General features: G+C 38.4%; 1 protein-coding gene across 7 annotated transcripts; it reads right to left on the bottom strand.

Annotated features, from left to right (window-relative positions):
- Positions 1 to 15790: 15790 nt before the first annotated feature.
- Positions 15791 to 55157, bottom strand: KLHL24 (kelch like family member 24). 7 transcript variants are annotated; one of them, XM_067738199.1, is made up of 10 exons: positions 55007 to 55157; positions 50094 to 50224; positions 48632 to 48673; positions 45599 to 45671; positions 43884 to 44864; positions 32398 to 32582; positions 31126 to 31244; positions 27344 to 27532; positions 26043 to 26231; positions 15791 to 20876 (listed from the first exon to the last, which is right to left on the bottom strand). In XM_067738199.1, exons 5-10 carry the CDS (start codon positions 44801 to 44803, stop codon positions 20676 to 20678), a joined length of 1803 nt encoding a protein of 600 aa, XP_067594300.1. In that variant the 5' UTR covers positions 44804 to 44864; positions 45599 to 45671; positions 48632 to 48673; positions 50094 to 50224; positions 55007 to 55157; the 3' UTR covers positions 15791 to 20675. The 7 variants fall into 7 exon arrangements, with proteins under 7 accessions (XP_067594300.1, XP_067594299.1, XP_067594305.1 ...); XM_067738198.1 differs by lacking the exon at positions 45599 to 45671; XM_067738204.1 differs by lacking the exon at positions 45599 to 45671 and having other exon boundaries at positions 15791 to 16155.
- Between the last annotated feature and the right edge of the window lie 1393 nt (positions 55158 to 56550).

Genomic DNA, 56550 nt, shown 5'->3' with positions numbered 1-56550 from the left:
GCAGGGCATGGTCCCACCACTTCCTATTGTTTTCCTGTCCCCGGCAAACCCCATCCCAGTCTGAGCATCGGTTGCCATTTATTGTTTTATTTGCACTGCTGTTTTCTGATATTGGAGAATTATTTATCTATACCAAGTAGAATATTAAAAATATTAAAGGCATCTAACTTCCATGGGTAAGAATTTTAAAATTATTTATTTGTGAAATTTCTGTTTGTATGTTATCTGGTCAGATAGAATTGATAAAAACAGGTTAGTATTTAGGTTAAATATGTATGAGAAACTCATAACTATGTTTCCGTGCTTCTGAAACAGTCACGCTTCTGATACATACTTGGGATCTATCATTCCCAAGTATAAAAGATGAAAATGACACAGAGCGAAGGCAACATAATATTAAATAACTAACTTTTCAATTTCAGACAGTTTTATTTAGATAAGGTTGATCTGAGACTGAGGTCTTGGGAGACTTTGACAGTATGCTTAAACTTAGTTTCAAGTCTTGGGGGAAAAATACTGTTTATGTCAGTTTGGGGTCTTACAGTCTCTCAAGTGGAAGAGGGGGTGGGGTGACTTCGATCGCTCACCAGTCCCTTCCTTAGTAAAAGTGTGAGAGGAGGGAGGTGGGGGTGAATGTTAAACGTACAGTATTAATGAAAGGAAAAGCAACAATTATTAAGGTTAGTCAAGAAGGTTCTAGGAATGATGGCACTGACCCAGGAGAAGGAGCTGGTATTTGGAAGGGAGGCTCACTCTGGGAGCTGCAGCCCCCGGCTTCTTGCAGGGCTCCACTGGAGGGGAGGGGTGGGGCAGACTGAAAGCAGCAATCAGATAACCAAGGAAAGCCTGGGAAGTGTGGTGAGGCTCAGGCTCTGTCTGAGAGTGGGAGGGGAATCTGGCTCAGATGGACAATTTTGCTAAGCTCTGCCCCAGAGATCCCCAGGCTAGAAGTATCCTCCTGGCCTCCACCCTGGGAAGACCAACCACCCTTCTGAAGATTAACAGGGACCCCTGGAGCCCTTGTGGTCATGAGGTTCCCCTACCAGAATGCAGTCACTAATTAGACTTCTAAAATGAGAACCTCACACGTACAGTGCCAAGCAAACTGTTAAAGTAGTTAGTGCCTGGAATTATGCTCGGGTTGTTAAAAATAAATGATTGTCCACAACCAAGTCCAAACAAGAAACCAAACGTCTGGTTGGCCTTTTTGGATTTTGACAAAACTATATCCCACCCTTGAAGATCTTACTGGACCCCATCCTAACCCACAAAGAAACCATGCATTGTGCTTCTCCTCTGCGTGGATTGGGCAGTCACCACAAATGCAGACTTGGGGAATGGGGAAGATGATGCAAAACATTTTCACTGGTGCAAAAAAAGAAATGGGTATTTGCCCTGAAAGGAAACTTTCTATGGTTGGAAGTGGTTGGGTTCTCTGTATTTGTTTCATATGAAAGTGAAGATGAGGAGAACTTGGAACTCTCATACATTGCTGATGCGAATGTAAAAGGGTGCAGCCGCTTTGGCAAACAGCTTGGCAGTTTCTCACAATGTTAAACACAGAGTTATCATGTGTCCCTGCAGTTACAGTCCTAGGCAAATACCCAGGAGAAATGAAGCATATGTCCACACTGTATTTGTACAGGAATGTTCATAGCAAATGCATGTATCTCAATAAGGTTGTTTAAAAAAAAAAAGAAGTCATCTCTGGGCACAGGCTAAAAATATCTGAAAATTACTTGTAAAGTTAACATAAATATACAATTTCAGCTGTAATATGATTTGATTGTGGTGGAATCTAGACAATGTAAAAAGGGGAATGTACAAAAGTAGTCCTGCTTAAACTTCTGGGTCAAGCTTTAAAGACCGAAGACTTCTGATTTTAATTTGGTTACATTTCCTTATATCTTTCATCAGCTGTTAGGTGTCTAGTTAATACAATACTGTGATATTTTCATTTATTGTTTATTTTTTTAAAGTGGTTTTCTACACTACAGCCCTCTGTTATTAAAGATAAATAATGACACTAGTGCTAAGCTTATTAATTTGTTGACAGAATTTTTATATACTTTAATTTTCTTGATGGTATCTACTTATATTATCCTCTGGTAGCTTTTATCATGATCTTTTCCTGGCTTCCTATTTTATGGCTCATCTGCTCTAGAAATGCTCCGCAAATGCCCTCAGTCAAGAGGTATAGTCCTGGCTGTAAACAGCCCTCATTCCCAAATATAATAAGAGGCCTCCGGTGGCCTAGATGAAGCCAAAACAAATAATATTGCATATACATCAGGTTTCGAAAAGCAGTTACTGCCCAGAGTGCTGTCCTGTTGACCCTGATATTGGGAGGCTTATTTGGCCTGTACCATGGGGCACCCAATGGTAGATTGTGGGATGTTGCCCCTGTAGTCAGATCTCGGATGCTTAAAATGCAAGTGAACAGGGGATTTTAGTTGGGAAGAGTAATCGTCTATAAATAGACCTTGGCAGTGAGACATACCACCTGCATAATAACTTTTATTCTCCAAACACTTATACTTTATTTTTATTTATTATTTTTTTTGTGGCGGTACGCAGGCCTCTCACTGTCGTGGCCTCTCCCATTGCAGAGCACAGGCTCCAGACGCGCAGGCTCAGCGGCCATGGCTCATGGGCCCAGCCGCTCCGCGGCATGTGGGATCTTCCCAGACCGGGGCACGAACCCACGTCCCCTGCATCGGCAGGCGGACTCTCAACAACTGCACCACCAGGGAAGCTCTAAACTCATACTTTATATGGCCATTATGTTTCTCCTTCTGTGCTTACAAAATGCCTTATTCATATGTTCAGAGTAAACTCATCCGGGTTTGGTGTCCCCAGCTGAGCATCAGATAATGTCAGAACAGTCATAAATGTGCCTAGAGAAGAACTGTTCACATTATAAAAGGAACAAAAGGAGGGGAAACTATCAGTTTTCTGAGCTGCTTTGTATTCTATTCACTATAGAAAACACTGACTGGAGAATTTCAGTCGTCAGAGTTTGTGTATAGAATGAGTTTGGATCTTCATAGCCCAAAATGCAGGCAGTCTGTTGTAAAGATTAAAAAAAAAAATCATAATATTGGGAATGATAGCTGGGAAAGCTGCTTTTTGTTTTGTTTTGCTTTGTTTTTTGACTCAATTTCATACTGCTTGTACAGTGTTGACATTTATATTTTGTGTAAAAGATTTATTTATGCAACAGCATAGGGCTGAGAAGCTGTGCCTCTCCTTGGCCCCCTTTGTCACCGTGTCTCTCTCCTTGGAACTCTCCTTTTAGATGTGGCATACATGACAGCTTGGCAGATGTCACATCCACTCCCAACCCTTTTTCCCTTGCCTTCTTCTATAGAAGCCAGAAAGTTAAACACTCAATTTCCTATCCTCCCTTGAAGCCAGGAGTGACCATGTGACTCAGTTGTAGCCAAGAAGATGAAACCGCAAGTTCAGTGAATAAAAAGAGAGACTCCCAAAGAAAGGGGAGAGTTGTAGCTAGTCCTGCCTCAGCCTCTCTGTCCCCTTCTTCCTGCCTTGAGTTTGGATGTGATGCCTGAAAGTACGGCAGCCATCTTTCAACCATGGAGTTTCAAGCCAACACCTTAAAAACGGGACAGAAAGAAAGCTGGAGCCTGGGTCTTTTATGATGGTACCAGGCCTGGACTGCCAACTTGCTATGTAAGAAAAACATCATTTGTTTGTTTAAACAACTTGTGGCCAGACTTTCTGTTATTTTCAGCCAACCACATTCCTTTATGACACACGAGATTTCTTCAATGTGCTTCTTTCCTATTCTCAACTTCTCAGATGGCTCTTTCTCAGTCTCCACCCCCAGCTCCTCTTTCTCTGCCTATGCCTGAATACTGAGATTTCTGTGTCTTCTCTCCTTGTTCTATTCTCATTTCTTGAATAATTTTCTCCATGGGCACAGCTTCAACTGCCCCTTACATACCAACAAGTTCCAAATCTAGATCATGAATTTGGGCCTCCAACCTGAACCTGGACCATTATTTTCAAGTGCATTTAAGACATTTCCCTTTGTATGGCCCTGAAGCAAATTCCGCCTATCCATAATTAAACTCATTTTTTTCCCCAGCCAAGCCTTACTTTTCTCCCTTCTCTTACTATTTTGATTAGTTTCACCACCCACTCAGTTATCTGAGATAGAAACTTTAGAATCATCCACTCCTTGTTTACCTTCACAGGTCACATCCAGTTAGTCTCCAGGTGTTACTGAATCCAGCTCTTAAATTCTTCTTAGGTCAGCTCTCTCTCCTTTATTCCCTCACCATTGCCCTGGTCCAGGTGCCCACCCTTTCCACCTGGACTTCTACCCTCTCCTCCTAATTGGTTGTGCTGCCTTCCTACTCTCCCTATCTAGTGTGTTTCAACTGCTGGGGTCAACTTTCTAGAACACATCTGATCACTTCACTCTACTATTTAAAACACCTCAGTGCCTTGGCCCCATTACCTAGGGCCAGTGGTTCTCAAATTTTACTGTGCACCCGCATAACCTGAAGGACTCGTTTAAACATAGATTGCTGGGCCACTCCTCCAGAGTTTCTGATTCAGTAGGTCTGGGGTGGGTCCTAAAATGTATATTCCTAACAAGTTTGAGGATGGTGCTGATCAGGGACCACATTTTGAGAACCACTGGTCTAGGCTAAAATTAAAACTCTTTAACATCAGGTTTAAATCATTTACAACCTACCTTCCCAGTTTCTGGCCGCTGCTCACCACGTTCCATAAGTTTTTTTGGGTTTTTTTTGGCCGCACAGCATGCAGGATCTTAGTTTCCTGACCGGGGATCGAACCCTATCCCCCTGCAGTGGAAACATAGAGTCTTAACAACTGGACCACCAGGGAAGTCCCCGTAAGTTATTTCTGAGGTCACCTGCCACTCTTATGTCCAGGTCTCAATCATTCTCTTCCCCGTGTCTGGAATGCACATCCCCCTTCTCATTCCTGGCAAACTCCCTACCAGTTCTTCAAGGAAAGTCCAGCTCCGGCTTCCCTACTGAAGAATTAATTTACTGCTTCCTCCTCTACACTCTTTTGGCACTTCGTACACAGGGTACTGTAGAGTCCTGCTACTTAACTGGTGGTCCTCAACCAACACTAGGGCCATCACCTGGGAGCTTGTTAGAAAAGCAGAGTTTCAGGCTCCACCCCAGACCTACTGAATCAGAATCTGCAATTTAACAGGATCCCCAGATGATTCCCATGCCAGCTGAAGTGTGAGAAGCACTGCTGTGCAGGGCCTTGTGATTGATAGATGCTCTGATGACAGTATTTCCTTTAGTTCCTCCAGCATTCCCATGGCTCGTTATTATTGTCCACAATTTAAAAAGAGGAAACAGAGGCTGGTAGTAGCAGAGCTGCGATTCAAACCCAGGGCCGTCAGGCTTCAGAAATCTGTGCTTGCTCTCCATACTATACCCATCATCTGCCTATTACTGGTCTTCACACATAGTATTGTAATTATCTATCCATAAGTCAGCTCCCTGTCCAGGTAAGGAGATGCTGAGCGGGGCAAAGTCCTATTGTCTCTAGAAATCAAGGAAGAAAACTGCACTGAAAACAAGGAAGTACCTTTGTTCTTTCTCACTGTCAACTACAGTTCTAATAGCAACTTTGGGTAGGATGAGGTTCCTGAAAGAGTTTATACAAATTTTAAAAATATAGCAGCTTTATTGAGATATAATTCATAAATCATATAATTAACTCAAAGTATACAATTCAATGGTTTGTAGTAAACATATTCACGGAATTGTGCAATCACTACCCCAAAACGAACCACATGCCAATTAGCAGTCGCTCTCCATTTCCCCCAGACCCTCCATCTCTAGGCAACCACCAACCAACCTCTGTCTCTATAGATTTGCCTATTCTGGGTGTTTCATATGAATGGAATTGTACAATAGGTGGCCTTTTGTGACTGGCTTCCTCCACTTAGCATAATGCTTTTAAAATTCAGTCATGCTGTAGCATGTATCAGTTCTCTTTTCCTTTTTATTGATGAATGAAATTCCACTTTTTATTTATCCATTCATCAGTTGATAGACCTCTGAGTCGCTTCCACCTTTTGGCTGTTACAAATAAATAATGCTGTTAAAAGCACTGTTGAAGTTTTGGTGTGGATATATGTTTTTATTTCTCTTGGGTACTCACCTAGGAGCTGGGTTATGTGGTAACTCTATGTTTGACTTTCTGAGGAGCAGCAAGACTGTTTTCCAAGGTGCTGTACCATTTTACATACTCAGGAGCAGTGTATGAGGATTCCATTTTTCCTACATCCTTGTCAACATTTGTTATTATCTGTCTTTTTTAAAAATTCAATTTATTTAAACTAAAAAAAAACAAAAACACCCCAAAGCCTGTGTTTTTTATTATAGTCATTTTAGTGGGTATGAAGTGGTAGCTCTTTGTGGTTTTGATTTGCATTTCTCTAATAACTAATGATATTGAGCATCTTTGCTTATTGGCCATTTGTATATCTTCTTTGAAGAAATGTCTACTCTGATCTTTTGCCCATTTTGAAGTTGGGTTTTTTTATTTTATTTTATTGAGTGGTAAGAGTTCTCTATATGTTGTGGGTTGAATGTGTCTCCTCCAAAAGGTATGTTGGAGTCCTTGCCCTCGACACCTCAGAATATGACTTTATTTGGAGATAGAGTCTTTACAGATGTAACCAAGTTAAAATGAGGTTTCATGGTGGGGTTAATCTAATATGGTGGGTGTCCTTATAAAAAGGGGAAAATTTGGACACAGAGAGACATGCATACAAGTAGAACATCATGTGAAGATGAAGGCAGAGAACAGGGTGATGTAGCAGAAGCTAAGGAATGCCAGAGATTGACAGAAAATACCAAGAAACTAGATGAGTGGCATGGAACATTTTCTTCCTCGCAGTCCCCAGAAGAAATCGAGGTACCTTGATCTCAGACTTCTATCTTCCAAAACTGTGAAGCAATAAATTTCTGTTGTTTAAGCCACCCAGCCTGTGATACTTTGTTATGGCAGTCTCAGGAAACCAGTACACTATATATTCTAGATACAAGTCCCTTAACAGATTATATGATTTGCAAATATTTTCTCCCATTCTGTGGATTGTCTTTTCAGTTTCTCAATGGTATGCTTTGAAGCACAGAAGTTTTACACTTTTATGAAGTTCAATTTAATTTTGACTCCTCTGCAGGGTTAGTTTTTAAGGGCAGCCTTTGAGATTTATTATGATCCCAGGAGGGGTCTTCTTAGCGGTTTCTTTCCCTAGTTCTCACTGGTAAACTAGCTGACCTGTGTTTGTTGACCTCTTGGAGCTACCAGCCTTCTCTTAACTGTCTACCACCATTGTGGTGGACAGTTTGAACATCTCCACACTCTGTTAGAAATAAAGTCAGTCAGCTTTACAAGCAGGGTGCTATGCTGGGGTCGTAGGCTCTGATCTTCTTGACCTGCCTTTTTTGGTGTGGAACGTCTGCCAACCAAGTAGGGGCTGGCTGGAGGAAAGGTGCCTCTACCTCTCAGCAATACTCACCTGGGAATTAGCCTAGGCAACATGGAGTCGTGGGGGGGATGCGAAATGCTGGTGGCCTGCCCTTCCCACGGAGACTTCTTTGCCTGGGAGCAGGGGAGTCCCATCTTCTTGACCACATCCACTTGGAGTGTAGCTTCTGTCACGTTGAGTTGGGAGGGAAAGTGAGGTAGAGCGTGCATAGTGGTTTAAGTGCTACAGACTCTGTTCTTACCAAGTTTCAGCAGATTTTTTTGAATAAATGTTTCTTTACTTATTATACGCCCTTAGGATAATTTCTAGAGACTTTAAATGTTGTTATTTTTAAAATAATTTTCACCAATTACAGTTGTTTTGCTGAGGTGGGGGGTCTGTGAAACTCTTTACACCACTATTCCAGAAGTAATTTATATACTTTTGATAAAAAAATGGGATCATAGCAGTTGTGGAGGTAGGGGTAGGGGTGGGGTTAGGGATAGCAGTAGCAGAGTAAGTCAGGAATAAAAGATTGGGTAACAACCCATCAGGACTTCCAGTTAGCGAACAAGAGAGAAGCAGTAGGTGTGAACAAAACCAGGAATCACTAAAGAAATTTGGAGGCTTTATAACTTCCCCATTCCTCTGTTTTTCAACATATCCCTTCTGCCTCCCATACTGATAATCAGTCAGATAAATATTCATTACCTACTCTGTGCCAGGCACTTTGCCTGGTCCTAGGGATAGAGTTAGGTTAACAAGATAGACTTGGTCCTTGCCCTCAAGGAGTGAAAAATAAATCCATTTGGGGAATCAGGAAAGGCATCATAGATGAGGTAGCATTTGATCTGGACTCAGAAGCAAGGAGAGGGTTATTGCTGAACCTAGATTTAGACAGAAACCCAAAAGCTAATGATAAGATCAGGGAAAGTCACTGTTATGTAAGATGCCAGGAGATCATTAAAAATATGATTTAACACATTTTGATGAAATTTTTCAGGTCTAGGCAAATTCAAAACAGGCCATTTGTCATTGGCACCCTACGTTCTAGCCACTTTCTCTCTCCTTTCACTTTCAAGTGACCTTGGGCCTTCCAAAACTACCTACTAAGGCATCTTACCCCAGCTGGTCCTCTCCTCTGGGCTGGATTCTTGGCTAGATTCTTGGACCTCACCAAATAAGGGATGGTATCTAATTTTGAAGAGTCCATAATCTGGGAGAGGGAGGTAAAGAGTCAAGTAAACAGTAAAGTACTCTCACAGAGGTATATCAAGGAGGTAATGGGGGCACACAAGAGCCCATCTAACTCAGACTGGGCTTATTACCAAACCAAACTTGGGTCCACTTGCCCGCACGCAGTAAAGCCACTCTACTGACACCTGGTTGTGGTGAAGGATAGTACAGCGTTCATTGCAGGGCCAAGCAAGGAGTCCAGGGCAGCTAGTGCTTGAAAGACCAGAATTCCCCAAATGGTTTCAGGAAAAGGTTTTTAAAGATAGGGTGAGGTGTGTGATCAACTCGTGGACATTCTTCTGATTGGTTGGTGGTGATGATCAGAAGTCAACATCATCAACCCGGTTCCAACCGGTCTAGTGTCTACATGTTGTGGGCAGCATACAGTTAATTTCTTCCACCTGGTGGGGGTTTCAGTATCTGCAAAACAGCTCAGAGGACATGGCTCAGAATATTATCCATAGCCCTTGAGAAGGAACCAAAGGTCCTTGACTTTGTTTAACGGCTACAACTATTATTTTGTCTTGCTTGACTGTTTTCCTTTCTGCATTTTCTCACTTCTCTGATTAAATTTATTCTTTGACTAAAGTTTATCTATAGACAAAAGGCAGGCCAAGGATATGAGGGAGGGGATCCTGTTCTGGGAAGGCCCCATAGGGCTCTGCTTGGTTACAGGATGGGAAGAGGGTGATCACGGAAGCTCCCCTGAGGAAATGAATCCTAGCTCTTTCAGAGAATGTAGGGGAGATAACTGGAGGCCAGGCATTCCAGGAGAAGGAAACCAAGGCACAGAGATGGGTAAGCCCAGGAAGCGTTCCTCCTCTCTCCCCCACCCCACCCAAGATTTGGGGAATTCCAAACTGTATTGATTTTGACAAGAAACAAAGCTTCCCTCTCCCTAAGGAATTCAGATCTTTCTCTCTCCCTCTCTCTCTCCACTAGCCCTTAGCAGCCAGTCAGGTACATGAACTGGTGTCAGCTGAGTGTTTCCACCGCAGATTTCAATCAAGGAGTCAGTGAGGTAAAGATAAATTTATTAGCATGGTGGCTGGGTAGGGATGTTCTATCCAGATTATTTTTGCTTAAAGATAATTGTGTGTGTCCTGCTTCATAGCTCTCTAGAGCTGCCCCAGTTTATGCCTATTTTCTAGGTAGGATACTTGGCTGCCTCATGAACTCTGTGAGCCTCTGCTACCTTCCAATAAATTTCCTATTCAGATAGTGTTGTTTCAGTCACATGCCAACAAGGAATTTTGATCTTAGGCAAACCACTTAGAAGGCTCTTCCATAGAGATAATGAAGGCCTGAACTAAGGCATTGGTAGGGAGGAGGGAAAGTAAGATGGATGGATAGATAGACAGATAGATCGATTTAGATATAAAGAGGAAGAGTTCCTGGCACAAGGTATGTACTCAATATTTGAATGCATGATTGAATAATAGGAAAAATTACTCTTAGGTTTCAGTCAATTTTGTTGCTATTAACCAGAAAGGAAAATACAAGATGAATCTTTTTGGAGAAAGCTGCTTTTGAGTTTCAGGTTCTAGTAGTCCCATATTAAGGACTCATACAGAAATTTCTAGAAGACATTTGGATATAAGTATCTTGTCTGAACATTTAGATTTAGGATCCATCAAATATAGTCATAACTGGGACCATAGCGGTGGATAAAATTACCCAGGATAATTATCTGCAGGGTAAGAAGAAAGCCTGATGATTGAGGATTTAGGGCAGAGGCAGAGGAAGAGACCATGAAAGAGAAGGAAAAGGAAAAGGAAAAGTATGGCTATAGACAAGATAGGAAAATGTCATCAGGAGCATCAAATTTGTTAAATAAGATAGGGACTTAGAATTTAACAACAAAGATGTAATTGGAGCTCTTGGCAAATGTGATTTCTGTAGTGGTGTGAGTATGTGAGCCAGATTGCGGTATATGAAGAAGTGAAGCAAAGGAGAGACTTTTAAAAAACAGGGGTTAGCCAGAAAGGAACTTGGGGCTGCAGAAAGGATTTTAAAGATGGGAGAGGCTAGAGTATGTTTAAATGCTATGGGAGGCTTCCCTGGTGGCGCAGTGGTTGAGAGTCCGCCTGCCGATGCAGGGGACGCGGGTTCGTGCCCCGGTCTGGGAAGATCCCACATGCCGCGGAGCGGCTGGGCCCGTGAGCCGTGGCCGCTGAGCCTGCGCGTCCGGAGCCTGTGCTCCAAAATGGGAGAGGCCACAACAGTGAGAGGCCCGCGTACCGCAAAAAAAAAAAAAAAAAAAAAAAAAAAAATGCTATGGGAAAGTGCTCATAGAGAGGTTGAAAATCAGAGAAGGATGTAGGGGGAAGTCCCTAAGATGCTGGTTGAGTGGGATTCAGAGTTCAGGTGGAGGAGGGACACCTAAATCCTGAAGAAGAGAGACGATAGGAAAGAAGTATAGGAGGAGAGATTCTACTTCATGTCCTTTTAAGTCTCTGAAGGAGAAAGCAAGATCAACTGCTGAGAAGAGCGTGGAGTACGCCAGGAGAGTGGCGAGTGAGTTGAAGCCTTGCCAAGAGTATCTTGCCCAATTGAAGTTGGAGATCACACAATTTTAGAGGTATAAATTAGCTGATTTTCTCTACTTGTGTTCAATAGCTTGGGAGTAGGAGCAGAGAAGGGCCAACCACTGGGATGATACACATGGAGGCAGTAGGAGAATAAGTGGAACGGGAGATCAAAAGGGTGAGCAAATTTTGAGTGCTGGTGAGTGTTGGAATGACATTGTGATGATGAAGTGCAAGCTGGAAAGGGATAATGGGTAACCCAGGGGCCTGCATGAAGAGGTGTTAGAAGACTGGAGATCTAGATAAACTCACAAGGAAAATCACAGAATGAGAGAGATGGAAGGAAAGGAAGGCTGTGGCAAAAGACAGAAAGGCTTTGGAGTTTAAGGTTTCATAGGAAAAATAATTCTGGGTGATGAAATGATCCGAGGAATGGCCTTCTGTGTTATTTGGGAGTGAGTGGGAGTGAAGGTCTGTTGACTAGAGGTCAAAACAATGTGAGGCTAGAGCAAAGGGATGGGTCCTATATGCTTAAATGACCCAGGATAATGGCGGAAATCAAAATTAAAGACTATGAGTCAGAGGTCAAAATTTGCTAACAAACAATTTTATGAATGGTAGGTATATGGAAACCACAAGTTGAGAAGTGGAAAACGCAACAAACTAGGACATTAGTGTAATGTTATTTCCATGTGTCAGTAAGCAGCCCTTCCCTGATTGCTATGTATTTCCTCACTTGACAGAAAGCTCTGGAGGGCAGGGCCTGTCTTATTAATCCCATAGCATCTTACCCAGTTCTTGGCAGCAGTCGGAAAGAAGAGACCATACAATCTCTTTACTCTAGAAAGTGCTGATTCTTTATTCCCATTTACACAGTTCTCAGTCCCTGGAATCCTATAAGTTCCTCTATCATACTATATGTAGAATTTATCTATTCATATGTCTGCTTCTCCCATCATTCTATAAACTTTGAGAACAGGAACTGTCACATTCATTACTGTAATCCCAGAGGAAACATTCTGTCTGATCCACATTAAGAACGCCAGTGTTTTGTCAAATAAATAAATGAATACATAAACGAATGAACCTCTCAGCTGTTAAGAACTACCATTCCTGATTAAGCACCACTGCCAAGTACTGGGCTTTGGTCTCTTCTTTCCCGTTGATGCCAAGCACTGGGTAAGATGCTGTGGAATTAATCTAATAAAACAGGCCCTGCCCACCAGCAGCTTTCTGTAAAGTGAGGAAATACATAGCAATCAGGGAAGGGCTGCTTGCTGAGACATTACATGCTTTTATATTCTAATTTAATCCTCACAACAACAAGCCTAAGTAGGAAGAGGGGAAACTGCAGCCCCAGAAAGTTTGAGCATCTTACCCAAAGACACACAAGCAGTAAATGTTAAAGCTGGCATTTGAATACAGCTCTGACTTCAAAACCTATTTTCACATTATGTTGCCACCAAGCCTAGTCTAAGTGTAACAACTAGGACTTATCAGAAAACCAGGTTTAGTGGATCACTCCACAGTGCTAACTTTATCATTAAGGCAATGATTCCCAAGGGATTCTTTTTCCACTTGCTACATATGCTAGTCCCGTGAGAAGCAGATGCTAAGATGAGATCAAATGTGCAAGGATTTTAATAAAAACATGTAAGAAAATGCCCTGTGAGGGAAAACGTGGAGGGAGGGGGGGAGAGAGAGAGAGAAAGCTGGGAGAGCCATTAGACCCCAGAAGCAAGTGAAGGAGAGGGAAAGAAGGTTGGATAGAAGCATCTTACATTGCCATGTAGTCTAATGAAGGTTGCACAAAGCAGAAGGGGAGTCCTGGAGCCCAAATCCACCATCAGAAGGAACATGTGTGCCTTAGTATCCCTGTTACAAGTCACTGGCTGAAAGCAGCTGGTAGGAGGTGTGTGGGCTCAGCACAAATGCAAGATGGATTTCAAAGCCAGCAGCTGGGGCATCATTTGGTCAATTATGCTCTCTGTGGTTGGAGGCTAGTCAGGCCCATTTCCATAGCTGTCACACCATGCTAGAAAGCTTCTTGGAGTGCTGCTTTCTGTTTTGTTTCACCTTCTCTGTTTACTCACCTGCAGACACTGAATTCCTATAAAGCCTTACTATCTTTGGTATCATCCACCACATCTCAGTAGGAGTGTGTTAAGAAAGTAAATATGATCTTTTAAAAATCCTCTTTCCTCCTTTATCACACACCGTGTTTTTCTCTAAATAAAAAGATATGAGTATTCAAAGCCTTGACTCTTTGGACCGATTGGCACTTTGGTTGTACTACATATGCATTGATTATTGTTTATCAAACTATGACTCAAAAATCCTGTTTTGGGGCTTCCCTGGTGGCGCAGTGGTTGAGAGTCCACCTGCCGATGCAGGGGACACGGGTTCGTGCCCCGCTCCGCAGCGGGAGAGGCCACAACAGTGAGGCCCGCGTATCGCAAAAAAAAAAAAAAAAAAAAAAAAAAATCCTGTTTTAAGGTATATAGCCTCTTGTATAAAAAACAGAATTGGTGGTTTTATTCACTAAAACATTAAGCACCTCTGTGCTGAACATGCTATTCAAACATAAACATGAACATGTGACTTATGAGTCTTAATTTATAGAGGTGACTGGGTGATAACACGGAGCAGTCAGTGCCATTGAAAGAAAAGTTTAGTGTTACAGTTCTCCTAGAAACAAGAGGCACAGTGTGTCATACAGGGCCACAGGGGAAGCACCAGTGTCAGTCAGGAGGCAGAAAGAAATGAGGGGGAAGCATAGGACAGAGCCTTTACTGGGGTTTCCATGGGTAAGTCAAGGCATAGCAGGGTAAACAGTTTAGGGTTGGCTAGTTTGAATAATCCCAGCTGGTTTGGTGACACAAGGGGTGGTTCTTAGCAGTCTGGTACCTGGCCCTAGGGTGATTTAGGGCACGGGAAATGTTGGTTTGGTGTGTGAGAGTTAAGGAGGCAGCTGGAGTTTTGGACAGGAGATTGGTTGGTTTATATATGAAAGCTGGGCTCACTGACAAGCTGTTTACTGCCTCTAGGAATTAGCCAGTCCTGGGAGGAGCAGTCTCTCCCCAGCCAGCAAGGTCCCCCAAAGATGTCAAAACATCATATAAAAAATATAAAAGACCCCAACATAATTAGGAGGAAATCATGCCTTTTGATTTTCTCAGTCTCCATTAACAGTTAATGAATAGCAGAGAGGCAGAAGGCAGGTTTAGCCCATTTTTCCCCCTCATTCTGTTAAGAGCACAGGTTATTTTTTGAAGAGAAAATTTAAATTATGAGAGGCTTCTATTCTCTACCCATTGCTCATGGTTTTCCAAATATAAGCTAACAAATGCTTTTAATTCTTTCAACTCCTTCCCTGACTTTGCATACTGCATTTTTGTCCTGAAGACAAAATGCATAGAAAAGGAATCAACATTTATATTCTCCTCTTCTGTGCCAGAACTCTGTTCACTCTTCAACATACATCCCATTATCCAACAAGCCTGTAAAGTGAGTATTACGACTGCATTTCCTAGAATAAGCAAAGTATGGCTCAGAGAGGTTAAATGGCTTTATGGCAGAGCACAGGTTGGAATCACAGCCGATGAAGCCTATCCACTTTCCAGGTGTGGCTACAGAGGAATTAAGTGAAATGAAAACAGCTTTACATTTATTATTTAAGACATATTCTAACTTGCCATTTTATTTTGATGGCACAATATAAAAACTAAGCATAACAAGCTAAAGCATTGCTTGCACTTTTTTTTTTTTTTTTTTTTTTTTGCGGTACGCGGGCCTCTCACTGTTGTGGCCTCTCCCGTTGCGGAGCACAGGCTCTGGATGCACAGGCTCAGCAGCCATGGCTCACGGGCCCAGCCGCTCTGCGGCATGTGGGATCTTCCCAGACCAGGGCACGAACCCGTGTCCCCTGTATCGGCAGGCGGACTCTTAACCACTGCGCCACCAGGGAAGCCCCTGCTTACACTTCTGTAACATATCTTTTCAAGATTTTACTTTTGCTAATGTAAAATCAGACATTGCCTCTGCAGTAAATAATGTGCCCTCTTCGACACCTGCAATAAAATTTCTTAAGTTCTTTACTCTTGATATTACTATAAGGGTATTTTTGAGAGCCAAATCAAAAGAACACTACAGTGCAAATGTTATGGATCACTTTCATAATTAAAAATTAAAATCATAATAAAAAAATTCTGAATAGTAACACTTACATGTGGTTCACACTAAAAAACTGATTATGTGCATATTTATATAAATTACACACAATTCTATAGGAGTATGCAGTGAAATTGCCTTTTTACTTGTCCCTAAGCCACCAATTCCTCATACACACCAATGTTTTTAGCTTTTTGTTTAGCCTTCTAGTTACTTTGTGAACACACTAGTAAATACATATATTAACTTGTAATTTCCCCCACTCCTTTTTCAAACAACCACTTGAATATATTTAAGGTAAGACAAAACAACGAGCTTTTGGTAAATAAAATTTAATACAACCATAGTCAAGTAATAATGGTTAAAAGACATTTTTTATTAGATAGAACTTTTTAAAAATTAAAGACAACTATGCACAAAGTATATTTATACAAGACATATAAGTATTAGTGTGCTGCAACTAAATTGAAAACAAAGAAATACAAAGCTTTTTTTTTTTCCCCCACTGTGAAGACTCTGGAGCATCTGAAAGCAAAAGACACTTGGCTGCCACAAGTCTGTACAAGCTGTAAAGCACATTATGCTTTTGTTCAACTCTATAATCGTGTTGTCTTAGATAGCTCCAGAAACTCTCAACAAGATTTAAATTAAGAAACCATGGGGAGGGGTGTTGGAGAAAGAAAGACTAAGAACTTTTTCAGGAAAGATAAATGAAAGAGCCTGTAGAAGGAAAAACAAAAGAAACAAAATAGTACATAAGAATGAAACAAAAATAAGTAGACTTACTTTTTTGACTTTAGATGCAGATATTGCAAATGATGTTTACAAGGGTTTAATCAACCTAAGATAGATGTTTTTCTTAATATCTTAAAAAGCACCTTGGCATCAAACAAAAAAAGTCCCCCCAATATAATAAAACTCCAAACACCCAACAACCTTTCTTAACATTTTCTTTCAAGCAACCACAAGGCTGGTGCTCATTAAAGAATTCAAGAAGGGAAATTCACTCTATAGGAAACAAGTATGAAACTTATCTAAGGTAAGCTTTATTTAGATTGAAAGAAAAGTTGAAATAGCACAAGAGAACTTAAGGCATATAAACAAATTCAGATGCAGTTATTTTGAAAACATTAAAACAAATTCTTTTCTTTGGGACAATACATAAAATAAGTTATAACTACTGGTATTCAAAACATTTTTTAATGATGATCTTTAGCACTACAAAAATTTAATATCTAAGGCAATCACACAAATGTAAAACACTCATAAAAAACATTTTAAAAAAGTCTGAAGTATGTTGAAACTGTCTCTGGAATTATCAATTCACACTCCTGGCTCAAGTGGTTTCTGATGACTAGCATTAGATGTGACAGTAAGTATAACTAGCTAGTCAAACCTACTGCCTTAAAGGCCAACCAAATTGCCCCATTCTGGTTTCTTGGTATGGTGAATTTATTTAACTAAAACAAATAATGGGGTGAGGTGATATAAACCTGGTTTTCAATATAATGCACAAGAAATTCTAAGAAAGGCCAAAATTATGTTGAGGTTAACTGGTGTCTTGAGTTTAGGAAAATAAAGGCAGTCCACAGGAAGCCTTTAAGAGACGTTATCTTATCACTTGGCACCACATAAAGAGCAATCTCTTCTCTTTGAAAATACAGTCTGGAGTAGAAGATATCTTTTCCACATATAAATCTCAAGAAACAAAAGGCACACACTGATGATTCAACCCTCTCTTTTCATGTATGGGTTCTCACAGCATTTCTTTTTAAAAAATCTATTGCCATATCCACACAACAGGAAAAAAAAAATACACCTGGTTTGTACACTGACAAAAGTAGTATAATTGAACCTTTATATTTTCCTGAGTTTCATTTCAAAAGGGTATGACAGTAGAGATACATAAACAATTCATATTCACTAAGAGAAAATGTATCAGTCCACAAAACATTTTCATCTTTCTAAATATAAAAAAATGAATGTTTAACCACCGCCATGTGTGAAGCCCCTTTACCAAACTGAATTTACTCTAGAATCATGAACTGCAAGTTACTTAGATATGGCACTTTAAACACTCCAATTAGGCAAAAATGACAAGTTAATACCCTCCCTGAGTATTTACATCATTTTTTTGTTAACACCTGGTTTAAATGGAGTAAATACCTGTATTTCAGTCATCTAGGGGAAAAAAAAAGGTTACTGAAGATACAATAGGCTACCATTTCATACCTGTGCAGTAAAGTCAGTGGGAAGATTAGAGTAGAAAAGGAAGAAGGCCTTTTTGTTGTAAAAACTAGACCACTTTATAGCTCATTCACATATAGGAACACATGAAAAATGATTAAAGTTCATGGAGAAAAAACTGTACATTTCTGTTGACCCACAAAAAATACTTTTGAATTCCTTCCCCACTGAGGTATATCAATGGCTAGGTTTAGCAAACTTGTATCTCCCGTCAATTTGTTTTCTGATCTTGTAAAACTGTATGCATTATATAGATTCTGACTGTATATGAGTCATCATACTAATATTCATCATGTACTTTCATATGTAACAAAGTATTCTAGAAATGCCCAAATTAAAAAAATATACTTCTGGAATTGAATTTAATAAGATCAACTAATTTTTACTTTATGTGCCTTTTTCTGATCAGAAACTGATAAAATTCTTGATGTCTGTATGTATGTGTGTAGATGAGCTTACTATCTATCTACATATATACACACATGTATTGAATATATACATACACACTAACCCAAAGGCTTATACGAGCATCACCCACCAAAAGAAAATATGTCAACTATGTGATGAGAGCATGAATATAATCTGATACCATTTTGGTTGATAAATCCCTTTTGATATACTAATTATACCCTAAAATTCTTTATTACTTTATCAATGCTAACATCATTATTTATCAAAAATCAGTAAATGAAAATAAATAATTTAAGAAAATTAAAGTATCAGTTGGGTAACTTTAAAAATTGTTACTTTAATTTCATAGGATTCAAACTAAGTTCTTGGTGGCTACTTAATTTATGTAGTTTTAAATTATGTAGAGAAAAAAATTAAGCAATATTGGTATGAGGTCCATGTTTAAACAAATTCTGTTTTATAGGATTTCCAATTTACTACAACAGACACCTGAACATTAAAAATAAATGTATAACAAAATACAAGTAAATAGTTAATACTTTTATAATAGACGAAAGTACTAAAATACAGGTTATGTTGAGAAAGTCTTCTTTGTGTGAAGTGTCTATTTATGGATGGGCATGATCTTACAAATACACATGAAAATAACAAGTATCATTTGTATAATTCTCAGCATTTACAAAACACTTTTCTCATATACCACAGAGAATTTCTGAACTAAATAGGTTCCATTATCTACAAAAGGTATGATGCAGAAGTAGAAGTTTACTCTAAAATTAAAACAAGTATCCCAATTGTATCTACTACTGTCTTTCAACTAAAATGGTAGAAAAGTGGTTTCTGAATTGCTCTGATAATTATCACAAAAAGGTATATACATCATTTCAAATTATGATCTGAAAAATAAAAATTCCTTAAAGATTTGTTAAGTGTTTTAGAGTTTTCCTCAGAATTCAGACTCCAGCTAGGCATTAAAAGTTGACTCTGTATAGGTTTATTTCAAATCTTTGCATCATTCTAAAATGAGAAAGAAAGAATAGTTTATCAATGTTAGGTTTTTGATTACTACCTTGTTTTTAACAGAAATCTGGTGACACTATAATCACATATTTGCATCATTTCTCCTATGGCAAATATATAATTATGATGTGAGACAACAATAGTGCCTGGGGAAGTCGAAATATAGCAGGCTACCTGAACATCCCTAAAATGTTTTAAATTATATCTGTCCACCCAGGAATATCAATAATCACGTACACTATAGTTCCTGCCATTTCATTTGCCTTAGAAAAAGTTTTACACTCTTCTCTGAAAACCAGTAAGCTTTATAAACTGGAGTTGAAACATCTAGACAAAGGCAATTTGATGTAGAGAAGCTTGAGAATATTGATCACTATTTTACACAATGGGTACCAAATGAAAGATTTATCTTAGAAGACTGCAACTACTGCTGTTAGTTTCTTCAGATAGCTAATTTTAAAAGAAATATGGACCCACTGAGACACGTGGTCCCTGCTTTATCCTTTAAGGGCAGCTTAACAGTAGAGACTCCCAGGATTTTTAGCTGTTCACAAGAAAGTAGGATAACCAGGAAGAGGTCCTCACCCAAAGCACCATAGTAATGAGGTCAAACCCTACTGGGCTACGGAGAAAATCTGTCCCTGTTTTTCACAAGATAATATTGCAAAGTGGATTTCAACTCTTCTGCCATGTTCAAGAAAAGGCGCATCCCTTAGAGGATTTAGAGATGATATATAAATACTTTTGAGAGCCACAGTGGGTCATTTTCCCTTCAATGGTCTTAGATGATTTTTTCTTAGGAACTAACATGTAATTTTAATCTCCATTTTAAGGGCACTTGCTTTTGTATCTCCTCCCCCCAAAATACCTTTAATATAAGAAAATAATTCTAAGAATGAAGTCATAATAATTCAGTATTTTATGATACTCAGATTGTCATCATTACACTTTTATCAATTACAGAAAAAAACCCACAATAAAATTAATCAACTTGGATGTATTTTTTAGTGACAAAGATTTTTAAAACTGGTTTTTCTACCTTAGAATGATTCTAAGTATTCTAAGCATTATATGAGTCAAACTAAATGAAAACTTGCCATGCAATTATATATATATATGTATGTGTGTATATATATATATACACATACATATATATATATATACACACACACACACACATATATGTGACAAAGTAAGGAATATACAGTCTTGCAGATAAACATACATAAATGAAGAAACCATCACAAATTCCTAAAAGGTATGCAGGCAGACATTATTTCCTACTCCACATAGGTTTCTTACAAATACTCACAAAGGTACACTCTCAAAGCCCAAGCAAAGACCACTATTACCTTCAACAACAACAAATTTTTTTTTCCCAATTACAGAAAAGCCTTTATTACAGTTTGAAAGATTGATATTTTGGGAAGAAAGGCATGACAATTATTATTTTTACTTTTCTGTGCATATTGCAAAAAGGAGATATGTCAAGTTCCCACTCTGGAGTTTTTAAAACCTCTCATCTTGGATTGCTGTGGCTTCTTGGGTGAGGTATCCTGGTTTTAGAGCTTAAAGCATTTCTCATTGTATCTATGAATAGTCACACATCCATGATAGGACACTGGCCTGGGCATTGCAGCTACCCCTGTGATGATACTTGTTGCAGGATCATAACAGAGAATAGTGTCTGTGGCTTCTCCATTTTCCCGTCTTCCACCCAGGATATATATTTTACCATTACATACAGACATACCACAGTTTTCCTGTTCAACCAAATTAAAAAAAAAAAATTAACTGTTGACAGTAAGGGATTTGGCAGCAAACTGAAAAGTAAAATAAGACATGCTTTAACAAGTCAAAAAAGGAGACATGAAATAATAAGCTCCCTTTTGCCCAACTCCTATGTGTGAATACTAGGTAAATTTGCATGGGTGAAGGGAGTGTTAAGATAGAATATATGTCACTAATTGGGGTCAAGATATGGGAGGTGAAGTGGGGGTGGTGGACTGAGAGAAGGGTTTTAGTTAACTTAATGGTAGTTGAATGAAAACATCCTTGAAGACTTGCTTCTCCTATTACAGGAAGGTCCTTTATTATAGAAAGTGGCTATTACATGATCAAAGGGTAGGAACATTATTCATTATAGGGGATTACCCACAAGTTGAAAGAATGAATGAGAGTTATAACCAAATTAAAGAAGCACTGTTATTAGGGGCCTTGGATGGGGCACAGAAACTCCCCAGATAACATTTTATAGTTAACTTTCCATGCAATGAGACTCTTAGCTAAATTTTACTCTTCTCTGTCAGTAATACAATTATTATATAAAACAAATACTCTTGCAAGGATAAGAGTGATTCTTCAAAGAAAAAAATTATACTAAAATTGTCTCACTATTGCATGAATCTGGTTATGCTGCAGGTCAATTATTCTTCCATTTAAATTTCACTTTAATTCAGAAAGTTATTGTATATTATTATCCTGTTTCCACATAACCAACAATGAGATGGGTTCTACCAGTGAGTACAATAAACATTTTTACTTGATCAGATTTGCTATATATAAATTTCACTCTTGTAGAAAAAATTAAATCTTGGTGGATTTCTATAATAGAGGATAGTATCTTTGGGTCTAGAAGAATTAGTGAATATTTTAAAATGTCTACATTAGAGTTTATATATTATATATAATATTATATTATATATAATAATATATATTATATATAATATATATATATTATATATTGACTTGGGGCCCATATATATATATATATATTATATATTGACTTGGGGCCCATTATCATCAGTGAATGACAAACTTTTATGTAGAATACCACCCATGAATTGTACCAATTATGTACCAGACTATAACATTTTCCATCGAAAGCACAATGAGCTCTTTCTATAAATTCTGAAAGTTCTGAACACAATAAAAGACAACATCCTTAGTTTTCAAATACAAGCTGGCTTGCACTATTGAACTTTACAGTCACTTTGATGATGATTCTTAAACTATATAATTATAGGATCTATCTTGTTATTAACATCATTTCATAAATAGTGCTCAGAATTAAATGAAGCAAGCAACCTTCAGAACAGATATTCATTCATATCAGGAAATTACTTGCATAGTAGTTTATTTCACTCTATGAGAGTCTCAAGGGTAATGGCAGCTAGTAAGAAAAATAATTCATCAATACATGAAGTTTTAATGTTATTTTTCATGACTTAAATGAAACACAATCTTAATATTGTAAAATATACCCCTCTCCTTAATTATTATTTTTTATAATGCTTAATGCTTAAATGTTAAACGCCAATAAAGAAAAAGAATCAGATTTCTTTTCAATTATTATTCTAAACTTTAACGACATTTTAAATACCTAATCCGCTGAAGAAGGGTAAAAAAAAAATCTTCGTCAGTAAAAAAAAAAAAGTTCCTGATGAAAGTTAAAAAGCAAAATATGTTTAAAATAGCAAGTTGTGGAATTTAGGAATTATGCAAAGTCAAAAGGCATGGAAATGGCGAGGTAAAAACAGAGAAAAAGGCTGGGTCCATTAGGACTGGGAAAAAAAAGCTCATTTTTTCAGTTCTTTTTTTGTCATTCAACATTCTAAGCATTTAAAAACACCACAACCTTTGACTCAAATAGCTGTCTACCATGAAATTACAGTTGATTTATCATTTTTCATTTGATTAGTATTAAAAGGGTAGGCAGGACTTCCCTGGTGGCGCAGTGGTTAAGAATCCGCCTGTCACTGTAGGGGATATGGGTTCAAGCCCTGGTCCGGGAGGATCCCACATGCCGGGGAGCAACTAAGCCCGTGCGCCACAACTACTGAGCCTGTGCTCTAGAGCCTGTGAGCCACAACTACTGAGCTCACATGCCACAACTACTGAAGCCCGTGTGCCTAGAGCCTGTGCTCTGCAACAGGAGAAGCCACCACGATGAGAAGCCCGCACACCGCAACAAAGACTGGCCCCTGCTCTCCACAACTAGAGAAAGCCCGAGCACAGCAGTGAAGACCCAATGCAGCCAAAAAAAAATTAAAAAAAAAAAAAAAATTTACCGAGCACCAATCAATCAATGCAAGATACATGAGATGAGTTAGAAAACACAGTATCCTTAAGAAGACTGAATTCCAGTATAGAAATGAACATTTATAACTATAAGGAAATTTATCACTTGCATTATAGAGGTGTTAAGTGTAGTGACAGATCAGAAAAACAAGAGATTAATTCTGAACAGGGCAACCTCAGTTTGTTGTAACTGTGAAGTGGTACTTGAAAGATGAGTAGAATTACAAATAGAGAAGGTAGAAAAGGCATTAAAGGCTAAGAGGACAACATGAATCAAGGCAAGAACACATACCATCTGGATAGCAAATGCAAGCAACAGATACTTAATGTAATTTGGGTAAAGGTGAAGAAAGTGAAGCTAAAAGGCAAGAAGAGGTCAGACAACAGGAGACCTAGAATGAAGTGGGAAAACTTTTAGATTTTATTCAGTACATTTCCAGAGAAGAGACATAATTTGATTTGCTGAAAAATAACTGGTGGTAAAATGGGTTAGAAAAGCAAGACATTAGAGAAAGGAACACTACTTAGAAAATACTGTTTTAGTTTAGGTAAGAACTGATGAGAACCTGAACAAAAGCAAGAACCACAGGAATGGAAAAGAATAGGAGAAACTCTTGAGGACACAGAACTGATACGATGGATTGATTCAATTTAAGAGAAATCAAGAAAAATTTTAAAAATTAAGTTTCTAAGTGTGAAATAATAGAAAATACATATCAGCCTCTGCCCCCAGTTCCTGACACAGAGCTCCTAAATCCCTTGCAATTTCCTGGTTGATGGGAGTGTCTTTTGTTCTAAGGAGGGACTGTTGCTGGGCTCCTAGATGGGGGTTGGTCACCAGAGAAACCAAGCCATAATTAGAAGCTTGTAAGTTTCACCCCACCCTCCCTTTTCTGGAGAGGGGAGCAGGGCTGGAAACTGAATTATAACTGATCATGTCTACATGATAAAGTCTCCATAAAAATCCCAAAAGTATAGGATTTGGAGAGCTTCTAGGCTGGTAAATGCATCTATGTCCCAGGAGGGTGGTGTACCTCAAATCCATGAGGACAGAAGGTTCTCTGCTTAGGACCCTTCCAGACCTGGCCTTAGGTACTTCTTTATCTGGCTGTTCATCTATGTCCTTTGTAATATACTTTATCATATAACAAACCTGTAAACATAAGTAAGTGTTTTCCTGAGCATTATTACTGAACCCAAGGCGGGGGGGCTGTGGAAACCTTGATTTATAGCTGATTTGTCAGAAGTACTGGTGAAAACCTGAGACTTGTGACTGGCATGTGAAGTGGTGGCAGTCTTGCGGGACTGAGTCCTTAACCTGTGGAACCTGAAGCAAATTTCAGGTCATGTCAGAACTGAATTGAATTGTAAGACACCAGCTGAAGACAGAGATCGGTTGGTGTGGGAATAAACCCACATACCTGGTGTCAGAAGTGCTGTCAGGGAGAAACAGAGTTTTTCCATTCACTAGGTTGTTTGGAAACAGAAGAAGTAAACTTGGGGAAGAAGGTGAATTCTGTTTTAAAGTCTTGGAATGCCACGGAAAACATCAAATAGGCAGCTGGAAATTTGAGTCTGGAGCACAGGAGAGAGGCTTTAATGGAGAATAAGATTTGAAGTCATCAGTACTGAGCAGTAAATGTGATCACTCAGGAACGGAGTATAATCTGGAAAAAGGGCAGGGAAAAGAGGCTCAAGGAATACCCATATTTAAGGGTTGGGTAGAAAAAAACAAGAGAACATGAATGAGACTCAGGAGATTATTAATGACCTTTGGGAGTACAATCTCTCTAGAGTGGTACAGGTAGAGCCAGATTTCCAGCATCAGAGCCATCAAGCATTTTGATGGTGGAAGGAAAGAGGGTAGAGCCACGAAACAAAAGGCCAAGGGAAGGCCTTTATGGGGCAGGGGTAAAGGCCATATAAGGGTACAAGTGCAGTGTGGATGAAAGAGACCCAAGTACAGCCATTTTCTTTATAGCAAAAACAACAAATTACCTAGTTTCTAACCGCAGAAGGAAAGAAACCAGTTTGAGAATTTCTTCTCTTTCAAAAATGTGCTAGAGAGAGGGATAAGAACTGGAGTAGGAGTCTCAAAAAGGTTAAGGGGAAAAAAACCCAACAGCCCAAGAGCAATACCTACTTTACCATGGGATGGTAAAAAGTAAGTTATTTCAGGGAAGGAAGTCCAAAAGGGAGGGGATACCTGTATGTGTATGGCTGATTCATTCTGTTGTGCAGTGGAGGCTAACACTGCATTGTAAACCAACCATATTCCAATAAAAATTAATTAAAAAATTAAAAACAAAAGTAAGTTATTTCAATAAATTCCTTGGAAGGAGTTCAAAACAAGAATACCATATGCTTTATGTGGAGTTTAAACAATTTTTGAGGGACTTCCCTGGTGGCTCAGTGGTTAAGAAACCGTCTGCCAATGCAGGGGACATGGGTTTGAGCCCTGGTCCATGAAGATCGCACGTGACGCAGAGCAACTAAGCCCGTGCGCCACAACTACTGAGCCTGCACTCTGGAGCCCACGTGCCACGACTACTAAAGCCTGCGCGCCTAGACCCCGCGCTCCACAACAGGAGAAGCCACCGCAATGAGAAGCCCGCGCACTGCAGCGAAGATTAGCCCCCGCTCTCCGCGCTAGAGAAAGCCCGGTGGGCAGCAACGAAGACCCGACGCAAACAAAAATAAATTTATTTATTAAAAAAAAATTTTTTTTTTTGGAAATAATCCAAGCATACATGAAACACATAAATAGTAAAGTTACTGTATATTCATACTGGTCCTGTACTTGGTCTCTCCTACATTGATTATTCTTTTGGACTGTTTTATGTTATTACCTGTCGGCTGAATGTATTCTGTACATGCATCCAGTAATCTTCAACGGGATCATAACAGTATATTGCCTTGGTCAGTCCACCAGCAACATATATCAGGTTGTTTAAGGATACGGCTGTTATACACCTCTTGGCAATTGGGATAGCTGCACGAAGTAGCCAAGAATTGGTTTCTGGATCATAAGATTGAACCTAATAATATATAGAAGTACTTAATTAAAATTTCTCAACAAAAATGCAAATTTACATAATAAATAGTCTGCCAATATACAGAAACATGATTAAAAATAAAATCCCATTAATTCACAGAATTAAGGGAGGTTGGCTTGAGAGTAAAATATCTGAATTATGAAATTCTCAAAAGAAATACAAATTTATTACTATCAAGCAGAATAGAGTAAGAAACACAGACCGTTTCCAAGATGAATGTCTAGCAGGTTTGCTTTTTTTTTTCCATTACAAATAACAGTCTTCAAAAAAAATAAAATAAAATAACAGTCTTATAAATTCTGTTATATAGGATAAGTATGCCTCAATTTGAATATAATTTCTTCACATGTTTAGGGAGTCCTTTCTTCAGAAGAACACCAGCGAACCTCAATTCAGTATACTTTGAATTATCACAAATTCTGAATTAATGAATTCTAAATATGTAACATTTGACATTATATTAAAATTTAATTTAGAAAAAGAATTTATTGATTGACAAAGTTCAGTAAACTATTGCTAAATGAATTAGGCATTAGACACGTTTGCAGAATAAACGGGGTATTTTCTGAGATGTCAGGATGGCACATGTTCTTTTGTCTCACGAATTCAATGAACTGCAGCAGCTTTGAGCCATCCTATATTTACATTAGAGAGGTTTTCTTTTCTTTGTTCTAAGAATATTTTCAAAGTATGCAGAAAATGACCCAGTTGGAAGCAGTACAGTATCTTACCCTTTGCTAATTCACTTCCCAATTGTTTTATGTGAATAATTTTTTGATTTTGTAAACTATACCAGTAAAAAGTTTTAAAATGGTTTATAGTATAATGCTGAGATCAGTTTCATCTCAAAAAAACTGGATCACACTTTTAACAGAAAATTGTTGGATATGTTATGATCTCACTTTATGATCTCACTTTAGTAACTTGAAACTCAATGTTTTCCTCCCTAAGTATAAAGTACCAGACAATTTTTAAAAGCCCCCTCACTCTAAGGGACCAAACTACCTACTTGATAGGCCTTCCATATTTCTCTTCTTGTGTATATCATTGGTAATTTCTTTTTAAAAAAAAAAGAGAGAGAGAGCATGGCTTACCTTATCAGAACAAGTATTATCATCAGGTCCTCCACCAATCACAAACAATTTGCCTATACAGCTAGTCACGGCAGGAGAACTCACTGCTTCCTTAAGGGGGGCAACTTCAGTCCATCGATTTGAAAAGGAATCATAACATTCTACACTGCTAAGTCTGTTTTGCCCATCATAGCCTCCAACAACATATACCTATATGTAAAATACATGGAGAAATCTTAATTATCAAAAGTTTGAATTTTTAACTAGTTGGCTAAAGAATTAAGGGATGGGGGCTTCCCTGGTGGCACAGTGGTTGAGAGTCCGCCTGCCGATGCAGGGGACACGGGTTCGTGCCCCGGTCCGGGAGGATCCCACATGCCGCGGAGCGGCTGGGCCGGTGAGTCATGGCCGCTGGGCCTGCGCGTCCCGAGCCTGTGCTCCGCAACGGGAGAGGCCTCAGCAGTGAGAGGCCCGTGTACCGCAAAAAAAAAAAAAAAAAAAAAAAGAAAGAATTAAGGGATCTCTCCCCTTTAAAAAGCCCTTGGTAACTGTAATTGCAATATATTTAGCTCAGTTTCTGGACCTTTAAAAAAAATTATCATTCTCTCACCACCACCAAAGAGCCTTTTTAGACATTTTTTTCATAGTAGCCCCCTCCAGTGAAATTTTTAATACCACAGATATATTGTATATCTGTTTATATATTGTATCTGTGCTTTATACACAAAACAGTACGATTTTTTTTCACCCGCCCAAGAACCAATCTTCATCCCCTTAGGAGCAATATTGCTTGCACTGAGAATTACAGGATTTAGCATAAATGCTCATACTCAGGGATGGTGAAAATACTTGAATATTATAAAGTAATAAAAGCTATGAAACTAAAGTATTAAGTAAGGATTACTAGACTGTGAGATCTTTGAAGGCAGGGCCTATCTTGTTCTTTAATTTAGTCCCTGCAGTACCTAGGAAAGTACCTGATACATTATGAACTCTAGAATGTGTATTTCAAAGGGCTTCCATGTACATTTTCTTTTCACAAATATGAGGAAGGTAGGGCAGATGAACTAATCAACAAGCCATTAATTAAATCAGTTACATGCAGAATAATCCATTAAGCATCACAAGATATACAAGAAACTTTTAACCTATAGAAGCTCTCCTAAAAAAGAAAAAAAAAAGCTCTCCTGTTTAACACCTACAATTCTTTTAATGAACAGTCATCATCAACTCTTTTCTGCATCCATATCTAATTAACTATTAAGTTCTACCAAGCGTTCTTTCACAGCATCTCTCACGTCTGTCCCTTCCTTTTGTTTCCCACTGCCACCATCCTTGGGGTCCATATCATTTCACACCTCTCAATCTCCTGCTCTCCACTCTTGTACTCTCTGAACCACAGCTTAATCTTCCTAAAACACCTCATCAACTCCTTTTACTAGTTTAACAATGAATGCCTAAGGGTCAAGGCCAAACTTTATACATTGTCATTCAAGTGTGTCCACAAATCTATCTTTCTGTACTCTTCCAAATTTCCTCAGCAGCCAATGCTATTTCAATCTTGCATTTCTCACATTATGTGAAAATTATCTGTTGGTGGGTTTGTTCTCCCAACAGCAGGCAGCCCAGAGAGGTTAAGTAACTTATTCAAGGTCATGCAGCTAGAAGGGGTATGGAAACTGTGGCACAATGTAGTACTTAAAGGTATGGGCTTTGAAATCAGGAGAGGTAGGTCCATATTTAGCTCTGCCACTGCAAGTAAGACCCTGCTTGGGCAGTTTACCTATCTTCTCTGAGACTCCATCTTAATTTCCTCAATTTAAAAATGTAGACAATAATAGTACCTATCACATAATATAATTTTGAAGATTAAACTTTATTACTATTCCCCTACCTGCATAAACTAAAAATATATGCTGTGCGCCTTAAGATAAAAGGCCTCTAGGTTAGGAAAATCTGAGCTTTTACCCCTGCTTTATCACTTTCTGTGCAACCTTGGGCAAATGACTCGATCTCTCTGGATTCAGTTTCTTTGTAAACTAAAGAAGTTACATTAAATATTCTCTAAGATGCCTTCTTGCTCTAAGATTCTATATTCCAAATCATCCTAGGTTTCCTTAACAGAGTGCATTTACAACTTTAAATAACTTTCTGTGTTTGAATTCAGCCTATATTGTAGTTTTTGGGATAACTGTTTTCCATGAATTGAGTACTTGCTGTGTAAGGCAGGAAGGATTCCTTTTATTTCTTGATTTAGTGCTTCCAAGTTTTGGGCACCTTCAAGTCAAATATACTAATATTTGTCAAATAAATTTGTGTTCATCAATCCATATATGATATTTGAGACATCAATCTTTTTCACATGCCTCTGTATGTTCAGACTAAATAATTATAATGTTTTTAGTAAGACCTCATCTCTTTTCAACACCTTAATTATTTTAGCTGCCACTTTCCAGTAATATTTTGTCATCCTTGAGGTATAGCTACCAAAACTGTATATAATATAGTAGGTACTAACAAACCAGTGGTTTTAGAAAATACTCTATTAGTATTTTATTTCCATTACATCTACCTCAAAGTCCTCATTATTTCATTGCTCTTATAGACAGCAGCAACACAGTAGATCAATACCCTTAGGAATTAACAATACCTTTCAAACTGCGCTTTGAGAAGCTCTAGTATTCTATAGTATAGAGATTTCAAGACCTTTCTGTGGGGAGATAGGAGGAGGGAATCAGAACTGATGGGTGGCTGAGTAGGAAGGGTTCCTGGCATTATCTCTGTTCCAACTAGAGCAGTTCTGCTTTCTCACTGGTGGCTCTAAAATGTCTTCAAGACAGGGCTTAAGAGGCAGCAATCTTTTTAGAAGAGAGTACTAGGGGACCAGACAAAAATATACATGCAGTATATTCAATATCTTATGATAACCTATAATGGAATATAAGCTGCAAACAAACAAACAACACCCCTAAAACACGAATCACTATGCTGTACACTTGAACACAATATTGTAAATCATCTATACTTCAAAAAAAAATGTGCGAGCAAGTATGCTGCTTTTATTTAGATTGCTCATTAATTTGAAGTGGCTTTGGAGGAGATGATAGAGACAGAGGCAGGGAAGGGCTACAGAGTCCAAGTTAGCCCTTGATACACAGCTGTGTTTTTATCTGCTTTATGTAATAGCTTTTTATATTAGATTTAACTTCAAAAAAGTTACTAGTCTACTAGTGATTCAAAAATCACTAGTCTACAAGTGATTCTCAAGTTCCTAAGGACAGTAAATGGTCCAGAATCAAATTATATGTTTTTCATATTTATTAGCTGCAGCCAATAATAAGTTTGCTTTAAAATATGTTGGTGAGTTTATCTTAACACTTATTTGTTTTGTCCCTACTTGTACAAATAAAAAGATAAAATAATATCACTCTACATAAATATATCTTGGCCTGAATGCCAAAGTCAGTAAAAGGAAAAAGACTGCTTGGATTAGACATTGGCCTGTTTTTGTACTTGATGTAACTGCTTTATTTTCCAGTGCTTCTCAGTCATTTAGACCGCATTGGTGCCTGAGAAGAGAAATGTGCTGCACTGCTACAAATTCCTAGTTGGGAGAACAAAATATCCATTCAAAAGTACAGTGTCAAATTGTTTATATCTTCAGTTTATGTATTGAGGTTAGAAATGGAAGGAAATACAATCTGAGTTCAAAATACCCAGAGGGTGAGTAAAATCAAGGATTCATCTGTGGTATTCATTCTGGAAACGTAACAGCAATAATAATAAAAAGTGGTTTCTCTTACTTTACCAAGGAGGACAGCCATTTTGTGACGCCATCTGCCTTTATTTAGAGAAGCAACTCTGATCCAAATATTCAACTGTGAGTTATAAATCCAGACATCACGGCCATTGATTCTTCCACCTTTAAATGCAAAACAATGCACACACACTAACATGTGTATCACCAAGGGATCTTTGCCAAAGGCATAGATAATGAAAACATTGAGTTATTCACCCAGTCCGAGAATTTGAGGATTCAGTTCAATAAATGAAACAAACTTAAAACTTAAAATGCAAATGGTTCTACAGAGCAGATTTAACTTTGTCAGTTGTTATCCTAAGAAATAATAACTATATGTCCCAAATAATAAAATGCAGAATATGAATTTACCAAATGTGTAAGACTGTTCATTTAAGAGTCAGACAACAGAAGCACCCAGACAAAAGAGTTATTCTAGAAAGATTTTAAAAAATCACCCGTTTTTTAAAAAGCATACCATTGTACAAAATAAAGTATGCGTTGTTATATTGTTCAACGTGTAGTAATATAGTAACCTGCAAAGGTGGTAAAATTAAATTTAACTAACAAATTAATCAACAAACTTAATTAAACTTCAGATTATAGATCCTATAGTTATACTTTGTATATAAGTCTGTCACTTTATTGTCTGTTTGATTTTAGAGGTAACATATCACATATTATAATAAAAGTTCAAGTTAAGAATTTTAAGGAAAATCCTATTTCATAAACGTTGGGGAGAATTTCAGAAAACATGGGTGGATTAGAGATGATTAACTGAGTACTTTTCATTTTGCATACGTTACTGTGTTCCTTAAAACAAAGTAAACAGGTAAAAGTTTTAAAAATTGTACCATATTCTATATGCATTTAAGAGCATTTAAAATACGATATGGCCTATTGTTTAGTGCAGGGAACATAGCCAATATCCTGTGATAAACCAAAATGGAAAAGAATATGAAAAAGAATTTATATATGATAACTGAATCACTTTGTTATACAGTAGATATTAACACAACATTGTAAATCAATAAAATAAATTTAAAAAATATGATATAGTTGAAGGCATTTTCTGGGGAATCTTTTGTAAATCATTCTGCATCATCTTGTGCCTGTTTTTAAGAGCAAAAAGTCATTTTCAGTTTTATTTGTTGTATAATATGATCTGCCTAAGGTGGGCATATCTACTTTCACTGTTTTCTTTTGACACTTATGGTTTAAAATGGCCAAGCTGTGATTAAATTAAAAGTAGCTACTGTAATAATTCTTTATTTACCTGAAACAAGAATGTCATTCCTTAGAGCACAGACCGCATACTCTGATTTGGTAAATTCTGGAAGCTTAGCCAAAGACTTCCACTCTCCTGTCACAGGATCATAGCACTCAGTGTATGGAAGATTAAATCCTCCAACTCGTTCACAGCCTCCAACGACAACTATCACCTCAGAATAGCCAGTTGACCTAAAATAATTATTATAAGAATGCAAAATTAAAATACCCTCAAGATTGTTTAAAACCCTAAAAGCATACCATTGTCATAAAGAAAGTAGAACACTATTATAAAGTGAACTGTTTATTCTCTCAGTATATGCCAACTAATACAGCTTGCTAATTTACTGACTTTGAGAACATTTACAAGGGATTTAGTGATATCATCTTTCCACAGAAAATTTCTATGGGTATTTTTTTTCTATGAGTTTTACCTTAAAAGTTATAAAATGGTCCAAAGATCCTACCTAATTCAATTGGAACCCTGGTAATATCAAGGATGACTTTCAAATGCAGTCTTGCAGCAATTCAGATATGCATAACCACACAAGGTAAGATAATGCACTTTTTCTAAGTGTAGGAAAATGGAGCTTTTTCATCAGATTGCTAGTTCTAAAAAAACATTCACAGTACAATCTAAGTACCCTTTAGAGAAGTATATGTACTTGTTCAGACACTAGTTTTAAAAATAAACTTGGGCTTCCCTGATGGCGCAGTGGTTGAGAGTCCGCCTACTGATGCCTGGGACACAGGTTCGTGCCCCGGTCCAGGAAGATCCCACATGCCGCGGAGCGCCTGGGCCCGTGAGCCATGGCCGCTGAGCCTGCGCGTCCGGAGCCTGTGCTCCGCAACGGGAGAGGCCATAACAGTGAGAGGCCCGCGTACCGCAAAACAAAAATAAATAAATAAACTTTTTTTTGGCTGTACCTCGTGGCTTGCGGGATCTTAGCTCCCCAACGAGGGACTGAACCTGAGCCCTAGGCAGTGAAAGCGCAGAGTCCTAACCACTGGACTGCCAGGGAATTCCCTAAAAGTAATTTTTCTAAAGTTAAGTAAATTAAGGTAATCCAGTTCAAGGTGTTGGGTGGTCACTAAAGATGTTAACAGAGTTTATAACAAAGAATGCTAAAGGAAAAAAGCAAGATGAAAAATTGTACAGAAGGTCTGATCAATACTATGTAAATAATGTGTCTGGAGAGAGCATACCAAAGTGCTAATGATGGTTTTCTCTGGATTGTGTGGCTTCCTCCTTTATATCAACACAAATTTTCAAAACAATAATGAGCATGGGCTACTTTTAGAGTGGAAAAGACAACTTTTAAGAGCACTAAGGGAATCCAAAGTTTACGTTAATTACTGGCTTCTTTTACTTTGTAGTTTAAAAAGATACTGACAGGAAAAACTAAAAGCTTATCCAAGACTTTTCTTTTTGTTCATAAGGCTCATGGAAATGAAAAAGTCTTGTAATTGCATTTTATGACTGCTACGATATTAAGTCTCACAAAGAAAAATGCTAACAATGCCTCTTCTCTTACTTAAATGTGGAGGGAAAAAAGACAACATCAGAACACTTATTTGTAGTTTTAGAGTGATGTTTTACAATTACACTAGAAAAAAACAAAGTAAAGCGACATTGGTATGTCCCTTTAACAGAGCTGCTATATTCTAGCTACACTTACAGCTATTTCAACTAACAATCATTCACCTAGTCCATGCCAGGCATACTTTTTCCATTATAAAATCAAAAATATATACTGTAGAAAAGAATTTTGTTCACAGATGCAATAAAAATTACTTTCAGGAACCCAGCAAATTATATTACCCTAACCTAGAATATAGTAAAATATTATCAGAAGGACTCAAATACTATCAATAATATTTACTATTTTCCAAATAATTCCCAAATGAAAATATTAAAAGTAAATAGTGGACAACACCAGACACTTAGTAGTATAACTAATGACTAATTTATCCTTCTTTCCATAGAAGTATTATTTCCTAAAATCTTACTTAAAATACTTCTGAGACAAACCCAGGTGATATTCCTCAAAGTCTTATTTACTGATTGAACAAAACAAAAATTGTTAAATACTGTCACTGGGGTTCAGTCACTCCTAATAGTTTTAATACAAAATGAAGTTAATTATTACATAGAATTTTGACAGAATTTTGTTTTATACTTTCCTTATAGCAGTTTACTTGTTTTATACTTTCCCTTTGCTTGCACTTGCTTGCTTTTTCAAGACTTCTTAGCCCAGTAAACATATATTGTCTGTTTTGCACCTTGGAACAAGAAGAGAAAACAGCACAAAAAGCTAATGGCTAAAACATTTAGTCTCACTAAATAAGGGATTATTTTAGTGTCTATATGTGTAAGTATCTGAAAGGATCAGCAAACTAGTAATTTTGCCTGACTGAAGGTCTTATTTGCGACCAAATGGCTTTTAACTTAATTAGAGACAAATCTGGTGTTCTCATTAGAGACTGTTAACTCAATAAAACAGTTATTTTTATTTCTTGAGCTCAGAAAAATACTTATCTCAGGCAGGAAGATGACTGCCTTAAAGGAAATGAGTTGCTGCAGCTGATAACGGTGACTAGAATAAAAAAGTGGCCAAGATGATAGTATAGGATGAATAAAATTCTGGATACCCATGCAATCTATTTTTTAGGGTGAATGTTACTTTATTAACCCTTTTAAATGAAAACTCTGATTTTCTGCTGTGACAAACAAATATTTGCTGCTTTAGTATTACGTCTCACCATTTGTTCCTATGAAAGTGGGACAAGCAAATTCTCTTTTTTCTACATTGGTAAATATTTTTTCAAAAGCCATCACACTCTTTTATCATAAACTTGAGAAAAGATCAAATTAAAAAGTCACATTCTTTGATTTATGTGAAAGATAAAATAATTATAAATCCACAGAATATTCTAAACCTAATCAGTAAAATGGATAGTAATTACCAGGTTCAGTTAAAAATCTCAAAAGGTGAAATAAAGGACTTGCTAGCTGAAATAACAGACCTACTTATTATCAATGCAAACATGCCAGAGACAGATGAACTGCCAAACTAACTTTCATCAACAAAAAGGGTTCAGGGCTTCCCTGGTGGCGCAGTGGTTGAGAATCTGCCTGCCAATGCAGGGAACACGGGTTCGAGCCCTGGTCTGGGAAAATCCCACATGCCGCGGAGCAACCAAGCCCGTGCACCACAGCTACTGAGCCTGTGCGTCTGGAGCCTGTGCTCCGCAACAAGAGAAGGCCGCGACAGTGAGAGGCCCGCGCACCGCAACTAGAGAAAGCCCTCGCACAGAAACTAAGACCCAACACAGCCAAAAATAAATAATAAATTCATTTAAAAAAACAAACAGGGTTTCCCTGGTGGCACAATGCTTGAGAGTCCCTCTGCCGATGCAGGGGACACGGGTTCGTGCCCCGGTCCGGGAAGATCCCACATGCCGTGGAGCGGCTGGGCCCGTGAGCCATGGCCGCTGAGCCTGCGCGTCTGGAACCTGTGCTCCGCAACGGGAGAGGCCACAGCAGTGAGAGGCCCCCATACCGCAAAAAAAAAATAAAACAAACAAACAAACAATATCTTAAAAAAAAGGGGGGGTCAAAAGGTGATCCTGGCTAATAAGAAAAATAACAATATATTTAAAAAACACAAAAGGAAATGTTTCCATATAGTGGGAAGTTGGAAGGGAGAAGAGGGAGGTGTTAGTGACATAGTCTATTTACCATTCCAAGACTCAAAAATACCTGAAAACCAAGCCATCACACCAAAAACTGAACTTAAATAGAGATATGATACTTTAAGCCATAAAGAGAGCAAATGGCTCTCTAGTCTGCAGGATATGACAGTTAATAAACTTAATATATTAACTATATATCAAAAGAGGGGATTGGTCAGCCCTAGAAACAATAAGTAAATGAGTGAACAAATGAATGAAAGAGTAAATAATAATCACAGAGGCAAACATTTTCTGTGCCCATTCAAGTTATTGTCTAAAGGAAAAGAGAAACCTTAGCTAACTAGAACATTACTGGGTTTTTGGTAAGAATATTTTATGGTAGGTGAGACTTCCTCAAGCCATACTAGCTGAGAAGACTCTGGTTCTAAAGACCTACTAGATCCCTTTGTTTGGATTCTAAACAACCTTTTTGAAAACTTTGGTTTCTCAACTGGTAACCTGCACATAGTAAGAGAATATGCTGGAAAGGGTGACTTAAAATATCTAGTCTGTTTGACAGTTCCACTTCTTATTGCCAATACATGTATATAAACTAAAAGATAAATGAGTTAATCAGTCTCTCATAATTAACATTAAATCTGCCCCTAACAGTCTGATCTTACTGTATCAAAAAAAAAAAGTTTCTAAGCCTAGAGCAATCACTGGATTATGGTTCATCAATATAAACGAATATAAATGACCCCTTAAGAGGCTTATGCCAGCCATAAACCTAATGGCTTTCTAAACTCAGTAAGGACAGTTTCAGCTTGTGTGGTAAGGCTTTCCACCTGAAACTGCAACAGACAGAATGGGTTCTATAAAGAAATGGTTGTACTGAAAGATTCAAAATGTTTACTCTTAAAAATAAGCAATTATATAAGAATTTATTATCAGGAGCTGATCACAGATGTGATTATATAGCCACAAAGATGTTCATCTCACTTACTGGTAAAAAATCAGGAAGAGTTCAAATTTGGGTGGGATGGCTATGGTTCACTGTAGATTTCATGTCATGAAAACATGTTTACCATCTATTAAATAATAACAGCAAACTATGAAATAGATTACAACTTTGTAAAAGAAATAATAAATTCCTAGAGAATAAAAGGGAAGAATAAAGCCAAATGCCACAGTGCTACCTCTCGGAGATGGGAATATGGATATTATTTTTTATCTACAATTAACATAAATTACTCCACCCCCTCTTTTTGCCTCAAGTTAAGAAAGAAAAAAGGAGAAAACCCATACCTTTCTATTAATAGCCACTACTGGGTTGTCTGCTCTTACATATGGGACAAGCATTTCTGCTATCACTTTTCTGCTACATGATCCTGCTCCCAAGGCCACAGGTAACCGTTCAGAGAAGGCTGTCTAGCTGAATCAGAGATTATCTCTCCACATGAGATGGGAGACATTCAGTCTCTCTGAGTGACTGAACTTGTAATATAGAAACCAAATCCCATGAGTGGTCATATTCAACCAGACTAGTGAGAGAGAATGATGCAGACATGCAGAGAAAAGCAGAGGCAAGCGTGAAGAAGACACAGTTTGGTTTCTGATGGCTTTTCCGTAGCCTGTTCTAGTCTTCTTGGAAGTCCTGTTGAATTTCTGCCCTCAGGTTCTACAAGATAACGACTTCCTGGACCCTTTTAATACATATATCTGCCTTCTATGCTTACAGCTGGTGAGCTGGTTTCAATTACTTGCAATCAGAATTCTGATACACTAGAGTTCAATGAACTGCAGAAAAAAACAACCTACAAATGGTTTTCAAACTCAGGAAAAGAGGCTCAATCTTCCACATTAAAGAAAGGCAAATCAAAATTATGGGATATAAATTTTCACTTTCCAGAGTAGCAAAGATTTACAAAAACTAATAATACACTGTGCTGGGAAAGGAGTGAAGAAATAGGGACTTTCGTATTTTCAGATGAAGTATAAATTGGAAGTCAATTTTTACAATATCTACCAAAATTTAAAATGCACATAACCTCTGACTGAGCAATTCCACTTCTAGTAATTTATGTTATAAATTATCAGACATATGTATAAGAATATTCACTGAGCACTGTTTGCAATGAAAAAAATCTGGAAACAACCCAAATGTCCATCACCAAGAGATGGATTAAATAAATTATGGTATCCATAAATGTGATACTATACATCTCTTTAAAAAGAATGAATTTGAAATTTTCCATAATGAAGAGTAAAAAAAAAAAAGAATGAAGACCTATAAGTGCTAATATAGAACAACCTCCAAGATTTTTTTTCGGTACGCGGGCCTCTCACTGTTGTGGCCTCTCCCGTTGCAGAGCACAGGCTCCAGACGCGCAGGCTCAGCGGCCATGGCTCACGGGCCCAGCCGCTCCATGGCATGTGGGATCTTCCCGGACCAGGGCACGAACCCGTGTCCCCTGCATTGGCAGGCGGACTCCCAACCACTGCGCCACCAGGGAAGCCCAACTCCAAGATATTTTTAAGTGATTAAAAACAAGGTGCAGGAACTGTGAGAGAAGTACACTACGGTCTGTATAAAAAACAGTAGAGACATATGTGTACATACATACACACACACACACACACACACACACACACACACTTCTATATGCAAAGAATATTTCTAAAACGTTAAAAAATACTGGTAACAGGGAGATATCCTTTGGGATGAGAACTGATATATCAAGGGTCAAGTAGAGTGAGACTTAGGCATGTATACAGTACTTTTATGTAAAAATGAATTCAAAATAACAATGAACTAACATGTATAAAAATGGTAAATCATGCATCCGATGATATAGTAGATTATCAGTCTTAAAAGGGACTGGAACAAAAATTCAGAACACTCAGTTCTAAAATTTTATTTCTTAAAAAAAATCTTAACCTTAGTCTTCTCACTGATTTACTCAATAAGAACTTGAACCTTGTCCTCATTATGACAATCAGGTTCCTATTTTCATTATATAGTAACTGCTTATCAGACAAGAGGTAGTAGAAAGTATTAGAAGAGACATGTACTTAATTAACCAATTCCAAACTCAAAGTGATGAACTTATTAAATCTTAGCTATCTCTATTGTTTAATGGAGTGTGGCAGATATTTTTCCATAGTATGAACAATTTATACTTAAAATAAACCATTTGATAGCAAGCATTTCTGTCTCTCAAACCACATTTCCTATTCTATAACAGTATAGCTCAAATTTAAAATGTATTTTGATTATTCACAAAACCAGCAATAATTTTTATTAAGCATTTTTGTGTCAAATACTAGGTTATGCATTTTTCATATGACAGTTCTAGTCCTCACAACAATCTTACAAGGTAGATGGTATTATGCTTATTTTACAGATGAGGAAACTGACACATAGAGAAGTTAAAGTGCTTTGCCCAGCATCACAGAATTAACTAGTTATTAGAGCTAGGTTCTAGTCCAGAGGTCTATCTGATTCTGAAGCCAGTACTTTTGACACATCGTGGGGCTTGCACTATGTGTTTATTAAAAACACTATTATACATTAGTACAGAAATTTAAAGTTGTATAACATATATTAGTAAAAACAACTATTCCTAAGCTTTACTCCTTCTGTGATTGGTCTCCACTATTTCTTCTTTATATACCCAAGGTTTACAACTGGCAGTACCGATTATCAAAGTTTTCATGGTCTTATGTTCTATAGCCTCTTCCTAGAAACCTGCCATCACACTCCACTTCTAATATAATGTATCTTGGGTTTTTTTCTGCCATTTGAGACACATGGATGTATATAGGCAGACTATCCAGTATGGCTTGAGCTCTGGAAAATACTTGGCACACAATAAACACTAAAGAAATACTGGATGATGTGAAGAGTATAACCTAACTGCACAGTGGTGGGATGGGACTGTCACTACCCTAATCCAGAGCTGATCTTTGCCATCACTAATGGTGGAACAACCAGATACGCTGTGTCTCCCAACGTGATGCAATGTGATATATACATTACCTAGGATGAATTCTAATCAAAAATATTTAACTTGTCTCCATCGAGCTGAAGCTAACTTCCAGTTTCCAGGAAACAGCTAAATGCAGCTAAGTGACACCATAAGGAAGCAATCAGACTAATACAGAAGGTGGAATATTTTTCTGGTCAACTTGACCATGAACAAGTCAGAATCATAAAAAAGAAACTTTTGAAATAAAAGACTTCATGGAAATAACCAGGTGCAATAAGTAGTCCTGGACTGGATCCAGGTTCATTAAAGGACAGTTTGGAAAAGACTGGGGAAATATGAATATGGATTGGATATTAAATAATATGAAAGAATTATTCTTAACTTTGAGGTTAATTTTGCCTATGTTATTATTTTAAAGATGCATCTTCAAGTAAATATATATATTTTATATATGTATAACTATATGTATATAATTAAAAAAAAACATTGGCTGAATGACTGAACAAATGAAAAAGTCTGGGCTGGAGATATAGTTTTGATAGTCAATAGCAAGCATGGTAATCAAAACCATGAGAATAGATGAGATCATCTAGGAAAGTATCAAGGCAAGACGAAGAGAGATTAACCAAGGGAATATCAACATTTCAGACACTAGAAAAAGTGCTATCAAATTGAAAATGAGTAGCTAGAGAAGAGGACCATGAGGGAAATTGTACTCCTGAAGCTAATGGAAGAGAGTTTCAAGACAGATTAAAGCAATTAAAAATGTCAGATCCTAAACAGAGATCAAGGTGAATAAAGACTGAAAAGAGGCTAACAAATAACAAACAGAAGGTCACTGATGACCTGATTGAGAGGAGTTTCAGTAGACTGACTGGAGCAGAAGTCAGAGGAGTGAGCTGCGGTTGAAGAAGTGGAGGCATCACTCCTCTTACAAAGTTTGTAGCTTCTCAGAAAGATGAGAACCTGTATAAATAATACATATTGTTCAGATAAGGAAATTCGTAGTGATTAGTACTAACATGCAGTAACAGGTAAGTGGAAGACAGAATATAAAGGATAGAAGGTGATGGCAGAGTTGTAAAATAAAGGATTCCTCCAGATTCCTCACGTAATACATAAAATATAAGATTTACATAAAATAAATATCTGCTATTATATTTACAATAGTTTGCAAATTCAATAAAACTATAGTTTGATTTTTTTCCTGCTGGCCTCCTAAAGAAAAGTGATATCATAATCTTATATAGATGTGTTTCACTGTATGAAATGGATTGGTTCCCTTAAAAATTGGATCCCTTAAAATTGTAATTTTGTAAATCAAATAACTAAGAAAATCAGAAAATTCTCTAGTTATAACGTAAGGCTAATTACCTTTAGGCTGTACTCTGATTTCATTCCGGTCATATCTTTATAAACAAATAATTTTAATATAAATGACTTTTGATTCTACAACATATATTCCTTGGTCCCTATTCTAATCCTATGCAGATGGGAGATATGGGGGATAGATATTATTAACTCTATTTGACCCAAAACCATTCTGTCTGCCACAGGGGATTCTGTTTGTAAAAGTATACGATTCTACCCTTGGAAAGACCCTGTTTGCCCAGAAAAGTTCTGGAACAGTCCCAAAGCTGTTTAGCTTTCTTAAGTAATACATTTAAGAACCTTGGTCTGTCACATTCTCAGGCTCAGTCGAAGTCTCTTAACAGTCCTAAATGGAAGAACTTAAAAAAAATCATCAGTATATTTTATAGAATAAAACTGCAGTTTTTGTTCTTTGTTAAAAGACTAGGAGTAAAGTATTTTATATTTCTTTTTTTTAAATTTGTTTTATTTTTTTGGCTGCGTTGGGTCTTCGTCGCTGCGTGCAGGCTTTCTCTAATTGCGGCAAATGGGGGCTACTCTTCGTTGCGGAGCACAGGCTCTAGGCACGTGGGCTTCAGTAGTTGTGGTGCACAGGCTCAGTATTTGTGGCTCACGGGCTCTAGAGTGCAGGCTCAGTAGTTGTGGCTCACGGGCTTAGTCGCTCCACAGCATGTGGGTTCTTCCCAGACCAGGGGTCAAACCCGTGTACCCTGCATTGGCAGGCGGATTCTTAACCACTGCATCACTAGGGAAGTCCTTATATTTCTTTCTTATAAAACAATTACTTTTAACTAAAGTAGCCTGAGTTTGAAGAGAAAATGCACTCTAACCCTAATACGAAGAAATATTACGTTAATTTTTTTAAAAAAATAAATTTATTTATTTTTGGCTGTGTTGGGTCTTCGTTTCTGTGCGAGGGCTTTCTCCAGTTGCGGCGAGTGGGGGCCACTCTTCATTGCAGTGTGCGGGCCTCTCACTGTCGCGGCCTCTACCGTTGTGGAGCACAGGCTCCAGACGCGCAGGCTCAGTACTTGTGGCTCACGGGCTTAGCTGCTCCACGGCATGTGGGATCTTCCCAGACCAGGGCTCGAACCCGTGTCCCCTGCATTGGCAGGCAGACTCCCAACCACTGCGCCACCAGGGAAGCCCCTACGTTAATTTTTGTAATAATAGTTACTCAATATTGTATCCAATTTATAAAGAAGTTCAGACTGTAAAGTACTGGGAGTTTTCTTAAAGTGGGTCAGACCAACACTACACTATATAAATAATAATGGCCAATAATTTTTAAAGCACTTCCTATGTACCACTTTCTATGCTGAGAAGCTTAAGGATTACTGCATTAAATAGTTTCAATGGCAAAACCTGTGAAGTAAGCACCATTTATCATAATTTTCATTTTACATATGAAGAAACAGATTAAATATTGCTATATCCAAACTAGTGTAGATTTTAAAGACATGTTATCTCACAGTATGCTGAATTTTAATTAAAAACATGCTATCTCACAATATGCTGAATTTTAATCACATGCCAAAAAGAATGATAATCAAAATCAATGCCAAAAATGTGGTTTGAGAGCTACGCTATAGTAAATTTATAGAAAAAGTGGAGGTGGTATGGGAAAATAAACATCAGTTTCACACAATGTGAATATATTTAACACTATTAAACAGTACACTTAAAAATGGTTAGGATGGTAAATTTTATGTTATGTGTTTTTTACCAAACACACCAAAAAAGTTAGCTTTGTTAGAAAAATATTTAAAAGATTCTTTACTATAATATTTCTCACAATAGCCAATTTTGGCTTATTCACAGTAAAACACGTTTAATACTATTCCTTCCCTTATTAAGGCATAGAGATTATTTTTCTACAATTTATGAATTAAAATCTATAGGTGTTTCAAATCTAGTAACTGTGGCAATGAGAAAAGATCTGAAGCCTTGGTTTTACATCTGAGAACCCCCTCAATCTATATTAGCTTACTTACTTCACCTCTATATTTCATGCTATCTGTTAGGAAAACGGTTAGTCTGTGAATATACAAATTGTTTTTTATAAGTAGAGGCAGTCCAACAGAGTCTAACAAAGTCTAGCTACCTTACATCCAAAGATCTTTAGGGGAAAAAAAAGTGGAATAAATTTGTTACCCTACAAAGGTTAAGAGAAATTAAATATGTTGAAACATACATAGCTGCAAAGACCCTCTGCAGTGCCATCTCGTAGCTCAGAATAACAGTAACGAAAAATGCTATTGTTGAATCTAGTCTTCACTGGGAGAGAAATTCTAATGATTTGTAATCCAAAACAAATCTCAAATTATATAAAGCAACATGCAGATGATACATATAAATGACTACACTGAGATTACACTCAGGAAGTTTTAAAATATTTTAAAAACAAAAATTTTTGTTAATTATATTGTAGTTAATATGTAAACAGTCTTCTTACCTGCGTGGCCTTGTCCTTGGGGACATCATTTCATTCCCAAGTATGTGGTACCGTCTTGCTTCATGCAACAGCTGATAACACTCAGGAGAATTCTGGATCAGTTGGTCCACCTCAACTGTCTGAACAAAGTAGTTGGGATGCAACAGCGGGAGTCTCACATGTGTCAGGAGCTCATGTAACAGTGGTCTTCTCAGATCAACAGCACGATAGACCCAACGCATGACGGCTTCAAAAACCATCTCCTCTTTGCCAATGACAAGTTCATCACTACAAATATAATCAATAAGTTCATCTTTGTCAAGCTCAAGAAATTCTTCATGCTGGGACACATCCTCAAAAGTCTGTAATGCAAAATGCTTGCATTTTGTGAAGAGTGTTTTGAGGGAATGGGTATCAGCAAAGCGCTGGATTCCTAAGCAATTGCAAGGATCAAGTTGCTCCTCCAAGAACTTGGCACATGCATCACGGAGAACACTAATCTGAAAAAGGCTTGATGTTTCAAAGAGATACTGTACATTCTCTGTAGTGATCTTCACTTTTCCAGTATAAACATACTGCAAAAAACATTCCATAGCTTCAGCTAAAATACCATTGATCTCAACCAACATTTCTCGGCTTTCCCTGTGGTCATTACAAAACATAGCTCTGAAGTAGCTACTACAGGCTGAGAGAACAGCTCTATGGCAAGGAAATTCTTTTCCTTCCACACAAATGATAACATCTGTGAACAAACGACTATCTCGGAATTCATTAAATATCTGGAGTATGTTTTCAGCATGGGATGATCCTGAAGAGAAGTCAAAAAACTCACGGCCTGTCAGAGATTTAGGGTCCATTTCAAAAACTTTACGCTTTGTTGCTGGTGAATCACGCACTCCGAGATCCTCTCTGTTTAGTCTTCGTCCCAATATTAGTACCATTGTTACATCAGTTGACTATATAATTGTTGAGAAATAACTGTTAAGGATCTTCCTTATGTGGCTAAAAGTAAAAAAAATTAACCCATTTCAATATGTAGAAAGTTCAGTACTCAACTGACATTTCATTTTGATGTAAACACTACAATAAAATTACACAATCAATATATTTCATACAGGCTTTAGAGCACTATATCTCATTTTAATAAAAACTGATAAATAAAAATTTATACAATTAGAACATTAGGGGTAATTTGCAATAGTAGTCCTTAAACCCCTCCAGTTGAAAAGATGCTATGTAAGTTGTGAATTACTAATAACCTTCTGTTTCCCTTTTACACAACTGGGTTTCAGTTACTGAATGTAGAGTTAAGTCAGAATGCTGTAAGACACAGAACTTGAGTACATTCAAACCCTAATATAAATGTTTATTATTTTAACATAGTGCTGCTAAGAAGAATTCAGCTATATCTATCAATGGCCTTTAAAAATATGTATGTTGTTTGAACAGTAAGTAGATAGATTGCTTTCTAGCAATCTATCCTAAGGAAATAATCAGGATTATACGGAAAGATTTATCTATAGTTGTTCAATGCTGTATTAATAGAAAATACTTAAAACAACCTAAGTACCCTACAATAGCGGATTAGTTAAACCATAGTACATATTAAGGATGGAACACAGTCCCTGCAGCCATTAAAAACTATATAGACTATTTAATGACATGGGGAAGCATTAACCAGGTAGTAAGTAAAAAGCAGATATCAAAACATATGCAAAAGGGTATAAATACACTACCAAATGTAAAACAGATAGGTAGTGGGAAGCAGCCGCATAGCACAGGGAGATCAGCTCGGTGCTGTGTGTCCACCTAGAGGGGTGGGATAGGGAGGGTGGGAGGGAGACACAAGAGGGAGGAGATATGGGGATATATGTATATGTATAGCTGATTCATTTTGTCATACAGCAGAAACTAACACACCATTGTAAAGCAATCATACTCCAATAAAGATGTTAAAAAAAAAACTGAAGCAAGAGTTAGAGCTGGACTAGGGGTATCTGATAAGAATTTTTCTCAGATTCTCCCCATTCTAGGTAGGTCTCTAAGAATTTTTATCTAAAGCAGCTGGGAGACTTATGAAGCTCTCTGTATGCTACGTAGGCACAAATTATAGTATAGATGTATGTATGTATAAATGTTTTTACTGCTGGAAAAGGAAAAAAAATACACAAAAAACATACAAACAAAAAACATATGCAAAGAGGGGTGCAGTGGATAAGACTCTGCACTCCCAATACAGGGGTCCCGGGTTCGATCACTGGTCAGGGAACTAGATCCCATATGCATGTCGCAACTAAGGAGCCGACATGCTGCAACCAAGAAGCTGGTGAGCCGCAACTAAGGAGTCCATGTGCCACAACTAAGGAGCCCACCTGCCACAACCAAATAAATAAATATTTTTAAAAATACGCAAAGAAAATAAAAAAATTTAAGTATCATTACATCTAGGCATAGAAAAAAGGAGGCACGTATGTCAAATGATAAGTATTTATTTATCTTCTGTCTGCCTCTATTTTACCCAAAATCTGCACTATAATTATATAGTACTGGGTTTTTAGATTTTTTTAAATGTATGTTATTTATGCCCTGCTCCCTTTCACTGATAAGAAACATACTCAAATCTCCCTCAAAAACGGCTCTGAATAGGTAACTGATGGATTGAGGCACTGGACTATAGCTATCAATTCTCTTAAATTTTGATTTTTAAGGTGGTTCTTCTACTCCTACTCTCTTTTCACAAATCTCTATAAGTTGATATGTGATCCAAAGTGTTATTTGTAATTGGCTTCTACCTCCATACATTTAAAAAATATATAAATTTATTTATATTTAATTTTGGCTGCATTGGGTCTTCATTGCTGTGCGCGGGCTTTCTCTAATCGCGGCGAGCGGGGGCTACTCTTTGTTGCAGTGTGCAGGCTTCTCATTGTGGTGGCTTCTCTTGTTGAGGAGCACGGGCTCTAGGCACATGGGCTTCAGTAGTTGTGGTGTGTGGGCTCAGCAGTTGTGGCTCATGGGCTCTAGAGCACAGGCTCAGTAGTTGTGGCACATGGGCTTAGTTGCTCTGTGGCATGTGGGATCTTCCCAGACCAGGGCTCGAACCCGTGTCCCCTGCATTGGCAGGCGGATTCTTAACCACTGTGCCACCAGGAAAGCCCCCATACATTTTTGCTTTCTCAAAGTTTAAATGAAAATGTGTTCAGAATGCAAAACAAAATAACATACTGCAAGTACTAAGAATTTCCCTTTGGCTAAAAGTGACAAGTAGGAAAACATAAATGAAAAGACACTCTGCTTTCTGTATCCAATAATTTTACTGTATCTGGTATTTGTTATCTGGTATCTTATTGTATCTGTATCTGATAAATTTGGGGATAGCATATTGAGTGAGTTGGATTACTATAAGGCTGATTAAAATTTTATATAAGTTAAAGGTCTTTTTATGCTATTTTCTGCCCCTGAATTCTCACGGCTATTTTCTTTGATTGTTGACTGCCAAGAGGTCTTCCACTGCTTTACCAGAAAATCCTGAATTAGAATAGCTATAAAATCACCTGGTATTAAATGCATTCAACAGCAACAAGATACTTGTCTACTGCTTTGTATGTAAAAGAGACTATCTCATAGATCTGGGCTATTTCCTTCCAAGAAGCTTCTGTGTGGCTTTTTGGACAGCCTCACTTTCTCTGGACTTTCTGAGAACTCTTCCATGAACTAGTCCACAACAGCACGAAATATAAACTCTTTGTATTGATGACACACTAAATGATTTATGCAATTGTGTCTTAGGAATATGAGATGCATTTCAGAGTGTATCCTTTGGGCTTCCAGATGTAATTCAGTAGACTTTAAAATTAGACTGAATTCTTCTAAAAATTTAGCAAATATCAAAGCATCATTATTCCCATCAGGAAAAAGTAGTAAATAAGTAGGCAAAACATGACGACAATGTTTGTTCCCGAGAAATATAATGACTGAAAATAATACCTACATAAGTTAGTGGATGCAAGGGTGACTGGACTCTCAATGACTGACTGCCAAAGACACATAATTTGTCTAGAAAAGGTAGTATCCCTTTCTTTCTCTCATTTCTTTCAGGAGCTTTATTCTTGGAACTAAACTCTCACTTGAAAGGAAGAATTTTAAGAGAAAGATTCTTCTGGTTAAGAGTACTCTAGAGTTTATTTCCAACTACAGAACTCATAAATGTTGTAGACCTAGTTTCAGATTGCTAGGTAGATTTAAAAATTACCTGTTTTTGGCCTATGTCCCAGAAAAATGAAGGGAGATAACTTATTTTAGTGTCTTTTGGACTGGAGAAATGGTAGAATAGGGACTGAGGATATTCGGAAGGAGTAGAAAGGAGTGTGTAAACAGTTTATCTGGGGGCTTCCCTGGTGGCACAGTGGTTAAGAAGCCGCCTGCCAATGCAGGGGACATGGGTTGGGTTTGAGCCCTGTTCCGGGAAGATCCCTCATGCCACGGAGCAACTAAGCCCATGAGCCACAACCACTGAGCCTGCGCTCTCAACTAGAGAAAGCCCGCATGCAGCAACGAAGACCCAACACATCCAAAAATAAATAAATTTATTTAAAAAAAAAAAGTTTATTTGGTAACAGAAAAGTCTGTGATGCTGCCTTCCTATCTGATCTTGAGGATAGAATTGTTCCCTGTTACTCTGATGGTCTGTGACCCCTGGTTGAAGGAAAATGATTTACATTTTCTAATAACAATGCTTAGAGAGTTTATAAACGTTATAAATATAATACCTTTTTAGCATTTGCTTGATCAAAGCCCCAGTTTTTCCACACCTAAAATAAATGGAAAACAGCAACACATAAATCAGATAGTAATCACTTTGTGTATAATTGGTGTTATTTACTAATATGTTGAAAGAAGGTTTTAGTAGATTTCAGTTTGTGACTGGAAGTTAACTTCTGCATAGGAAAACCAATCCTGAATAATCCTTAAAGCAAATTAATAACTTTATGCTATATCTAAAATAGTTTCCTTATTTATCAACTTCCTTACTTGACAATTTTATCCTGCAGTAAGGTTTCTTGAGTGAAAGATGAGTAAACAAATATTCATGTCAACATCAAGCTAACGGTGGAATTGAGATGAGGAAACATATCCTATGATAACTCTGCACTGGATATTTGAAGAATGTCTGGTAACTAATGTTTCATCTGAGTTTGGGGTCATTAAATAATTCTGAGTTGGTCTATCAATACTACCCAAAGCAAACAGTTTAGTCATTATATATTTTATATAACTATGAAAGCAATGACAAAATCTCAAGTATTCTGGGTAATTCAGGAAAAAACATTTCAATTTTTAATTCTTAGTTATCTAGATTATCCATATAGATCACCATGCTTATCAAGTAATTATGTTAAATCTTTTAGTATATAAATGCATATTTCTTCTGCTTTTTTGATCCTTATAGACTTTAGTACCTGTAGAAACCAACAAATTCAGCACAATTTTTCATTGTTGTTGGAAGGGGAAGAGAGGAATGCTTAAGAGAGAATACTGGAACCTTGAACTGTACACAGAATACCAACAGTATTTAAGCACAAGTGATTCTGGTTTCTGGCCTAGATATCTATAAATAGAACTCATAAATTCTTAACAAGTTTAGACAAATTCAAAAGTGGATCCAGAAAACCAAGATATGGACTACTGATTTTTTTCTACATGTATACACAAACACACATCTCTATACCCTGATTATTGTTTGATTGCGAAGTGAATGTTATCTTGCTTGTTTCCTTATTTGCAAAAGTCAATCTAACTTGTGTATATCTTGGTAAAGAATATTTCAACTTGGTCAAATTAGGGGACTGTTAGTCCTAGCTAAGTAAGTTTTTCCCCCAATAAGACAATAAGATCCTGAGCCAATGTAGGGATTCAAGTCAATTCAAGAAACAATTCTAGAAAGCCTACCCCCTGTCTGCCACTGGGGTGGTGAATATTGGATTCAGATCCAATTTTAGATGCTGTGGGGTTGGTTAAGATTAGAATCAAACAAGAACTCAAAGATTGATACTACAATAGATTCAAATTCTCAGTGTTTCTCTAGCAGAAAACACAAATTGTTTTTCTGCTGGAGTGCAAATGGGAATACATTCTCTCATGACTGATCTAGTCTAGAATTATACCTTAAGGAGTAGAAGGGCAAGGCAACTCACCCGGGCATTTTCTGCAGGGTTTTTAGGTAATACTTACCAACCTAATCAGTAAGGGCTAGGGACCAAGGAGGTCAGTGTAGGAGGTCCAAAGGTGTTATATAGTATCAGAATTGATTTTAGAGTGTAGAACTGCAATCAAGCTTATTTTTCCTTTAGCATGCAGGACCCCTATACAAAGAAACAAGTTACTATTAGCCTTAAGATAGCATGGATTAGTGAGGGGTTTACAAAGACTAATAAACACCAGATGGTAAAGGAAACTAACAACATTTTGACTAACATGGTCCCTGCAACTTGCAGTAATGAATTGCTACATGCTATGCTCCACACTACTACTCCATTTTCTCAAATTGAACTTTGAATGAAGAACAACATAGCAGAAACAGCAAAATTACTAAAGAATTAAGAGTTTTATCTTTAAAGATATACAGTAACTCAACAGAAGGAAAGTCAGAAAACACTGTAACATAGTAAATCTATTATTTAAAAATAACTAGGAAATATTTAACATGGAAGTATCTGAAACCAGGCAGTTTTTTTCACCACATTTTCTCAAACGCTAATTTATTTGAACCATTCTATTTAATGACCACTTTTTAAAAGTTGTAAATTTATACTCTTCAATTTAAACCTTTACTCTTGGAGTAGTGGTTCCTGAACCAAATTTTACAAATGCAACACCTAAAGTCCAGTCTTCAAGCTGTTATTTTCAACATTTCTCTTTTTCTTAATGAAACCACCAATAACATACTTACTCACCATAAGATATCAGAAACCAAAAAAAACCCTTAAATTTCTTTGTCTAGAATTATAGCAAGTGATTATCCCTTGTTTACATGAACCTGAAATAGTCAATACATTATTACTTTGATTAATGAGAGAAAGAGAAATAAGAGGTATCTGATGATGAAAAATTCAGGAGTTCTTAAGCAATGTGTCAGACTAAACAATTATGGTTCTATAACTGAAAAAAGAATACTGTCTTCTCCCAAATCACAGAACAAAAAAATTGAACTTATCCATTCACTGTTTCGCTCCCTTGCTTTAAAACTTTTGGCTACTAATATTCCCCAACCCCCAAAGGAAGGAAAAAAAATTGTTAATCATCATACTTGATATAAAGCTGTCCTACTGAACCTACTTGACATGTAAACTTAATGTCCTTGGTTTTATCTTGCTAGAAGATATCTAATGCATTGTTTTATTTTAAAATCTTAAGACCTGTAGATATATAGTTATCTTTTCTTTTAGCGAAATTGTTTTTGGGGGCTTCCCTGGTGATTCAGTGGTTAAGAATCCACCTGCCAATGCAGGGGACACGGGTTCGAGCCCTGGTCCGGGAAGATCCCACATGTCGCAGAGCAACTAAGCCCATGTGCCACAACTACTGAACCTGTGCTCTAGAGCCCGCGAGCCACAACTACTGAAGTCCACGTGCCACAACTACTGAAGCCCGCACACCTAGAGCCTGTGCTCCGCAATGTGAAGCCACCGCAATGAGAAGCCTGAGCATGGCAACGAAGAGTAGCCCCCGCTTGCCGCGACTAGAGAAAGCCCGCGCGCAGCAACGAAGACCCAACGCAGCCAAAAATAAAAATAAACAAAATAAATAATTTTTTTTTAAAATTGTTTTTGGTTCTCTTATTAGAATTAATTAAATCTGCAAGGACATGACCCAGTACTCTGCCACTTGAACAAGTTTGAGATCCAACATTTTTCGTGACCTCTCTATGGATAAAAGCACTTTGAAGTCAGTGATTTTTATTTACCTTAGTGGTGATACAAATTATTTACAGAAGTAAGTTTTAGAAAGCACTGAGTAAAGAGCAAAGCCTAATAACTTTTATACATCAATTTAGCAGACTTTAAGATGTGCCAAATGCTGAAATATTGTAGCCCCTGGGTGATGAATTTAGGCAGAGTGACAAACTTTAATTTAAAAAAGCTAGTTTAGCTATTGTTTGTTTGTTTGTTTTTTGCGGTACGCGGGCCTCTCACTGTTGTGGCCTCTCCCATTGCGGAGCACAGGCTCCAGACGCGCAGGGTCAGCGGCTATGGCTCACGGGCCCAGCCGCTCCGCGGCATGCCGGATCCTCCCGGACCGGGGCACGAACCCGTGTCCCCTGCATCGGCAGGCGGTCTCCCAACCACTGCGCCACCAGGGAAGCCCCTAACTATTGTTTTTAATAGGAGAAAGAATAGAGTTTTAAAATATCAACAGTTGTTAAATGGCCACATACTCTTTGTTTCAGTCACAACAGAAATAGAATCATACAAAATATATATGCTTATATATTTCATATACTTATGAGGATATACTAGGATATTTTATTTACATTTTTTATACAATCCATACCTAAATATTTATTGAAAAAGGGTGTCCCAAATTCCTAGGTAAGAAAAAAGTACATACAGGGACTTCTCTGGTGGTCCAGTGGTTAAGACTCTGCGCTCCCAATGCAGGGGGCCAGATTTCGATCCCTGGTCAGGAAACGAGATCCCGCATGCTGCAACTAAGAGATCCCCCCCGTGCTGCAACTAAGACCTGGTGCAGCCAAATAAATAAATATTTTTTTAAAAAAGGAGTATATACAAAAAAATAACTGCAGTCCCTCATTTAATGAATAGTATTTGTTTTTCACAGGCTTGACCTTTGGGTTTTAATAAAATGGCAGAAAAACAAAGAAACTAATACAAAGTTTTCTGAAAAAGCATTAAGGTTTTAGCAACTTGGACAAAAGCCAAGAAAGTTTAAATTAAAGCTGATAGTAAACCCCAACTCAGAATATTATTTCTTCTTCCTGTTTAGAGACTAAACAGGCTTTGTCTGGATAAGCAGGCTTTGTCTGGATAAGCAGGCTTATGAGTGGTGGTTTTATTTTTTACAAAGGTTAGAGGTTTGCAACTTGTACTTATTTAGAAATGTTAAATGCCTTCAATGCACAAGCGATGAGGCAGTTCAGGATCACAGAAGCTGCTCCTTCGGGCATAGTCATCCCAACTTGAATTTTAAAAATAAATTAAGAATGCATACAATGAGAACTGTTCATAGTCAATTCCTGCTTCACTCAGGGCGCTCAATCTACCTCCTACAGAAATGCACTGTCTTGGGTGAATTCCTACAGATTTATAGGAAAATAAAATCTGATAAAACCCAAGTTACCTATTAAATCACAGATTAGGAAAACCGCATCTTCAACACACTGTGGCTAAAATGATTGTTCTTGTAGATTTTATTACTGTCATCATAGAAGAGTGAGCTATAATCCCCCAAACAAGGAAACAACTCATCTAAACCGGGGTATAGAAGAATCTTAACTTTTTTGGGGGGGCGGGGGGGAGGATATCCTCAAGTTATTTTTTTAAAAAATAGAATTCTAATTTTACATCTTAGTCGACAGCAAGCAGATTTTTCATCTATTTTACGTATTTGACAAAAACCAACCTCGCCGGTGGACATAAACAGTCTGTAGCTGCAAATACTAAGAGATGATTTTTAAAAAGCTGTTCAAGAGAGCAAGTGATTAATCATTAAAATCCACTAACATTAACTGCGAAAGCTCGCTGCCTCAGGAGTGACTGTGAGGCACTCTAAAATGTGGCTTTACGGTCCTTATTTAGCTATTTAAACCCTGTTTACAGAACAGGCAGGAACTAATTCGCCTGATGGCTTTCTTCCCACCATCTGGGTAGACAGAGCGACAGGAGTTAAAGAGGGATAATTTTCCGGTCCTCCGCGGGCCCCAGAACAGGCTCAGGCAGAAGCCGCGGCAGCCACCAAAGGATAGCGGGTCAGCTGGGCTTAGCTCCCGAGTCCCCCGGCTCGGCAGCGCGCGCCGCCAGATGCTCCGCTCGGGTCGCAGCTGCACAAGAGGCGAGCGCGCGCTCTCGCGTGTCCTCCAGATCACCTTCAAGGGGGCGGGGAAGAACTGCCTGGGCAAGTCCACCTCGCGACAAGACACCCACCAATAAACACTCGGAACTCGCCCAGTCGTTCCGCCCGAAAGCACCCGCAGGGCCCCAATCCCCGCCGCGTTAACAGTCTTCGCCCCGAGTGTCCAGAACCTGGGGGCGGGGCCATTAGGAACTAAATTAAGAAACCGAGGCCTGGAGTGGTGGGAAGGGGAGATTAGGCGGGGACTCCGCCGGCGGAACGCCCGCTCCCCCGCCCGCGCCCACTTCCGGGGGACCTTCTTTCTAGGGCCCGGCTCCCGGAACGGGCCCCCAGGCGAGCGGTGGTAAACAAAGGCTCGCTGGCGGTGAGGGCGGGGGTAACGGTCAGGTGACGGCGCCGAGCACATTTCGCAACTGCTTTAATGGGGATTCTCTAGCCTGCAGCCCTGGGACCTAACTTGACCCTAACAGTCCTCCCTGTTAGGATCAAACTGTCGCCCCCACCAAGCGGGAAGGTTTGATTTCAGACCTTCGCATTCTCAGCGCTACCTTCGATTAAAAAAGCGACGTTCCGTTCGAAGCCCATCGGCAAAATGCGGGACCCCTCTCCCCAGCCCTGTCCGCCAGCTGCTCCCCGTCCCCCAGGGTGACTCGCACCTGCTACCCCCCCGCCCCGGCGGCCATGCCCCTCCCAACCCGCCCCCGGCGGGTGCGCCAGCAGCGCCGCGGTTCCGGGGCGGTAGTGTCAGGAGTTGGGGGTGCCCTTCCTTTCAGAGTGTGGTTGCGGAACCGGGGCTGACAACCCCCAGCGGAGCCCCGGAGACCTCTCTCCCCAAACAGGGGCCCTGCAGCCCCACCCGCAATCTCTCCTCGGACCCCTCCTCTGGCTCCGAGAGGCCGACCGCCGCAGGCTTCCCTCCTGCAGACATCCCCGTGGTCAAGACCTCGGCCGCCCCTCCGCCCCCGGCTCTGGCCGGTTCCTCGCCTTTCGGCCGGTCCCGGAGCTGTCATCCCCAGGTACCTCTCAGCGAAGGCTGGAGGCGGCCCCCGCCGTACCTTAGCTTCCGGCGGCGAAGCGCTGTCTCCTGCGCCGGCGTCTCCTCGAGCCACCAGTCCCTCCGCACCTCACAACAAAGGAAACATGTGACCGCCCGGGCCAAAACACTGAGCGTCACGCAACCCTGGCCAATCCGAGTGGGCGCCCCCCGCCCCGGGAGACCCTGGGAGTTGTAGTTCCTATTCCGGGGGGGGGGGTGGCCGCCCCGGCAGCTTGGATTTCCCGCTATAGGGCGGGTGTCGGACGTGGGGCTTGAGATCCAATCCAAGGGCTATTGACTCGGAAACAGTTTTAGGTAGAGATAGGTTAAGAAACTGCATCCGTGTTAGGAGCCTAGTGGGAAACCTCAGTCGGATGTTTATTGCCACGTGCCTAGGCAAAAGCACATAATCAAGAATTCTCAGAACCCTAGAGTTTGGGACCAGGCTTTAGAGACCTTTTAATTTGACCCCTTGGTATAGAATCGGGAAATTTGAGGATCTGAGAGATGAAAGGGACTACAACCCTAGTAGCTAGACAGCGCAGGGAAACTAAATTTCACTGTAAATCTATTACTGTCACCTGTATCATCCTGGGTTAACTTTCTATTTTAAAAGTACATGCAAATCAGACAAAGTTTTCACAAATCCCTGTTTTCTGATTCCCCAAAAGACAGTATTATTTTTTAAATTTAATTTTATTTATTTTTTTGTACAGCAGGTTCTTATTAGTTATCCATTTTATACATATTAGTGTATATGAAATAGAGACACAGATGTAGAGAACAAATGTATGGACACCAAGCGGGGGAAGCGGCGGGGGTGAGGGCATGATGAATTGGGAGATTGGGACTGACATATATACACCAAAAGACATTATTTTATCTTTTTGTTTCAGCAAATATTTTTTTCAAGGTTGAGTACACCTCCAGATTTTGAAACATTTAACTAGTTTTTGGTTTCTGATATCAAAATTATAATTTCTCTCTCTTCCATAATTTATGAATACAGTCATGCTTTTATTAAATAAGAGGATGTGTTCCAGTGATCAGAGGTGTATATAATATAGAAGGCTTGTGTCCAGGCCTTTTAAACAGGCATTTTAGTTCTCTTTTCCATCTGTTATTAAAAATGAAAATACCTACCATTTATTGAGTTTCTACTAAGCTCTAGACAGAGTGTTAGGCACTTTACGTATATCCTTTAATCTTCATAATAACCCAGCAAGATAGTGTTATAATCCCATTTTACAGGTGAAGAAACTAAGCCACATAGGGGATAAACATTTGGCCCTCGTCACTCAGTTATTAAGTGTTGAGGCTGGAGTTGACACATTTAAAATATATATATATATGTATTAATATAGGTACATAATTGTCTAAAAAGTGTATTTACAAAGTTAAATATTACAAGTCTAGTAGTACAACTGGAGTACCATCTCCCACCCTTCCTCATTCTTCATTCTCCAGAAGCAGCCACTTTCAACAATTTGAGCTATTCTGATATTTACACTTATCTTTCCATATAATGTATGGCTATTTCCCATTAAGGGAGCTGTCATCCCT

Source organism: Pseudorca crassidens, chromosome 5, assembly GCF_039906515.1.
Source record: "Pseudorca crassidens isolate mPseCra1 chromosome 5, mPseCra1.hap1, whole genome shotgun sequence".
In the NCBI taxonomy this organism is placed as follows: Eukaryota; Metazoa; Chordata; class Mammalia; order Artiodactyla; family Delphinidae; genus Pseudorca; species Pseudorca crassidens.
Note: the sequence above shows the minus strand (reverse complement) of the source record. Positions and strands in the feature narration are given on the sequence as shown.

What these genes read in the sequence shown, in the direction of transcription:
- KLHL24 (XM_067738199.1), bottom strand. Translation starts at nt 44,803, where the DNA reads ATGGTACTAATATTGGGACGAAGACTAAACAGAGAGGATCTCGGAGTG. An exon ending in CCAAGGACAAGGCCACGCAG is followed by an intron (nt 32,583 to 43,883) that starts GTAAGAAGACTG and finishes TAATTATTTTAG; the next exon opens with GTCAACTGGCTATTCTGAGG. An exon ending in GAATGACATTCTTGTTTCAG is followed by an intron (nt 31,245 to 32,397) that starts GTAAATAAAGAA and finishes TTGCATTTAAAG; the next exon opens with GTGGAAGAATCAATGGCCGT.